Source organism: Patella vulgata, chromosome 6, assembly GCF_932274485.2.
Source record: "Patella vulgata chromosome 6, xgPatVulg1.2, whole genome shotgun sequence".
Taxonomy (NCBI): domain Eukaryota; kingdom Metazoa; phylum Mollusca; class Gastropoda; family Patellidae; genus Patella; species Patella vulgata.
The window spans coordinates 4305634-4370941 of NC_065884.2; the positions used below are offsets into that span (position 1 = coordinate 4305634).

The following is a 65308-nucleotide window of genomic DNA, read 5'->3' on the forward strand; positions in this document are numbered from 1 at the left end:
TATATTACAACTATTTATATCATCGTTTTACTAATATATCTATGATTATATAATAATCTGCCAGTTATCAGTGAGTTATTAATATATATTACAGATATAATCCATGTTTATTATTGTAGTAATGTTATTTTATTATTGTTTAACATATATGTTATGACTTTGATGTATTAATGATAAATAATACTATGATAAACACATCACTCATCTTACTACTAAAATAATTTACGACGGTTGGGTGTATTCTATGAAGTAGTATTCGACTTATTACTTCAGGAAATGACTGAAACCTACATATTGTACAGCGTCTTATAATAAATTATCATTAATGTTGGCAATTGTTGTTATGAAATACTTCGGATGTTGTATATGTAGATGCTGTCGATACAACAACAAAAAAAAATCTCTCGCTGTTGTCAGATTTTTGAAGGTGTTTTCACGGTTGAAAGTTTCCAACCCTTAATCGGATCGTATTTTGTGCCATAATGAAGAAAACTCTATTATTTAAATTACAGCTTTTATATACGAGGGAGTCGTGGTGGCTCAGTGAGTAAGGCGTTCACTCGTTAACCTGGAGATTCCGCGTTCGATCCCTGAGTTGGTCGAAAAAGTTCATCAGGATTTTCCGGCGGGGTTCCTCCTTGTCAGTGGTGCAGTGGGCCAGGTATGGAACACTGGATAGTCTTTCGGAAGGGACGAAAAAAGAGGAGGTCCCGTGTACACATTAGCATGCACGTGAAAGAGTAAGATGTAAGAGCAGACTGTAGTGCCGCTGCCCGGGCACACTCACCCTCATATCTCACACTATATTGGAAGTTGGCACTGCATCGGCAAACAAAAACATTGGCGCCTCAATACACCGTTAAATTATATTCCATCATCACTAGTAAGTTATAGACTATTTTATTATCAGAGATTGTAATCTTATATGAGTTACATACTCAACAATCATATGGTTACACTTTACCTTACTCATTTTATACATGTCTAGAATAATATCATTCTGCAGTGTCTATTGTGATAACATGGCTATAATAACACCACTCTATCAATAAAACGATGCTTCAGTTGTAATAACAAGAAACTAAGTTGAATGAATAATATTATTTTAGTTCAGGTATTCACCTGTTATTCATATGAATTGATCTGAATAAATTTTAAAGAAGCGGCCATACCAATATATTTTTACTGATACATCATCTTAGATTCTCTGTACATGTATGTCACGAGGTGAGTCATCTATGCAAAGTTTTAGTTCTATCTCATGACTGTGTGTGACCAGAAGTAGTGTGGCCTACTTAACCTCGACGGTGGTTCCAGGTTCCTACCCTCGGTTGCCGAAATAACAAAAAAATAAATAAAATAAACCAACCCCTGAGTGGACACCCCAGCCACCTCTTTTCTCCTTATCCTGTGAGTCGCGGTGGTCCGGTGAGTAAGACGTTGGCTCGCTAACCTGGAGTTCCGATGTTCGACCCCCGTGGCTGAGAAATGAAATGAAATGAAATGGAGTTTAACGTCCTACTGTTCTGCTCCTAACCTGGACTAATGAAGACGGGCATACGCCATACAGTGTGCAATAAGGGAAATTTTGCCCGGACAGCGGCACTATGGCTTACAATTATAACGAATTCCAACTGCCAAGGGACCTTTTACGCGCACGTCAATGTATACACGGGACCTCGTTTTTTCGTTCCATCCGAACGACTAGACAGCTCTCCTTGTCAGGCCCGCCGTGTAGGACAAAGAACAGTGTCTAGTAGGATTAAGAGACGTCCCGTGTACACGTACAACACCCCTGGGCAGTTGGAATTTGATGAAGAGTACAAAAGCACCAAGGTTATTAGCCAGATTGGTGCAGAACAGTAGGCCCTTCAACTCCATTTCATTTCATTTTGTAATTGATGTTCTCATTGCACATGGAACGAATTGTCCCAACCCAGACACATGATTGTTCTATAACACTAACATCGCGCTCAAATACATCTACTGCTTTGTTGGTCTTTGATTTACTTTTGAAAGCTATGATAAAGCTTGTCAGCTAGATCTATAGATGTTTTATATACAAACAGCTATTGCACCTAAACAACCCATGACCTAAGTCTAGGCTCTAAATTGTACCTGTTACACATCCACCCATAACACACCCACCCATTGCACATGCCGCATCATTGCCAAGCCTTCCATTGCATCAACCCTCCCTAATCCATGCACATATTGCCAATCCCCGCCATTGGAACATGCCCATTGCACATCCTACACCATTGCACCCCTCCCCATTGCACATGCATTGCCCATGGCATATATTGCGTATTGCACATCCCTCCCCGTTCCATGCCCACATATTGCCCATCCTCCCCATTGGAAACATGCCCATTGCACATCCTACACCATTGCACCCCCTCCCCTTTGCACATCCCGTCGGCAGAAGTAGTAGCAAGCGAAGATAACTTTAGTTCTATTTCTGTCCCGGAAGCTTATTGACAAAAACATATTTTAAGAATGTGGCCAAGAGCTATGATCTATAAAAGGATATTACCTATCATAATAAACGTGCTTCATTCTTAAAATATTTCATCTGTTACTTTTCTGGTTTTAATTATCAAAAACTAAATCAAAATTATAACAAAACAGGTGATTTTTATTTAAAAACAATTTAGTATAAAATTTAAAATATCTACAATAATTATGTACAAATAAAATCTATTAGAATATTCTACTAAATTAAAACCGAAAGCCCACGTTTCCTTATTTAACATATTGTGCATACAACTTAATAATTCAACAAATATACTAAAAACACAGAATCTCATGTTTAGAACATCTGCAAGGTCCAAAACGTCATTTCCACTAAGGGGAGGAAAGCTTGAATGAGATATAAGGGGACTTTTAATATTTTGGGGTTTCGAGAGTTCTTCCTACTTTTGAACTAAACAAGTTCAAATTTTACTTAAAACGAAAAATGCCCAGACCAGGGTGTGGGCCATAAGCAGGAAATAAAAAGGGCGTAGCACCACACCTAGATTCATACCGTAGATATATTGTCTATCTATACATAGTGTTTATAGTTAAAGCATGTTCATATATTAATATAATATGTCTATCTATACATAGTGTTTATAGTTAAAGCATGTTCATATATTAATATAAATAAAAGATATGTTTAAATGCTAGTACCTTTTAATTGTGAGCAAGCAAAACGCTATTTCATACATTTTTGTCATTAAACACATATTTTAGAAGCTGTTTTATGGCCTTTGATCATCGCATTGGTCTACAAATAGAACATCGTATAGTTCCAATATTTTGTATAGTATGGAATATTCTTTAATGTTTCTTTCTCGGGAACAATATTTAGTTTTTATTTGTATTTTGTTTTAACACTGTTAGGAATTCTCGGCTACACAAAAGCCATCAAATAACAAAAAATGAAAGGTCAAAAAGCACACATCACCAGTTTCTCAGCATTCCTCAAATCAAGTTCTCGCACGATCTCAAAATTTGCAATAAACACACACAATTATTAAAAGTTTATAATCGTTGAATGGGTAGAATCCTTTCTCTAGGTGCCTCGACGGCGTCAGGAGCAGGTGCTTCGATATTGAGTACCCCATCCTTCGAGAGAATGGAGTTAAGTTTTAAGGGGTCGATCTTGTTGGGGAGGACGTATTGTTTACTGAATTCCCTGTAGACCTTACGTCCTGGAGATTCTTCAGTGTGCTTGGCGTGAATCATCAGCTTGTTGTCCATGGTTTTCACGGAGATTTCCTCTGGTTTGAACTGACTGACATCAAAACGAATGGAGAGTTTTTTGTTACCGTCCATGTCCGTGACGAATGGTTTGTCGACTTGAATCAGGTTACTGTTCATATTTCCGAATCCGGCGGAATTTTCAAGTTTGCTCATCTCGGATTTCATTAAGTCCATCCCGGATCCCATCTTTCCGAAATCCATGCCAGATCCCATCTTTCCGAAATCCATGTCGGTTCCAAAATTTCCGAAATCTGCTCCAGAAGTGAGCTGACCCATTCCAGAGTCAGTGGGAGTCAATGTAAACATTTCTTTACGGATTCGTTCCAGTTCCATGTCGAAATCCTTCCATTCCTTTTCCATATCTTTATTCATCGATGAGAATATCGATCTCTGTCGATCGAAGAAACTCCATTCTTCCCGCTTTATTGGAACCAAACGTGAGGAGGCCATCTTTGTCTGTTTGCTTTTCAATGAAATACAAAATAAAACTTCAAAATTCGTCTGCGATTTAAAATATCGTCTGCTATTGATCCGACCTTGAGGAATCTGGTGAACGTCTGCTTCTCAGTAAACCAGTGTATATATCTGTGACGTCAGCGTGTAAACGAAGCTGTACCGTGGCTTGTAAATTCCGCCTTCTTCAAACGATTTATCAAATGTCAGAAACACAGGTAAACTTATGGTCTGCCCAACTATCTCGTGCCAGATTATCGTCTGCTAATGTCGAACTATATTATCGTCTGCTAGCACGTGGAATCTTCAAACGTAAATTATTATTTCTCTAGAAAATTAACATACACCAGTGTGGGATATCACCGTCTGCTATTATCGTGGTATGATTCTGTCGTCTGGTTAGAATGGTTTTTCGCGCCTATTTATATCCACCGCGCGCACCGATGAACACATACACGTGGTATTTGGTGGAGTATTTATTCTATAAGATGGTGAATTATTAAATACCAGTAAAATGAATCACCATAGCAATAGAATTAATCAACCACAGTGAGAATTTCTACAAAACAAATAACATGTATGGTGCGTTCAACATCCAAACAAATAGGGCGGATCTAAATATAATTTTGAAAAAAAAAGCCAATTCGAAGGAAAGTCTGCATGTCGGGTTGCAAACGATAATAAAGGATGGTTTATAAATCGTATGTAAACACAGTCAATATAACCTTTTGGCATCATTTGTGACGAGATAAAACGCTAATCTTATTCAAGCCTTGCTGTTCATGTACAGTGGTGAGGTCGCTAGCTTTCTTGACTCGGTTCGAATCCCAGGATGGGTGAATGAGATGAGATCATCCCGGAAGGCCCGCATTAGTCACATGGTGGGGTATTATGGTTAGATCTAATTCTAAAGGACACCTCCAGATTTGGTCAATGGTCACGAGATGTATACAGGACTAGTGTTAACCCTAACCCTGGACCTAGCCCAAACCCAAAACCCTAATCTACAATCTCGTCAACAATCGCGTGCCCTAACCTTATTTACATCTCAGCAACCTTGCCGAAATCTTAAAGTGGACTAAAGAAATAGATTTATGCGGGATTCAGTAGACTATAGAATGCCTGCCCATTGTTCGCCCACCCCCCCTCTAAAGCAGATTAGGTGGGACGCCAGTATCCGGGCACAATTTACCATATATCGTATTGCACACATAACCAGAGTAATGAAAATGAATGTGAAAAATTGAAAAATGAAATGGATTTTAACGTCGAGAGAGAGAGAGAGAGAGATACCTTTTGATACAACGCGCACGTGCTAACCATTCGGCCATCCAACCACAAGAAAATCCCATTATGGACACGTGTATAAAAGGCAGCGTCACGTTAATGGCATACCTATGTATATAAGGGAAAGTCCCTTTAAGGGCATTTGCATAAAAGGGAAAGTCCATTTAAGGCACTTGCATAAAATTAAAAGGCCCATTAGATAAGTGTAAAAGAGAAAGTGCCATTAAGGGCATATGTATTAAAGGGAAAGTCCTATTAAAGGCACGTGTACAAACGGGAACATTTCATTAAAGGGCACAAGTATAAAAGGGGAATTCGCATTATATGTGTATAAAAGGGAAAATCCCAGTAATGTATAAAAGGTAATGTCCATTTAAGGACACGTGTATAAAAGGGAAAATCCCATTATATATGTGTAAAAGGGAAAATCCCCGTAATGTATAAAAGGTAAAGTCCTTTTAAGGACACGTGTATAAAAGGGAAAATCCCATTATAGTGTAAAAGGAAAAATCCCAGTAATGTATAAAAGGTAAAACCCATTTAAGGACACATGCATAAAAGGGAAAATCCATTTAAGGACACGTCATGTATAAAAGGGAAAATTCCATTATATATGTGTAAAAGGGGAATTGTATAATTATTCAATATCATGGCCCTTTAATAACGTTCGTCTCAGAATTTAAATAATGCGAGTAAATATTTGTTTTTGTATTTAATAGTACATACTGTAAAATGTAAATACGATGCAAATTAAAACATAAACAAATAAATGAAATAAAAAACCTAAAAAAAAAACTTAATCAAGTCTCGACAAAAATAAAAATAGAATTCTTTGGTCTAATTTCTCAAAAGCGTAACTTAAAATCATAGCGGCAATAATTCTAGAAAAAGTAAATACAAGCAGAAACACACACAAAAACAAATTCTAACGGCAAATAGTTTTGATATTGAGAAGGGGGTTTGGATGGTCTAGTTGTTTAACGCTTGCGCGTTGGATCATAAGGTCTGCCATAGAGTCAAGTGGTGTAGTTTCGATTCCCCGCTTGTACGTGACAAGGAGTAGAGTCGCCTGTCCAACCCCGTGGGTTTTGCCCGGGTCCTCTATGCGCAAGCGAAATATTGAAATAAAATAGCACTATATTTAGTCCCGAAATGACCTAGTTTGTGTCGAGGTGACGTTAACCCCCATTTTTTCTCTTTGTGATATTGGGAAAGAAAGTTTATAGACAAGGGGGAAGCCTCTGTTGAACTAACCCGTTTAAAGGTGAATTCTCGGGCTTAAAGATTTAATAACCAAATTAGTAATAAAGTTGTATTATGTAAGAACTAAATCTGCCTATTAGAGGTTTTTATATTGGCTTGTAATGTTATATCAACTAATATATAAACATTCATTAACATACCAAGCTTATAATCAACTCCCTAGGCTACCGGATGGTTCCGATTTTAAGTAGATTAGAACTCTTTGGTCATTTAATGATTTAATTTAAAAATAGATCGATAAGCGATGTCAAGTCTCGAATAACAAGTACCGTTGTTACGATAATAAACAATCAATGCACGCATCTTTTCAAAACTACTGATTTCTTCGTTAAGAATGAGGTAATTTGACTAAAATTTTCAACATATTCCCTTTGCATGATCTAATTTTTAATTATCATAGCGAGAACTACAATCTCCGTATCTAAATCTAACATAACGTATCTTTAGTCAAATAGTAATGCTACCCCTATAAAAAATTTTACCGTCGTTTCTAAACGACTCTTTTTTTGACTAGAAACTCTCAGACACACCTTGTCTTTATTTTGAAACTTAATGAAATGGGGTTTAATGTCCTACTGTTCTGTCCCGACTGGGCTAATAAGCGAAATTTTACCCGGACAGCGACACTACGGACTACTCTTATATCCAATTCCAATTGCTCAAGGGATCTATTACGTGTTCGCCAATTATTGTGTACACGGGACCTCGGTTTTTTGTCCCATCCAAACGACTAGACAATTGTCCTTGTCAGGCCCCTGTTCAACACCACTGATGAGGGAAACTTAAACAAATTAATTGAGAGTTTATGAATATGATTAAAACATCGAATTTGTAAATGGGACATTAAGAATATGACGACGATAAAAACCGTTTAGTAAGTGATTATATGTTTGTAGTCTGAAATATTATTAAACAATAAACTGTGTAAATGTCGTCAGCAGAATATTTCATTGAGGATGAAAAACTAAAACTTTCCAAAAATTACGCTTCTCCTGTCGTAGCCTAATACTTTTTCCCATAACTTTAGCCCTCCCCCAACTCCCTTCACTTGATTACACCGTTCCTAGTGGAACGGTATTATTATCCATCCTGATCAAGGGATAATTTTTATGTGGTCTGATCCCAACCATGCGGAATTGTTATCCCCCCTACCCATTCTTCAAAAAACGAGTCGCGTTTGATATCTTAAATATAGGTGTTGTTATCAAGACGGAATTTCCAAAAGAATCATAATAAAAAAATTGTCTGGATAATCGAATTTTATATTCTGTAAACAACGTGTTCCGGTTTTCTATTTTTGTGTTGTAAGTTTGTCTAGAAAAAAGTTAATTACTAAAATCTTATAGAAATTTCTTCTTAAAAAAATAAGGGAGGAACTAATTAAAGAAGTGGTTTATGTTCATTTACAATTATGAAATTTCACGTTTGGATGGAATGGCCTTCCCGAGGAGGAAAGATGCTGATAAGTTGTTCTGGGTCGATTTTTGTGAAGGGTGACTAAAAAAAAAAAAGAAAAAAAAAGCTGTCATTCAGCCTAACAAAGTATCTTGGAAACGTAACTTTAAAATTGGACTAACGAACATAGAAAGGATGAACGGAATATTCGACTAGCATTGTCATGATTATTTTGATAATAATGCCTGCCTAAATGACAGGGGAATTGAATAATAGTCATTCGGATGGTATAAAAACACCAAATGCCACACATTGACATTTGTACACAATAGGCATAGCAGACATGTACATATACCCCTGACTGTTGGATCTTTGAACAAGCAGGAACACTGCTGTCTGACAGGGAAAAATCCCCTTCCAATTGCATACATGTACATGATTGACATACATAGCATAGAAATAAGGATTACCATACATGTAGCATATGTGTTTATCGCAAAATGACAGTAGAATTATGTTGGCTAGGAATCTAAACTAATTTTAATCCATTCGCTCCATATCAAGAAACAGATGAATAATATCATCTTGTGGGACATTTTGCTACAGAATAAAATCCACAACATTTATGAGCTGAGTTTCTTGACCACCTGGTCCCCTCCCCCACTCTACCTCCCAATTTTAAATCATTTTGAGATTCAAAATTTTGTACCTTTTCAGCTTACGGGTATATAAAGAGAAAGAAAAGGAGGGTTTAACTTGAATTATCTGGTTTTATCAACACCAGGTGGTGTAAACTAATGATGTTTGGTAAATGAAGAGGTTGTGAATCATATTAAAAGTCAGGATGAGTTGTCTTGAACAACAAGAGGTATATTTAATTTAATCCTAAATTTAAAATATATGAAAGTTAATAAAAGGTGTATTATCACTAATGTCCTGAAACTATGGACACCAATAAATGTAAGTCTCCATTATCCAATGTATATTTTATTGTTCGGGTGAGGGGTAGGATCAAATTATTGAATAGGGATCATGTTTTAATACATTTTAATCTCTGCCATCATAAGGTCTAGAGAGCTGATTATGTGAATAAATGTTTAAATAGTAATTTATATAATATAAACCTGCAATAGGCAGATTTAGGTCTTAAATAATGTATCTTTCATTATACATACATGTACAGCTTACAATTGGTCTAAAAGTAAAATACATTAACCTTGCATTATTAATTAAAGATACATTATGGGAGATTAGATAAAGAGATGGCAGTTCTCACTATAATAGTTAAAAACTAGGTAGTGTAAAGTTAATTTGCTGAAAATTTCAGTCAAATTGATCCACTATGAGCCGAGAAAGAAGCGGGTGAAATTTTTGCATAGTCTCGATCATCATTACTAAAATCATTAATATAAACAGCATAGTCTCGATTATCCACTTTTTTAATTTAATTATCAATGGCCGTTACCGGCAGATAGGAATCTAATCCAGCCAACATCGAAGGCTAGCCTTGACATCGAGAATTTATTATGGTCTGGATAGGTTAATTAATGTCTAATTAATAGTTTATATAACATTTCAGGCCTAAAGAAAGACTTGTAATAAGCAGATTTTGCTCTTGCATAATGTATGTTTAAATTAATGGTTTGAAACCACATCTATTTTTATATTTTTTAATTTGCTTCTGTACAGGAGGAGATTGAAGTATTAGAATCTATTTATGATGGGGATGAGAATTTTAAAAAAGTCAACACAACTACGTATCAATACAAGGTTAGTCTTTATGGAGGCTACTAAATTACAGAGAGAGAGGGGGAGGAGAGAGATAATGTCCGCTCAACACAAACTAGGCTATATGTAGGGTGACCCACCATAAATAAATATCTCCATATATCTCGACAATTTCGCCACAATATTTATATATATGCCAAGCCTCAAATCAGTTTCACACAATTATAGTCACTAAATAAACGATCATGTTGTACTTAATAAGCTATGACCATTAATCATCTATAAATAATAGACTGAAAACTGGTTCCATGTGTCGTCCATAACATCCAGACACTTTTGAGTAAAAGATAGGTTACGTGCCCTTGTTTTGAAATTAGTCTCGCTTAACCAGTCTATCGACCATTCTAGGACTGATTGACAGGTCGGGATAATCAAGACTACTTTTTTACGAAACATAACAGAAAGCTAGAACAAGAAATTGAATTTAGAAATGAGCACGTTAGCTAGCTCAACAATTGTTTTAAGAAGCTTGTAAAAGTAAAATGAAACTACTGCTAGTATCATGTTCCTGTCTAACCCGAGTGTTTCTGAGATATTATTTGTACTAAACCAAAAAATGCCGCTCTTAACGGTACAGTTAATGATAAAGCGATTTAAAAAATGAAACGAACGTAATTTCTAAATCTGCTGTAATAACCAAGAAGCTTAATTTCACTGCTATTCAAAATCGTCAACAATAATTTTTTTACGGCTGTAATAGTTGATAGATTTGTAGAGAATTGCACGTGCCATGGCTATTTATAGTATCATACTGTCAGAAAGTTGGCCTCGACACGGCGAATGTGCACGCTTCAGTGGTAGTCTCGAACTATCAGCGGTGGACTGTATTTCTGTAGGTGCGTGGGCCACCCTACTATATGTTATGATTTTATTTCTGTGTACAGGTCTTTAGCAGTGGGAGGAAACCAGGCTATCAATTATTCGCTAGCGCGTAGATGTCTTTAGCAGTGGGAGGAAACCAGGCTATCAATTATTCGCTAGCGCGTAGATGTCTTTAGCAGTGGGAGGAAACCGAAGAACCTGAAGAAAACCCACAGGGTTGGACAGGTGACTCTGAATGACAGAGGGAGGAAACCAGACTCTCTATGACAGACTGTTCTATCTAAAGTGCACGCGTTAGACTCCCACAACCACTTACAAAATGAGAAGTGGTATGATGTGCTCTGTGAAATTTAAGTAAACCTCGGGCTAAATAGAACTTTAGACTGTACTTGAATATTGGAAGGAGTCATTTGGTACACTCAAAGAGCAGACAGTTTGCAGCGGAGTTGGCTGAGGGGGGTTGAATGGCCGAATGTTTAGCACGTCCGCGCTGTTTCACAAGATCTGTCACTGAGTCGACTGGCGTGGTTTCGAGACCTGGTTGTACGTGACAAGGAGTAGGGTCACCTGTCTAACCTCGTGGGTTTTCTCTGCGTCCTCCGGTTTTCTCCCACTGCTTAAGACTCCTACGCACAAGCGAATTATTGAAATAAAATTGAACCATATATGCTAGTCCCGAAATGACCTAATTTGTCTCGAGTGGTCGTTAAACCCATTCCTTGTATTTAAAGAGAGAAATGGGGTTTAACCTTCATTTGACACAAACTAGGTCATTTAGAGACTAACATGTGGAACAATTTTATTTTAAATTATCGCTTGCTAGTAGGGGTCTTTACTAGAGGGAGGAAACTGGAAGATCTGAAGAAAACCTACTCTTACTCCTTGTCACGGATTAGCTCAGAATCGAAACCACGCCACTTGCCTCAATGACACACATTGTGATTTAAAGCGGAAATTTCAAATTTTTAAGTTATATTTTTAAAATTTATTAAAATAAAGCCTTAAAATAGATGGTATCCATAAACAGTCCTACCTTGTTAATTAAAGAATAATCCTATTAATCCTATAATTCGCTATTGCCAGCTGAGAAATTGGCAAAAATATCATTTTTCACTTCAAATTCCAACGTTGAGGAAATGGCTGACCATTGTTTTCAATAGGAAAACAATGGAGGTAATTGTGTTGTTATTTCCTGTGTAAATGAGATTTAAGTGTGAGAATGACACCTATGATCGTATAATAGTGAGTTGATAACCTATTGAGCAAAAGACATAGAAATAATTATGTTTTGACTTTCTTAGAAAATATGAAATTCTTGCTTTAAGGTGGACACGTTCAACCACACGACCACCCAGCCCCACTTATGTTTAAATAAAATATGAAATTTGAAATCTTTATTTGGTATGAAAGACAGTAAATATGAGAGTATATTTTTTACGTTTTTTATTACAGTATGGAGCAGACGGGGATCACAGATCCTTTATGATAGAGATAAAATGGGGTGAGAATTACCCAGAATCTTCCCCTGATATAAATCTAGATCTTTTCTACAATAAACACATGTAAGTTATCGTTCCCCTCGTGCACACACTGTTGCTTGAATTTATCTATTTATTATTTGGAATTTGATTGAAGTAGTATTGCCTACCCAACCTCACATTTTTTCTCCGGATCCTCCAAGTTTCATTCCACAGCTAAAGACCTCTTACGTGCAAGCAAATTATTGAAATTAAATAGTTAAATCCTGGAATGGCCCAGTTTGTGTTGAGTGGCAGTTAAACACTTATTTCTCTGATATTTTCCAACACCTTACCAACTTGTTATCTTGTTATGTCTGCTGCAATTATGTCCTTTCAATCATTCGTACAAACAGCCACTCTTTTTAAGCAACATCTCTTTGCAAGCAGCTCCCTAAAATACCCCCAGTAGGATTTCATTGGTTTCATCCATTCCATAAAAAATCACTTGTCTAAGGGGGGTTGGATCGCCAAATGGTTAGCATGTGTGTTGTATCATAAGGTATGTCATTGTGTCAACTGGCCTGGTTTCGATTCCCAGGTTGTATGTGAAAAGCAGTAGGGTCCCCTATCCAACCTCGTGGGTTTACTATGGGTCCATCCAGTTTTCTCTCACTGATAAAGACCCCTATGTGCAAATGAATAATTGAAATAAAATTGAAATCTATGTTAGTCCCGAAATGACCTTTTTTTGTGTGGACTGAACGTCTCTCTCTCTCTCTCTCTCTCTCTCTCTCTCTCTCTCCTCTATAGCAATCAGTGATCTCTGTTCATGTTATAAATTTAACGAAACAACGCCAAATTAACTTCCCTTGTTGATAACATCCTGTCATGTCCCCTCTGCCAATCCTGTAATTAACATTTAATCATCTAGTAGATTTTATTACTAGGTCACTCTCCTTAAGCGGTCAGTCATAATAATTCCCTTGAATTTACAAGTACTGACTCAATCAAACAATAATTAAAGTTAAATTTGATGGTTTTTTTTAGTGTAAAACACCTCAAAATAAAAAATTTATTGGCTTATTTGTCATATTCATTCATGTTTTTAGTTATAATTTTGTCAAGTGAAAACCTTGGTCAAATATAATTTGTCAAGTGTTACTATGGTTATTATGGTATATATTTCAGATTAGAGGAAGTAAAAACTACGATAATGAGCCACCTCAAACAGCAAGTAAATATAACATACTTAATTTTTTCTGTTGGATGGCCGAATGGTTAGCATGTGCGCACTGTATCGTAAGGTCTGCCATTGAGTCAACTGATGTGATTTCGAATCTCGGGTACTTTGAGTTTTCTCTGGTTTCCTCCCACTGCTACAGATGCCTACGCGCAAGCGATTTATTGAAATAAAATTGAACCATGCGTTAGTCCCAAAATGGCCTAGTTTGTGTCGAGTGGACTTTAAACCCCATTTCTCTCTTTCTTATAGTGATATGGCTTCACTCAAAATCAAAAAGAAAAATTGAGTGTCATGTGGTTAAATAGACTCACAATAAAATATCCCTAATTCAAATCATGGCAATGATGGACATAAACTTGGGGCAGTTTGTTTCTCAAAACACATTTCCGATCCGTGACTTCTCTACACTGAGCGATATAATGATAGGTCAACTAAATATTAACTGGAAAGTTTCAATCTGATTAAAATACAGATCTATATTTCGTTTCCTTTGTTTATTTTTTTGATGGCCTCCACTACATGAAGATCTGACCGGTTATAGGAAAAGATAGCATCAGAGGTCCTCCGAACGGCTTTTGACCCTTTGACGTCAGACATTGATTAATCAATCAGCTTTGACGTTTCTAGGGGTTTATCCACAGTTCCATGCACCTCATGCCAAAAACTCGCTGTAACAAACCATTTTATTGACTAATCCCTGACATCATCCAGAACGTGGGTTATATAACAACTCTTCCAGATCCTAGTGCAGTCAAGACAATTAAATCGAAATTTTGAACTATAAAAAAACGAAATGAAATAGGATCTGTGTTTTAATCAGATTGTTATGGTAGCTTGATTCTACAAGTAAGACCAAAGCAATTTAAATTTTAGTTTTTCGTGGTCTTGATAAGAAAAATAAGCCTCTCATGTTTCTAAACTTGAACTAGCAGCTTTTTACTATAACAACCAAGTATTTTTGTATCTAAATTAGTATTTTTATGAAGAAATCAGAAGTAAAATTTAATAGGTGTTCTTGAAGAATGAAAATTCAAATTGGATTGGTCTATATTATGAAGAGAAATTACTTACGACATCTATGATGTTTTTATAGGTGGAGGATTTATTAGGTACCTGTATGACTTATTCGTTATTTGATTCTGTGAAGGATAATCTGGACTCCTTAATATCTGATCAACCAGACACTCCAACAGTTATCCAGGTTAGTCTCTTTAAACTCTGCACTTGGTTTTTTTTGTTTTTTTCCTCGGGGGAGTGTGGTTTCCCCCTTGTCAGGGATGCAGGATGGAGGGCCTGGTAAGCAACTGGGTCTAGTTATTCAGATGGTCCAAAAAACGGACACACATTTAAAGATCAGTTAGCAATTGGAACACGATAAAGAATAGATGGTAATCCGACTGTCCAGACAAAATTTCTCCGTAGGGCAAAACAAGGCATATATCCGGCTTCATTAGCCTATTTATTTTCTAGGTATTAATAGGTACAGAATTACATCACAGTTTGGAAATTGATAGCTTTTTTTAGAAGTTGCACTGGGAATTGAAATGAGGTTTAACGTCCTACTGTTCTGCACCATACATTCGGTGTGCTGTGAGGGAAATTTTGCCCGGACAGCAGTTGTACTGGAAACTACTGATGAAGTGATTGGAGTTACTCCCTCAATCGAAAGTAGTAGGATATTTTTGGCACATTTCTCTGCCCGAGCAAAATTTCTCTCATAGCACATTGCATGGCATATGCCCGTCTTCATTAGCCCAGTCGGAGCAGAACAGTGGGACGTTAAACCCCATTTGATTTCATTTCCTTCCATTTCTGATTTGTAGACAAAGAAAGCAGGACTTTAAACCCCATTTCATTTTATTTCTGATTTGTAGATAGAGAAAGTAGATCATGGAGTTACTTCCCCTGAAGATGCTCCAAAGAAAAAAGAGAAAAAAGAACAGTTAACAAAAGCCCAAAAGCGGAGAATAATGGATAAATTTGGTTCAGAGACTGATCGGCCGAGAGGCTGGGATTGGGTGGACGTTGTTAAACATTTATCACAGACAGGTGGCAAACATTCCTAGCAGACGTCAGATTGTCTAGGCATAATTAACATTTTATAATTTAAATATCATCTAGGCAATATTGTAAATATGTGATTGGATAAAACCGATGTTAATACACTATGTTATGATGAATGAAATTATGGGCTGGGGATAAGATGTGCTGGGGATAAGGAAAATTGAAATGAAACGAAGATGTTGAAACCGATTTGAAATAATATCTGGGTTCTAGTTTAATTAAACAGCATTATGTGAGAGCTAATAGGCTTTCCTGAAGAACAAGAATTCATTTTGAGGTGGCCTTAATGCTGGACCGGATTTAAACATAAAAATTAAACATACATTATACAACAGCTAAATCTGCTTATTGCAGGTCTTTCTTTAGGCCTGAAATGTTATATAAATTATTAATTAGACATTTATTAACATGACAATGAGTCAAATATATAAAGAAATTATAACAACATAATTGCCTCATATCTGTATTAGTGCATTAGCTTGATAACGTTGAGAGAAACAGGGTCGAAATGTTGCCTTAAATACAGTAATAGCTGTTTACAATAAGTATGTGTTTTTACTCTATCCAGTTGAAACGTCACCTTAAAGGGACAATAACACTCTTGCTGGCTTGAAAGCTCCAGAAAATAAATAATATCTCTATCTAAGTACTAGATGTTTAAGTGTCCTACCTGTTGTGTAAATTATCCATTACATCCTATTTTACTTGCCCAGAGGGTTCGAAAATATTATAAAATCGAAGTTTCATTTGAAAAGGTTTACGTTAGACGTTTCAAACCATTATGTTGAATTTTTCAAAATTTTTAAATAAGGTGTGTTAAGATGAAATTTGTATCATCAATTAATTGAAATATTCTAAAATAGCACAATTTGTTGACCAGAATAAAGATTGGGACATATTATTCAGTTACAACAAGAGTGGTATTGAGCCTTTAAAGTTACAATTTCATATTGTTAAGTTATATTTTTAAAATGTATTAAAATAAATCCCTAAAATAGATGGTATCTATAAACAGTCCTACCCTGTTAAAGAATAATCCTATTAATCCTATAATTCACTATTGCCAGTTGAGAAATTGGCAAAAATATCATTTTCAACTTCAAATTCAAACGTTTGAAGATAGCTATTCCATGGTGGGGAATAGGGAAACAAGGGAGGTAATTGGGAGGTAATTGTGTTATTATTTCCGGTGTGAAGATTTTTAAGTGTGAGAATGACACCTATGATTGTATAATAATGAGTTGACAACCTATTGAGCAAAAGACATAGAAATAATTATGTTTTGACTTCCCTAGAAAATATGAAATTGTAACTTTAAATACAGTAACAGCCGTTTTTAATTATGTACTTATCTTTAAAGTTTCTGATCATTTATATCGTCCACAGACGAGGCTGAATGTTGCAAAATTTTCAGTTCAACATATCTTAGTAAATACTGAAAGGAGTTGAACCATTTTTGGACCAATATTCCATTCAGAGGTTCAACTTTTGTGGTTTTTAAGAGCTTCCTGAATTCCTTAATTTACATGTATATAGATGTTTAAATAAAATATTTCCATTGAATTCTTCGCTGTATCAAATATATATATTATGTTGCCAAGCAACAAAATTTATAGCCACCAGAAACTTTGTTGACTACACTGTAAAATGGGTGAAAGGAAACAAAGGGGTCACAGTGTGTTGTTTACACAAAAAATGAGGATCTAAAGACAACAAATCTGAACTGTTCACATGGTTCTGATGTGGTATTCACTGCATAAACGCTGTAGTCAATGGGTTAAACTAAATATGAAGAATTCTAAATATTTTAGTTGCCCAAATACCCCTGTACTTAATTTGTGTCATCCCTACAGTATACACATCTCTACAGTAAACACACCTCTACAGTATACACATCCCTACAGTATACACATCTCTACAGTATACACATCTCTATAGTGTACACACCTCTACAGTGTACACATCTCTACAGTATACACATCTCTACAGTATACACATCTCTACAGTATACACATCTCTATAGTATATACATCTCTAAAGTATACACATCTCTACATTACACACATCTCTACAGTATACACACCTCTACAATATACACATCCCTACAGTGTACACATCTCTACAGTATACACATCCCTACAGTATACACATCTCTACATGGCACACATCCCTACAGTGTACACATCTCTACAGTATACACATCCCTACAGTGTACACATCTCTACAATATACACATCCCTACAGTATACACATCCCTACAGTGTACACATCTCTACAGTATACACACCTCTACAGTATACACATCTCTACAATATACACATCTCTACAGTATACACATCCCTACAGTGTACACATACCTACAGTGTACACACCTCTACAGTGTACACATCTCTACAGTATACACATCTCTACATGGCACACATCCCTACAGTGTACACATCTCTACAATATACACATCCCTACAGTATACACATCCCTACAGTGTACACACTTCTACATGGTACACACCTCTACAGTGTACACATCTCTACAGTATACACATCTCTACTGTGTACACATCTCTACAGTGTACACATCCCTACAGTGTACACATCCCTACAGTATACACATCTCTACAATATACACATCTCTACAGTATACACATCTCTACAGTATACACATCTCTACAGTTTACACATCTCTACAGTGTACATATCTCTATAGTATACACACCTCTACAGTATACATATCTCTACAGTATACACATCTCTACAGTATACACATCTCTACAGTATACACATCTCTACAGTATACACACCTCTACAGTATACACATCTCTACAGTATACACATCTCTACAGTATACACACCTTTACAGTATACACATCTCTACAATATACACATCTCTACAATATACACATCTCTACAGTATACACATCTCTACAGTTTACACATCTATATAGTATATACATATCGTACACATAAGTGTAGGCTACATATCTGGACAAATTTCCCACATATCCCACTGCACTGCGTATGCCCGTCTTCATTAGCCCAGATGGGGCAGAAAAGTAGGACGTTAAACCCTATTTCTTTAATTCCATTCTTACCTTAATACACACCCTAGCGACGTTCATTCACAGTTTTTGAAGTCGGCCCGCTTGTACGTGACAAGGAGCAGGGTCGCCTGGCCGTGGGTTTTTTCCGGGTCTTCCTGTTTCATCCTACTGTTAAAACGCATACGCGCAAGCTAATTATTGAAATAAAATTGAACCATATGTTAGTCCCGAAATAACCGAATCTTGTCGAGTGGACGTTAAACCCCATTTCTCTCTCTTTGATGCCGGAACAAAGTTCCGGTTCTAGCTATGACTTGCATCAACAGACCCTATACTAGCCTATTTCTTTTAGATTCACTATAATTAGATGAAAAAGGTTTGCTAATTGCAACTGTTACAATTATTATCCCATTCAATGATGTTATCAATGGCTACTCGTATTTTACTGAAAAGAAACAGTTGTTTGTGTTACGGTAAAAGGAAGTTGTTCAATAGACAAAATGGCGCCTACTGTTAGAATATGTCCATTATCCTCGTGATATACTGACACGTTCTCACGTAATGATTTATGTAAGTTAATAACCTAAAGAGGTCATTACACCCACCAGCCATTAGTACGTTAATGTTTATCAGGACCGGTCGGCCTTTAGGGAAATGAAATGAAATGAAATGGGGTTTAACGTCCTACTGTTCTGCTCCTATACTGGGCTAATGAAGACGGGCATATGCCATACAGTGTGCTATGAGGGAAATTTTGCCCGGGCAGCGGCACTATCGCCTACTCTTATATCGAATTCCAACTGCCAAGGGATCTTTTACGTGCATTCCAATGTATACACGGGACCTCGGTTTTTCGTCTCATCCGAAGGACTAGACAGCTGTCCTTGTCAGGCCCTCCATTCTGCACCACTGACAAGGGGAAACCATGTCGGAAAGGCCTTTAGGGAACAATCGTGATGGGTTTACTGTCGAGTTCTGTTTTAAGGAATGCTCCTCGATTGCCAGTCCGGGATATACAGAATTACAATCGAGTGACGTGTAATTGAATCCTGTTACAGTTCTCTCAGTCCGGATAACGGTGGTGGTGTGCCATGGTTGGTTGAGATATTTTCTTATTCAGACGGCGCATATGTTAGTCCCAAATCTCCCTTTTCACTCGATTGCCACTGTTTTTGGTGGTAATCGGATTAAAACACAGGTCCTATTTCGTTTCGTTTTTTATAGTTCAAAATTTCGTTTTACTTGTTTTTACTACACTAGGATCTGGAAGAGTTGTTATATACTCTTCACAAAAAGGTAGGGGATATTCAGAAATAATACAAAACTGTGGAAATGCACTGGTGTTTTTATTAGAGGTAACCAGTGTATGTTAATAACAGGCCAATTGCCTACACATGAACATAAACAGTTCATATGGGCGGTTTATCTGACGGCCCCATTTCACTCGCAAAGAGATACACTGTCAAAAGTGAAAATGGACGTTTTTGATTTTTGTCTTAATAATGAGTAATTGCTCCACCAATCCTCAGACATTCAGCAATTCGTCGTGGCATTCTCCTAATCAACCGTCCAATCACGATTTGGGGCAATCTGAACCACTTCTCTTGCAGTGTTGTCGCTTGACGTTGACGTCGACGAATACGTCGCCCGATCAAATTAAACGTAACACACTAAAGCAAAGATACGCTAAACAGTAAATCTTATGCAAGAACCGATAGGAAAGCAAACATGGATGGGATAAACCAGCAAGCGGCAGTTTTCATCAACCCTTCCTTGAAGTGTCAAATTGACAATGAACCCTTCCCACGTGTATGGCGCTATTTCTTGTTGATGTGAGGGATTAGCCAATGAAGCGGTCTGTTACGGCGAATTCTTGGCCTTTTTATGCACGGAACTGTGGGTAAACCACTAGAAACGTCAACGCCGATTGATTAATCAATGTCTGACGTCATAGGTCAAGAGCCGCTCGTTTGACCCCTGACGTGAACTCCCACTATAACTGCCAGATCGTCATGTAGTGAAGGCCATCGGAAGTATAAAAAAAAAAAACGAAACGATATATAGATCTGTATTTTAATCAGATTGTTTTTGGGGTTGAGAGAATTCAATTCCGGAACCTTCAATCGAGTATCCCTTTAGTGAAACGGTTTGTTAAAATTGACCCGAAATGACTACTTCTGACTTCAAAAGTGTTTTCACAGGAAGGCTCCTCGATTGCCAGTCCGGGATAAACAGAATTACAATCGAGTGACGTTTAATTGAGTTAGGATTAGGGCTTGGATTAGCGCTAGCCCTGTTTACACCTCGTGATCTATGACGATAAATTGAGCTGGCCTTATCATTTAGCACTAACCTATGGAGGGGTGCGGGAGCGGCAACAATATAGGACTATTATTTTCTAAGGGCGGTAACTTCTCTTGACTGAACTGGACTCAAGACTAGCAATTATTTGCCAATAGATTTCAATGTTAAATGGCTGTAACATCACAGGCTGTAGCTATTTGTTCCAATCCTTATTGGCACAATGGGGACCACATTTGGCAATATCCTCATCATAAATTTGTAGGGGGTTGACCATTTAGATTTTTTGCTACGGGGATTTGATGTTGACAGGGGTGAAAATCTCACTTCCGACAATGATTGCTCTGCAGAAAGACACTTTACCAGTGCCGGACTGGTGGGCCGAAGGCCCACACAAACCGCAAACCCATTTTCCAAGCATTTCAGACCAAAGCAGAAGAAGGCAAATTGTTTATTTCCTGATACAATTAGATAACAGAATGACCTAAGAGCACTATCATTAGGAAAGAAGGAAGGAGAGGACAGGACACAACCCGTGCCCTGTCCTGTCCTCTCCTTCTTTCTTTTCTTTCCTCCACCTGTCATTTCTTTCTCTTTTTTTTTTGCTTGTTTTTTCTTTCTCTTTTTTCTTTATAGGCTTAGGCCCACTTTTTTTTAATGAGCTTAGGCCCACCTGTCACGGACAGGTGGACAGGTGGGCCCAGTCCGACACTGCTTTACACCCCCTATCCCTCCTCTGTAATATCATCAGTATTACCCAAAACTGCTATGAAATTGCAAATTTGATCCCTTTTCTCCAATTCTAGACCAAAAGGTCAACCCAAAAATGCAGGAAGAGGGGAGAAAAAAATTAAGGGACAAAATTATCTATTTATAACTGGCACTACATTCGTCCATCATGAAATAAGGGGTAGTCTGCAGTTTAAACAAATCTGTTGTTATCTAATAAACAAACATATATGCAATGCCCTGGCCAAAGATTATGAAAATCTATGCATTTTCAGATGAGCTGTGCGGCATTCTGCAAACGCTATAATACATCAGAAAACTGCGGAAATTCAGACAGAAATTTAAAAGCACATGAATTTTGAATTAAACAGAACATTTTTATTTTTGAACATAAATGCATTCTGTAAAATAATTACTAGTCTTAGTCCAACTACAAACTATAGACGGCCATTTGGGTTTATTCTCGTGTAAATTCGCTAGAGCAATCTGACCACAGCCAGTATAAGCGCTGATATAAACTGATCTGAATTGAATAGTAAGGCAACTTTTAACATATGTCTCTAGAAGATGAGTGAGTGGTAGCGAGTATACGTCTTAGGTACAAGAATAACTGGGTGTACACTGTCTTTGTGTTCAACAGATACAAGCATGATGTAAACGCCGTGAACAAATTTGTTGGGGAAACTTTTAACCCATTTCCCAGGAACCGGTAGCGAGCCTACGCCTGGGTACGATAATGACTGGGATACTGCTTTTGTGTTCAAGAGGTTGTGAACAGGCGTTAACACTGTATGGCATCATTATACGCCATTGCTGGGAGATGTGTGCATGGTAGCGACTTTACGCCTGGGTACAAGGACTGGACGTACACTACCTTTGTGTTCAACACTCATTACATAATGACAAACAAAGTACTTTACTAAAGATAACTCTATTTATTACTGGAAACATCCACAATAATAAAACCACATATACATATTCACAAACATTCAACATTCTTCTGAACATAGTTTATCTTATCGATATTAATACAGCCAAACAGTTCGATTTCAACTTAATATAAAAATAAGTACAATAACAATATGTTAGCTAGGTGGTATCAGATGTTAGAGACAGGGTAAGCATATCCTGCCGTTCACATGAACCCGTCACTAAATAGAAGGATAGGGTAGCTTGATATTTTAATCGAAAAAGACAATCAATAGATAAATTGGGAACACTCAAAGCTGCATCAGACCCAATCGCACACAGTCGCATTGTATCGCAAGGACGACATCGGCACCTCTTTAAGTTGCTACTATTGTTAAATACTATTGATAATGATAAAGAAAGCAATAACGTTATGTTTAGTGAAATATACAACGTTATAATCCCCATGATAAGTGAAATATACAACGTTATAATTCCCATGTTTAGTGAAATATACAACGTTATAATCCCCATTAGTGAAATATACAACGTTATACTCCCCATGTTTAGTGAAATATACAACGTTATAATCCCCATGTTTAGTGAAATATACAACGTTATAATCCCCATGTTTAGTGAAATATACAACGTTATAATCCCCGTGTTGAGTGAAATATACAACGGATTATGATTTAGGTTATCAATTTGTATAAAGAACGGCACATATATATCACAAATAGTACAAATAAATTCATGCACACGTGACAAAACAAAACGACAGTCTGTCGCATGAAATTATAAAATATGGTGAAATGAAGCTTTGATGCAATATTTAGTGTTTTAATTAAATGGAGCAGGTCCACAAAATACAGATCTATATTTCGTTTCGTTTTTTATATACTTTCCATGGCCTACACTACCAGTTGTAGTGGGAGGTCGCGTCAGAGGTCATACGAGCGGAATTTGGCCCTATTACGTCAGGCATTGATAGATCAATTAGCGTTGACGTTTCTAGGGGTTTACCCACAGTTCCTCATCAACTAGAACGCCTGTTCTATAACAACTCTTCCAGATCCTATTGTTGTGAAGACAATTTAAGTAAAACGAAATTTTAAATTATAAAAAACGAAACGAAATAGTATCTGTGTTTTAATCAGACTGGAATTTTTAATAGGTGTTCAGGAAGAACAAGAATTCAATTCCACGTGGCCTTAATGGTGGGCAGGATTTAAATAATTAAATTACATGACAAGTGAAATAAACACAGTGAACTATTATAAAATTTATGATAAACTGCATTTGTTCAAACAATTATAATACAAGTTAGTTCCGAAGAAGACGTCAGATTTTTTTTTCTAAATTTTATTGACTGTAAGAGTAACTTTGACTACAATTTGCAGTTTGTAATTAAAACAGGCCAAGGTTATATAAATAAAATTCAAAATTTGAGTGGAATTCAAGGAGGTCGATCTATGGATATCGGGCCTTAGAATTTGAGTGGAAAGTTTTAGGGACGTAAACAATGATGTCGATATAATCGTTTTCATGCAATACACGAACTTAAAAGTTTATTTTGTCAATCAATTCAAAGAACTTATGTCCCTTTAATTTGATAAAAGACTTGTGAGTTACTTCACCTTAGTTTTACCGTTTGTTGTTATTTTTGTTTCCCGATAGAGGGGGCTAAAGACTGTATCAAATACTAGCAACAGTGGTATAATTAGATACGGACTATAAATAGCCAGTAGAAACAAACGTTCGTTCATATTTCTTGGCGCTGGATGGTTGTAGCCCCTAAAATCTCCAAACAGAATTTCAAAGGCAATGCAGAATACGGTGGTGGCGGTATGACTGCCATATAACATCAGCGGGATTCGACTCCATTTACATTTCTCAACACCTGCAAATATAAATAGACCCTTACTATTTACAACGTTTTCAAGGACTAAACTGATTTTTGAAACACGGAAGTTCAATGAAATGAAATGGGGTTTAACGTTACGTCCTACGTTTCTGCACCGACTGGACTAATGAATCCAGGCTTACACCGACTGGACTAATGAATCCAGGCTTACACCGACTGGACTAATGAATCTAGGCTTACACCGACTGGACTAATGAATCCAGGCTTACACCGACTGGACTAATGAATCCAGGCTTACACCAACTGGACTAATGAAGACGGTCAAACGCCATACAGTGTGCTATGAGGATTCACTAAAAATGAAACCAAAAACATAACAGAATCGAAAAACCCAACATTAATGGCGTCAACACAAGTAAGGAGAGAGAGAATGGGTTTAACGTCCACCCGAAACAAACTAAGTCATTTCGGGACTAACACATGGTTCAATTTTATTTCTTTAGCAGTGGGGGGAAACCGGAGGACCCGGAGAAAATCAACACAAGTCAGTGTGTGTGAAATAACTTAATAACTTTATGTAATGTCCTCTTTAATCATTATCGGATATACGGGGGTGGGGAGAGGCATATTTCTGAAGCAATGGCCCGAGAAATCCCTCTCTGGCCATTGCTGGATTGCCTGCTCATACTTGAGCTTTTTGAGGGAGTGTGTCTATTCTCTCCGTTCACGAAAATATATCCTAAGTACAGCAACATGACACCCCCATCGTTTAATCTAGGGTCTTCCCTCAAACTTTGGACAGTGATTTAAGGTATTAAAACGGCGAAAGTATGTTTACATTGTAGCTGTTTTGATAGCCTTGCTTGTCACGAAATTAATTTTTCTGCAATATTCTGCCATGCACTGGTTAATAAATTTCATGGGTCATGACGTAACATTACGTAAACATCTGGAGCTTTGTTTAAACCCGAATTATTTTGTTACTCAGTTAGGTATTGGTGGTTGTTAAGAGGGGTTGGATGGCCGAATGGTTAGCACGTGCGCGCTGTATCATAAAAGTCTGTCATTGAGTCAACTGGCGTGGTTTCGATTCCCCGGTTGTACGTGACAAGGAGTAGGGTTGCCTGTCCAACCTCGTGGTTTTTCTCCTACCGGGTCCTCCGGTTTCCCCCACTGCTAAAGACCCCTACGCGCAAGTGAATTATTGTAATAAAATTGAACCATGGGTTAGTCCCGAAATGACCAAGTTTGTGTCGAGTGGACGTCAAACCCCATCTCTCTCTCTTTCAAATACTCGTAACGGTTAGGTAACTCTCTCTCTCTCTCTCTCTCTCTCTCTCCCGTTGATTGTTAATCGGACTATTGACGCCATGCAATGTACTAAGTGGAAGATTTTGCCCGGACAGCGGATCTACGGCCTATTCTTATTTCGAATTCCAACTGTCAAGGATTCTTTTACGTGCACGCCAATGTGTGTTTTCGTCCCATATGAACGACTGGACAGCTGTCCTTGTCAGGCCCTACGTCCCGCACCACTGACATTTCACAAAACCGGGCCAAAAAATCCCGGGGAACTTTCTCGGCCAACACCGACAGTGAACTCGAGACCTTCGATTAGCAATGTGGTATCTTACTCACTGAGCCACCAGGGCTTAAAAATCACACAGCATACCAACCTTCATGTTTCTGAAGCAACGACTGCGAGTTTTACAACATCTGGACGTTGCTTGTTTACTTCACAATTCCCGAACTTATAGCTACATTATCTACAGACACGTGAGCAGTAGCGTCCAAACAGAGTTTGTGACATCGCGACCTCCACGGAAACCTTGACATTGAATGAATCTTTGCAACTCGATTATCACAAGTAGACATTTTAGCTTGAAAGCGAGAGACTTGGTATTCGCGACGATCGAGGAATTTGATAGGCTCACAAGCTGGGCTTGTACTCAAACGAAATTAGTGCCGAAATATGCAGGGTATTACGTAAAGGCCTTGATAAGATGTACGTAGTTAAAGCGAGATCAAGCCTTCTATTGAAGTTGACTAACCTTTATAAAAGACGTAAACCCCCAGGAAGAAACACACTAGTTGAATGGTGATTTCACAAAAACAGAATGATATAAACCAGGGTTTTGGATCCCCCATTAACGGATCTCGAGCCGCATGTGTATACCATTCTTTTAACTCCACACACTGAAATAAATAAAAAAAGGAATGAATGAAACTAGTCTAAACCAAAGCCTCTCGGGCCTTCCTCAACTGATTTCCGTTTTTAAAAATAAACGTCAAATAGACGATGTAGTCCAAATGTACAACAAAAACGTGCACGCACTGAAATTACTCTAGATTAAAATCCAATGCGTGTATAAGAGGAAGCAGGAGGCATTGAACCATGCCCCACGCCACAACTTGGTCGTCAGTATGTATTTTCTTTAAAGATGGGTTCCCAGAAAAGTATTTATCGGGTGGTTATTTCCAATAAAAGTATGGCAATTTTGGTATATATATGGAAAGTAGAGATATCCAATCTTACTAGAAAAATACTGGATTCCCCGAAAAACACTCATGGAGCGTATACAGGACAAAAATATAAGGGTTCCCCTAATCGACAGCCCGACGATTAGGAATTTCTGCACGCGTGATGTCAAAGGTCACACACGAACATTGAGCGCTTGATGTACAAGTTGATAAACTTTATGAAGAGTTAGACGTACAACACTCTCTGAGATAAAAATGATGGAAAAAGACGCGGGTAGTGGATACTCCGAGAATTTAATTAGGATTCGATATTTGTAATACATAGTAAGCGATTAAAGACAACATGGTCTTATGTATGCAATGAATTCTCCTCTGACGTAACCATGACGTGACGTAACCATGACCTGGTTTGATCGAATTTTTATAGCAGGGCATTCCTTCGCAATTACAATGTTTGAGAAGGATTTGAAGCAAAATTATGACAAATTAATTAGATTGAATATGTTTTTAGTCCATATATACCATTAAATCACCCAGTTTGTACGCGGGAATGTATCTTTAACAGACATGACCGTTTATTGAAATCATTTTAAATTAAATAATAGCGGATTACTCTGATATTTATCCCTAATAATTGTGGATACGCCACAATCTGATTAAAATACTTTTATACTTTCGATGGCCTACACTACATGAAGATCTGACCAGTTGTAGTGGAAGGTCGCGCCAGGAGTCATACGGACAGCTTTTGGCCCTATGACGTCAGATATTGATTAATTAATCAGTGTTGAGGTTTCTAGGGGTTTACCCACAGTTCCGTCCAGAGCACGCCAAGAACTCGCCGTAACAGACCGTTTCATTGGCTCATACCTCACATCAACTGGAACGCCTGTTAAATAACAACTCTTCCAGACCCTACTGTAGTAAAGACAATTAAACGAAATTTTTAACTATAAAAAACGAAACGAAATAGGATTTGTGTGTGTTTTCATCAGATTGGATACGCCACAGAACTTTAAAACTAAAACCAAAAAAGATATGATGCAAACATTAATAACACCTGTTCACGATGAAAAAAAAAATAAAATAAAAAATAAATAAATACAGTGCAATAAAATTCAACAGCAATATACCAATAAAGAAATGTGACAAAATAAAATGTGTAAAAACTGTATAGAAAAATCGACTGAGTCATTGTTAACGACCGAACTTTACCACTTAACCGTTGTCTAGCAATGATCTACTATAAAAACTTACTGCTTTGGGAAACATCCATTTTGGAAACATGGCTTGCATGTCAACGAAAAATGTGATTGAAATATGTGAGGCAAAGTATGAAAAAAATATAATATCTAATATTCTCGCCATTTTCTCCCAATTTCCCACTTATCAACATTCAACAGTAGCTAAATACACAACAGTTAAAGTCCGATCACGCCATCTATTAATAGTCACCGGTCACATGACGTGTAGTTTAGTAATCTTTAAGTTAAAGAGAGTGGGCCATTGTGCGTTGACTAGGGACAAGAGTTCAAGGCTGCGAATCTTGCTGATAACAAGCTTAAAATTGTGTACCCCGACATAAATTCCTGCCTCGTCGTATTAACAAGACAGTAACAGCGAATTAGCCTGTAAAAATGGCACGCTCATTCAATTACTTACCCGGTTTTCCCCCAATACGTCTCTATTTTTCAAGAAGTTCATTTGAAAAGAATTTTGAAATTTTTGATTGCAATGCGGAACATTTGCGTGCACGACAATATGTACACAGGACCCCGAGTTTTCGTTTCATCATAACGACTAGACATGCTTATACTTGCCAGACTGCCGCTCTGGATCATCACCTAGGGGACAGAACGCTGGGAAATCACAGAAATCTCGTGGTGGCCGGCGAAGCCAATCACCTGTAGGCGCCAAACTATCAAATAATACCGCAAACACCAAATATGTCACAAGTATAACTTTTTATTTCGAAGTTTAAATTTTACATTGTTGCCACATGAGAATTATACGATTCTCGATTATTATCAAAGAAAAATATATTTAAAAAAAACAATATTTGATTAAACATACATGATGCAAGAGTTAAATCTGCCTATTGCAGGTTTTTTTTTTAGGCTTGAAATGTTATCTAAATTATTAATTAGACATTAATTAACTTATCCAGACCATAATCAACTCTCGATGGCATCGGATACTCGAGATTTTAACTAGATTAGAACGGTTCGGCATTTAAAAAAATAATTTAAAAATGGGAAAGCAATCTAAGTCTCGAATATACCAGTGCCCAGGGGCGGATTGGGGCCGGAAACCGGCCCGGGCTCCCGTGTCGGGGCGGCCCCTTTCACTGACCGCGGAAAATTGTGAAAAATGAACCCCAAATATGCGATTTGTTGGCATATCTGATTATAATCACTGTCAAATAATATGTGTCACTGTCTCATAAATCGATTAATTTAGGCCAAAACCCCGACCTGCAAGTAATTTACAACCATCAACCTGTGAAATTATCATATCGTCATATTATTAATTAACGTATTATCATTGTATCGTCAAGAGTCAAGAGAATTTAACTGGTTAATAAATGGGACTAGTTAAGAAAAATTTGACCATTTGATTAACCAGTTAGGAATATTGAATAAGTAGGAATATTTTCATTGAAAAATGTGCCATTTTTGTTGCCGGGAGCGCTAGTTGATTCCTCCTGTGATGGAAGGCCACGAGACACATTGGTACAGAGTGACTAAAGTGAAATTCATGAAAGCTGCTTTTTGAATTTTGGATTGTTTGTTCCAGGTAAATTATTTTACCTTGACTCCGAACTTGACATTTCTGGCGTATCCCCAAAAACAGGGTGCAGGTGACTTAATAACTAGTAAAAGTCGGGTGAATCCGATGAAATTTTCGGATGAAATTCGGAATCCCCAGCACACCCGGCCCAGAAAGTCTATTATACCAGCCCATTCCAGACTCCAGTGATGGCGTGGCGGCCCTTTAAAGCCACCGGCCACATACAACATGATCATCATCGCTCCATGGCCGGTCGAATACCCCCCTCCCCCACCATATAATGTTCAGCAGAAAAAGTTTTTTTTAGACGATTTGGACAAAATTATTTTTTTCATTTTTTGTCCGACCGGCCCAATGGCCCAATCCGCCCCTGCCAGTGCCCTGTTTACCATTATGCACACATCTTGTCAAGACTACAACTAGTGATAACTTGGCTCAGAATGAAGTAATTTGAATGAAATATTCAATATTTTCATTTTACATTATCTATTTTTGAGCTGTTATAGCAAGAATGGTCAGTCAGCTCTTTATCTAAATCTTACAGAACGTACCTCTAAGCAGTCATTTAAAAAAAATATTAATCTATTTTTATGTAATAATAATCTATTTTTAAGAAATCTATTTTTATGAAATAATAATCCATTTTTTATGAAATAATAATCTATTTTTATGAAATAATAATCTTTTTTTATGAAATAATAAACTATTTTTATGAAATAATAATCTATTTTTATGAAATAATTTATCTCTAAAAATAATAATCTATTTTTATGAAATAATAATCTATCTCTGAAAATAATAATACATTTTTATGAGATAAATAAAATAAAAAGAGATGTAAAGTATGTGAATAAAAAAAAGCTCCCCGAAAATGTTTTGTTTCCTTAAAAAAATTATTTTTAAAAAATTCATTTCATTTTAATAACTGAATATTATTCTATCCACTGTACTTTTTTAAAATGTATTTTTTTTTCCATTTTAAAATAATAAATGAAATGAAATTTCTCATTGATATCATTGACATAATCCCCAGTTGGCAATCATGGACCACCATACACAAACATACTTTATTGGTTTTTAACGAGACCTTGGATTTTATTTTAGGACAGATTATTCACGAGCAAATCTGCCTAATCGGAACTTTTCGTTTGGCTTCAAATGTTAAATAAATCATTAATTAGACATTTATTTATAAGCTAGGTCCATAATCAACCCTCTAGAACTTCGGATGGTTTTGATTTTCAACAGATTTGAATTTAAAAATGAATAATCGAGACTTATGTTTATTATCGTAACATCTATAGCAATGACAATCGAGGCTAAACTGTTCTGTAAACGACGATAACTCCGCCCAGAATGAAGTAATTTGACTGAAATTTTCAACATATAATATTATGTATTGTTTTAACTACACGTATTATAGCGAGAACTGACAGCTCTTTATCTAATCTCCGGCCTTTTTATCTTACCCAATGTCCCTTTAATTTGACTGTTATAACATGAACTACGTTTGATTGAAGAGGGCGGTATATACTTTATAAATAAACTAATCGACATCGTGACGAGGAAAAACCCTACAAGTTATTTCTCATGATTTTGAGAAAAAACACCAAAACATTTTGCATTCTTATCTGGTAATATATTTTACAAATCTTGTTAGAAATTCTAATGGTCTTTCTTAAAGTTCAATGTATATTGTTTCTCCATGCTATGTTTTGACCTGCAGGTTCCTCTGCATTGTAGAATATAATTGAGTGAATTTATAGTTTTTTCATGCTATAAACCGTTTAGTATTTGGTTGTTTGAGCACTTTATAGACCAAGTGTCTGCATCAATCGGGGGGTCACGGTGGCTAAGTGGGTAAGACGCTGGCTCGCTAGCCTGGAGGTCGGGTGTTCGATCCCTGCATTGACCGACAAAATTTATCCAGATTTTCCGGTGTGGTTCCCCTTTCTCAGTGATGCAGGACGGAGGGCCCGACAAGGACAGCTGTCTAGTCGTGCGGATGGGACAGAAAACCGAGGTCCCGTGTACACACTGACGTGCATGATATTGAGTTAGAGACTTAGTTACTTGACTCAATGACATACCTTATGACATACCTTATGACGCCTTATGACATACCTTATGACATACCTTAAAGGAGCTAAGTCGCTAATATTTTGGACCTAGAAATTGACACAAATGGGTCGCAACGCATACAGTAATGTAATATGAATGTATATAAATTGATTTACATTCAATCGTTTCAGTTTTTACTGTAATTTTTAATCAGTTAGGTTCGGCGAAATATGCCAGTATTCTCAATCGAATTTCAATCTCTAGCGTCTGGTTATAATTCCAGTCTACGCCGATATTATTTATTGGGCTTGCTCTCCAGATAAGAATATAGCGTCACCGTTTGACATGACTTGTGGAATATGCCTAGCCTCGTTTTTCGAGTCCCTTATTAGAAATAGCGCTAAAACGCATTGTGGTACACGATTCGTGTACCAATTGTAAAATGTTTATTCTGTCTTAAATATTGGATATCAGAAGGCCATTTTTTCCCGGTAAGATCACAACATCAATGTTGATTTAAACCGACAAATAAATCGTGTTTTCAATGTCGAAGATTTTGGATGATATTGAGTTAGAGACTTAGTTACTTTAACCATTCGGCCACACAATCCCCGTCGACGTCATGTGTTATGACACGAGCAGGAATACCATGCCCCGTGTACACCACCCTTTGTTTTAAATAACTCCTTAAAACGTGTCTTTTGCTTATAAAGAATGTATTGTCCCGTTAAAGATTTGACCTTTCTTGCAAGAACAACCATTGTAAAACTTACTGATGTTATACTAATAAAAAAAAACAAAAACAAAAAACAAAAAAACAAAAACAAATTGTAATGCATATACTTACTATTTTAGGAAAGAATATTTTCGGAATAATTCCTTGTGAATTCAGAAAGAACGTGAAAGGAATATGTGATGCAAAATATAAAAAGAACGCGATATCGAGAATCCTAGCCATCGTGTCTGTGCGTAATAACATATAATACTACAGATCTATAACGGCCCACTTATTTATAGTAACAAAATTATACACCCACACTATTAATAACAGAACTATAACGACCTCTATATCTTATTGTTTAACAGTGTTCATAAAGAAAATTTCAGAGTGATATAAAATCTGCAGGTATAAATATTGTCGAAGTAGGTTAAGAAAAATAAATAAATAAAACTATTAGTATCATGTAAAACGAATTAAAGAGACATTTTTTTTTTGGTATTGACATTACAATACGGTATAGATTAAAATAATATGACGTACGATTCAACATGTCATTAGTCCCATGGCGATGTATCAGATTAAAGTCTACAAATAGTTATACTAATCTGTATAAATAAAAATATAGCAAATTATACATCATATCACAATTAATATGACGTTAGAATATTCATGACGTTAAAACATTAAGTTAAAAAAAAAAAACCCCATTCGAGACATAGATTATGACGTTAATGTTAGAATATATAACTTATAGAGTAGATATGACGTTATAGAGTATATCTGACGATATAGAGTAGATCTGGCATTATACGGTATATCTGACGTTATAGATATATATGACTTTATAGAATGACGTTTGACGTTATAGAATATATATGACTTTATAGAATATATATGACGCTAATGTTAAAATATATATGACGTTATAGAATATATGACACTAATGTTAAAATATATATGACGTTATAGAATATATATGACGTCATAGAATATGTATAGAATATATATGACGTGATGTTATAAGACGTTAAAGAATGTGCATGGCGTAAATGTTAGAATATATATGACGTGATGTTATAAAATATATATGACGTTATAAAATATATGTGACGTTATTGAATATTTAAGACGTTATAGAACACACACGACGTTATAAATATAATTTTAGTATAGGGATGTTAAAGATACATATTTTATAAGGAGTTAGCCATTCTTACTATAACAGTTCAAAAATAGATGATGAAAGAAGAATATATTGAAAATTTCAGTCAAATTACTTTATTCTGAACATAGTTATCACCAGTGTAATTTTTGACTAGAAATGGGATTGAATTTCATCTTCACCGATTCTTAGTATGGCCAATCGTTTGATTGACAGGCGTTAACCCCACCTACATAATCTCTGTCTGCTGTCATCATATCCGAATTTGTGTTTTACCTTTTTGGATTTTTATAACAATTGGACAAAATGAGTGAGAGGGTAAATTTTCATTCTTACTTTTATTTTGGGCATGCATTAAATCAATTGAATATAGGACATAATATTATAATACAATTATGAGTAATCTATAGGTATACACCAGTGGCGTCGTGCCTATTGGGGAAATAAAAATATTTTTATTGATATTATTAAGACAGAAGACCTGTCCGTCTGTATTAGTCATCACACGGTCTCCAGGAATTGTATAATTTGTCATTATCTGTGTTTAGTTTATTGCACTTTAAACAGATTAGATGTCATTTGTTAAGACATCGCTCAACAGCGGCCTCGCTTCGTACACTCTATCATTTAGCCTCGATCCGGGAGTATGGTGTCAACGTAACGGTTAATCTCCGCTCACGACGCCATTTGAAATTAAATCAGTCAACGAAATCCCGTTTAAATCCAAGCTGAATCCAAGCCATCCGTGGGTCTACAGGCTTGATTTTGTGTTTGTTGTGTAAATAAAGATCTAATTTATAATTTCTATGACATCTGAAGCCCAAATAAAGACTTGCAATAACCAGATTTAGCTCTTGCATAATGTATGTTTAACATTATAATTCTAACGTGTGTTTTGTTGTATTTTAATTACCTAATTGAAAAACTTGGAACGGTAATGTTAGAATTTAGAATCACCCTGGACCAACATTGAAGTAATCTTTCATTGATTTTTGTTAATTTGTTTTTAAGATGTGTGCGTCAACATACAAGCAAGATTTCCTGGAAAGAAGTTTTGAGGTGTAGAATTTTTTTTGCCGCTGTGAAATGTTTAATGCAGCGAGACGCCCATGAACTTTAGGGGACCCGAAACCTATCCAGAGTTATCACCCACATTGCCGAAAATCGCCTGAAGGCGAGGAAGGCTACAGTTTTTAACGGATAGTTTTCAAATTCGATGTGAAACATTGGGCCAAGAAGAGGATGAGACCTATCGATTGTGGCTATCTCTTGCAAAATGTGCGCGTTTCTTGCATGGCAACCGCTTGTTGTTTTAAAATAATCTCGTTAAAGTTAGTAATTATGTTTATTTATTGGAAAATAGCAGATAAATACGGTTTCTATATACTGTCACAACTCCTACTCACATTTTTTGTTAAACATGCACGATAGAAGAGCTAAATCTGCATATTACAGGTTTGTCTTTAGACCTGAATTGTTAAATGAATTATTAGATATTTATTAATACCAAAAGACCTTAATCTCGATGCCATCTTATACGTCGGATTTGCACTGGATTTGAATCAGATCTGCTGCTCAACTGTCATTGACGATATAATCCAAAAATGGATAATCGAGACTATGATTTTGATTGTACCGACTTTATTAATGATGATCGAGGCAAAGTCTAACATTCCATCGCTAATAGTTTGGTTCAGAGTGGAGCAATTTTACTGAAATCTTCAGCATATGTCCTTTACATTATCTAGTTTATAGTGAGAACTGGCAGTTCTTTATCTAATCCCCCATAAAGCCCCTTTAAACGTTACTAATTAGATTCCATATCAGATAATTTAATTTACAATAATTCGAAATAAATATAGTTAGTGTACACTGTCTGTAGTGCTATCCACATTTTCCAATCAAACATGAATATATCGTGTTAACAGTACTAATGATCAAAGTCTGAGACAATAAAAAACAAGAGAAAGAAAGAAAACGAATGATATATTTATCATGTTAGGTCAATAGGAGACCTTTGATGTTTGACAGCACAACGAGATTGTTACAACACGAGAAAGTTTTTATAACAATAAAATCGATTTTTACCTGTGTTCACCTGTGTATTTAACCGGATATTGTCAATAAAAAAAATCAATAAATTGATTTTATGGGACAAAAAGTAACCCAACTTTATTTATTTATTTTGATCAAACAAACGCATTTATTAAATAAGTTTAATTTTTATGGGAAATATCAAATTTAGATACATGATGTTAATATCATATCAGCCTCACGAAACAAAACACATTCTCAGTAGAAAAAATAATAAAACATCCTCTGTAGAAAAAAAAAAAAAAAAAATATAAAAGTTTAGTTCGTTATTGAAAACTATTAAAGTAGCTAAGTCTCTAACTCCATGTCATCCAAAACCTTCGACAATGAAAACACGAATTATTTCTCAATTTTAATCAACATTGATCTTGTGATCTGATATCCAATATTTAAGACAAAATAGACATTTTACGATTGGTACACGAATCGTGTACCATAATGCGTTTCAGCGCAATTTGTAACCAGCGACTCGAAGAACGAGGTTAGACATATTCCACAAATTATGTCAAACGGTGACCCCATATTCTTATCTGGAGAAAATGCGCAATAAATACTATCGGTGTAGACAGGAATAACCAGGCGCTAGAGATTGCTATTGGATTGAGACTTCTGACGTATTTCGCCGAACATAACTGCTTTGAAATTAGAGTAAAAACGGAAACGATTGAATGTAAATCAGTTTATTTACATTCATATTACATTATTATATACGTTGCGACCCATTTGTGTCAATTTGTAGGCCCCAAATATTAGCGATTTAGCTCCTTTAAGTGTTTCCGTTTTTAATTTCAAACGAGGCAATACAAACATTTTCATTAAATCAGAATCAAGATATGGAAACCCATTAAATGTTTCCATTTTTAATTTCAAATGAGGCAAAACATTTTCATTAAATAAGAATAAAGTTACTATAAAATATGAATAAAGCACATGCGTTGGTGAGACGTCGTTTCCGGTTTTAATTATAGAAAAAAAAATGAAATAAAAGGAAATATTTTTAGTCTGAGCAAGAGCTGAATCTGCCAATTATAGGTCTTTCGTTAGGCCTGAAATGCTATCTAAATGATTAATTAGGCATTAATTAACTTATTCAGACCATAATCAACTCTCGATGTCATCGCTAGCCGCCTGCGATATTTTCTGAATTATATCTGCTGCACAACGTTCATTGAAGATTAAATCAAAACGTGGATAATCGAGATAATGTTTTTTATCATAACGACTTTAGTAATGATGATCGAGGCTAGGCCCAAAATTAAATCGCTAAACTCTCGGTTCAGAGTGTATCAATTTGACTGAAATTTTCAGCATATTCCATTTACATTGAGTTAAGCCCCTGTCACAGTCGGCCCACGGATTCATTCACCCGGTTGCTATAGTAAGATATCTCCGCGTATTCACCATGGCATTACTATTATTATATATAAATGAAATAAAACGGGGTTTAACCCCTACTGTTATGCTCCGACTGGGCTAATGAAGACGGGCATAAGTCATACAGTGTGCTATGAGAGAAATTGTGCCCGGACAGCGGCGCTACCGCCTACTCTTCCAACTGCCAAGGAATATTTTACGTGCACGCCAATATGTACTTACTAATTCATTGTGTGTGACGCGGGTTAAGTCAATCTGTATTTGACCGAATATTCAGTTCTAATCATCTCCGTGGAACAACAGCCAATTAAAGATTAAAATAACTATCAGTGCTACATACAGGGGGATTCCCACTTTATCGTAAACGGGGTTGGTAACTACACTTCCATGATGCCCTAGGGTATCCAGGACAGATTTATTGTTTAATTGTGAGTGACTTGTGATTCATTTTAGAGCACAGATTCTATTAATGAACCATGATTCACTGGTTGTAGAAGAGGGCCAACTATTGCAGAAAATGATTTATCAATCGGATTGTTATCAGAGGTGGGCACATGTAGGGGTGTCATTTGAGGTGGGCACATGTAGGGATGCCATCAGAGGTGGGCACATGTAGGAGTTTCATCTGAGATGGGCACATGAAGGGGTGTTATCTGAGGTGGGCACATGAAGGGGTTTCATCTGAGATGGACACATTAAGGGGTGTCATCTGAGGTGGGCCCAATCGAAGGGGTGTCATTTGAGGTGGGCACATGTAGGGGTTTCATCTCAGGTGGGCACATGAAGGGGTTTCATATGTCATGGGCACAATTAGGGGTGTCATCTGATGTGGGCACATGAAGGGGTTTCATCTGTCATGGGCACATGTAGGGGTGTTATTTGAGGTGGGCACATGTAGGGATTTCATCTCCGGTGGGCACATGTAGGGGTTTCATCTGAGGTGGGCACATGAAGGGGTGTCATTTGAGGTGGGCACATGTAGGAGGTTCATCTGAGATGGGCACATGAAGGGGTGTTATCTGAGGTTGGCACATGAAGGGGTTTCATCTGAGATGGGCACATGAAGGGGTGTCATCTGAGGTGGCCACATGAAGGGGTGTCATTTGAGGTGGGCACATGTAGGGGTTTCATCTCAGGTGGGCACATGAAGCGGTTTCATCTGTCATGAACACATACATGGAATTAGATTAATACAAACCCATTATAATAATATTCCAGTTCACAAACTAAGGACATAAAAATATATGTCTGACAATTGTCAGGAGGGGTTGGATGGCTGAATGGTTAGCGTGCGCGCGCTGTATCATAAAGTCTGTCATTGAGTCGTCTGGCGTGGTTTCAAATCCCCGGTTGTACGTGACAAGGAGTAGGGTCGCCTGTCCAACCTCGTGGGTTTTCTCCGGGTCCTCTGTTAAACCCCATTTCTCTCTCTCTCTCTGACAATTGGAACCCGAATTAACGTACCTATTGTCGCCAGACATACCAACCCGGAGTTTTGACAGGCGACCTTACTCGTTGTCATGGAGAGGTCTACTCTAGGTTTTTGAAACTTGTGCCTGGTCCCTTTGATATGTGTCAATAAAATGTGATTAAACTAAACTAAAGCATTTCTCTGTTACCCGAGATACCACATACCTGGAGTGTTGGGCGAACGTCAAGAAAACCGCACTGTGACACGATGGGGTTTTCAACAGGGAATTGAAATCATTCTGTGTTCCGTCTAGAGTCAATACATGTTAAATACAAAGGGTAAGGTGGTCAGAGTTCGATTCCGGAGATGGAGGGTAAAAGGCACGTAACTTACACTTTCTTGACACAGGACAGTAGTGACGAAATATAATTTAGTGGGAGTGCAATTTAAAGGAGCGAAGTCGCTAATATTTGGGACCTAGAAATGGACACAAATGGGTCGCCACAACGTATATGATAATGTAACATGAATTATATAAACTGATTTACATTCAATCGTTTCTTTTTCTAGTGTAATTTCTAACCCGTTATGTTCGGCGAAAAACGCCAGAAGTCTCAATCGAATGGAAATCTCTAGCGTCTGGCTATTCCAGTATTTATTGCGCATGCTCTCCAGATAAGAACATGACGTCACCGTTTGACATGACGTATTGAATATGTCTAGTCTCGTTTTTCGAGTCTCTTGTTAAAAATAGCGCTGAAACGCATTATGGTACAAGATTCGTGTACCGATGGTAAAATGTTTATTTTGTCTTAAATATTGGATATCCCAAGCCCATCTTTTCCTAGTAAGATCACAACATCAATGTTGATTTAAATTGATAAATAATTCGTGTTTTCAATGTCGAAAACTTTGGATGATATTGAGTTAGAGACTTAGCTACTTTAATATTACAAATTAGTGAACCTGAATTCTTTTGATGGTCTGTAAACAGGTGATGTGGTGGGCGTTCTCATTGCCGGGTACAGCTTCATCAGAAATCAGTTTACGCTGTTAAATATTCAATTTGTTCGTGTCGGAATTACTTTTCAGTTAGACAATGACAGAATGAGATATATGTGTAAATATATATACAAATTTTTTTTGAGGTATTAACGTTATTTAGTATATAAATTTAATATGAAATTCCCATGTGTTTAAGGAAGAATTGTTCTCACGTGCATTTTAACGTGATAAGCGCTATTCCTTTTTTCCCCAAAAGCATTTTATCTCTGCCGTTATTTCAATCTTGTTTTCAGAGATACCTTTACCCTTTGTATATCTCTGGTAAACTTCGCCGGCCATTAATCAGCGTGAAATCGTTTCTTAAGCTCCGCCCCCAGTGGCTACTGATTGACAGGATTTGTTATGAAATGCTGCCGCTTTCTCGACAATTAGGCATCGGTTCGTGGCATGAGTTACATATTAATGATCCTTGGAACATTTTCCACATCTTGACATCAAAAATTCATTCCGATTTGATGATTTACCGGGAACTATTTTTAGCGCACAATGTGAATGATTAGGCTAAATACGTTACATTTCTGAGAAAAAAACCCCGCGAGTTTGAGCTGCCATCTTGAATCTTTGTGAGGCGACCGATGGAGTGATATATCACGTGACATTCAAAATGGCCGGCAAGTGTTACCAGAGATGGAGATTGCAGTTATTTTATTTGTACAATTTAACATTTGACAGTTAATATCTTGGCTGAATACAAAAAGACTGGATCCAAATAAAGATACGCCCCGCCCCCTACTATCAAATCGTGGCTATTTTGACTGTTTGAATCAGCTACCTATATGGTTGGGCCTTTGTAGTACAATAAGTAAATGCCCTGTTATATGGTCCCTTTAACACAATTCTGAATGCAACTGGAAACAATAACCCCACTGCTTTGTAAAAACAATAACGAAACATTGGGGCAATACCGATGATATGATTTGAGAATCAAGAGCGCTTGGTACTATTAGAGATTAGACATCACATTGGTAAAACAACTCACAGGATGTTCACATCCCAAATCGCTACTAAAGATTGCCGAAATTAAAAACGTTTATCGTGCCCGGAGAAAACAAGGTTCCCTAGCCCCCTAAGCCCCAAACCTTCAGATTCCCTAAACAAAGTAAACAAAGATTACCTGCTATATGGCCCCTCTAAAAATGCCCTGGTATATGGACCCTTTAAAAATACCCTGGTATATGGTCCCTCTACAAATACCCTGTTATATGGTCCCTCTAAAAATACCCTGGTATATGGACCCTTTAAAAAATACCCTGCTAAAGGGACCCTTTTAAATACCTTCCTATATGGTTTCTTTAAAAAATACTCTGCTATATGGTCCCTTTAAAAAAATCCACGCAAGTTCCCTTTAAAAAATACCCTGCTAAAGGGACCCTTTTAAATACCTTCCTATATGGGCCCTTTAAAAAATACCCTGCTATATGGTCCCTTTAAAAAAATCCACGCAAGTTCCCTTTAAAATTTTTTAAATGTATATTTATACTTACCGGTGTAGGAAATATATATTTTGGTAAAACAGGCTGGGTATCCAAGACTATGGTGATTGGTATATGTGTTATAAAATATAGTAAATAAATATAATCTATAGGTCGACGCATTCTGTTAGATGTTTTTCCTGCTCCAATCCAACAATCGAACCAATTTCCGGTTTCCTCGCTGTATCAGTCCGAGACACAACGCCGATCGAACCCACTTCCGGTCTGTTAACTGTGTTCCTTAGATTCGATCGAAACTACTTCCGGTCTCAACCCTGCGAGCAAATTTGATAGTGTTGTTCACGCTCTGTTTGGTGGATCAATATCCCCTGTATATCGTTCCAGGGATACTTTTTATAATCTACCGTTGTCGTTTTCAAATTATAATTAGCGTGTAAACCACAGCCCAGAAAAACATCAAAGAATATCACTCAGTGGTTTTAATATCGTTAATGTTCCTGATTTATCACAAATATACTCTTGAACAATATATCACTTAATCCTCTTTAATCTCGGATGCCTATTAATCTGTCTTTATCTTTATATAAGCAACCAAAATCTACCACGCCCTCTCTGCACACGATGCTTAAACTCTGATATCTGATCCGAGAGCAAAATGATATTAATGTTTCAGAAACTATAATCTATTAACAAACAATCTTGATTCACGTGAATAAATTCGATTTTATAATTTCAAAATATCTTAATAGTTTGAATTTAACTTTCGCCCTAATTCATTTCTAATTCAATATCTTTAGTCAATAATGTTTTAGTTCAAAATCAAAAAAATTTCGCAGCATAGATTCAATTTATACTGTCACAGATTTTCCAAAAATTAAAAGTTTTGACGAAACAATTATTATCTCGTGACTCCTTTTGATCAAATTCCTTATCCGATGAGTTAACAGGAATTACAAAATATACCCCGTCTGTTAAACATCACTATTAAATACACGAAATGTCAGGAATTGCTGTATTTTCTGGAATACTTCCCAGCGACGCGCCTCTACACGTGGAATCGATTGAGCTGAGCTCGAGGGATATGTCCAACAACCTCCACGTTTAATAAATTTATTATAAAGAAGACAGATTTATTAGTTAATGAATATTGATGAAGTCCCCCGCGTATAAAAACCTTTTTTTATTAGCTCACGTTTTAATGTGTATTTCTCGTCAATCAAAGTCAATTACCAATAGATTTGTGTGTATGTATTTAGGATACAGGGCTTCCACGTGTTCAGCCTGCTTCCACCCCCGCAACTTTCTACCGCTGTGTTTACGGCACCGCGGCTAGATAAAGTCGACTTTGGTGTACTTACCTTCTATATAAATAAATATTAGATATATATCTATATATCTTTTTCAATTCTTAACTATATACAAATCGTGTTCAACCTGTGTTTATAACATATAGAATGAAACGAAAAAATATCAAACATATTGAAGAACAATACAATTACCAAGTCATACAAACGGAACAAAATGTCTAACGGTCATCATATTTAAATTGAGTCGCTATATTTAGGCATAATAATTAGAAAAAGAGCCCAAATTTTGTTCGAAAATAAATTCCTGGTTAAGCTATTTAGCCTAGTTCGTTTTTGCATGGGCGAGATTCTTGCATAGCCCGGACTCCTCTCGCAAGTATTTTAGGGAAACGGGTCTGGGCAGAATTGGTGTCATTTACTCATTTTTACACCTTCGCATTTTTTATGTTTCATATTTACACAAAATAGGAAATGTTTGTTATCAAGATACACTTCAAATATGTTTTTTTTCTTAAAGATTTGTATTATTAAACATACATTATGCAAGAGCTAAATCTGCCTATTGCAGGTCTTTCTTTACGTCTGGAATGTTATCTAAATTATTAATTAGACATTAATTAATTTATCCAGACCATAAGTCGCTAGGCTGCGATGTTTTTTTGGATTAGGTTCCGATTTGCTGTTCGACTTCCATTCATAATTAAATCATGAAATGGGTAATCAAGACTATGTTTTTTCATCGTACCGACTTTAGTAATGATGATCGAGGCTAGGCCGAAAATTCAATCATTAAAATCTCGGTTCATAGAGGATCAATTTGACTGAAATCTTCAGCAAATTGCTTTTACAGTATCTAGTTTTTAACTATTATAGTTAGAACTGCCAGCTCGTGATCTAATCTCCCATAATGTATCTTTAATGATTGAGTTTTTGGTCCTGGTGTTAATATTTTCTATGACGTAATTGTATTAATTGTTTTATAAACAATTAATTTAATAACCCTGAACAACAAAAAAACCGCCTCGAAAAATTTCAAATAGTTCGTGGTGATCAAATTAAACCAAACCAAAGCCACATTTACACAACACATTGGGAGCATATCAGGTGAGAACTGGTAGCAATTAGGTTCGGAAAGCGACACCACGGCCGACTCTTATGTCGAATGCCAACTGTCAAGGGCTCTTTTACTTGCACGCCAATGAATGCACGAGGCTTCGTTTTTTGTCCCATCCGAACGACTATACGTTGTCTATTTTTAGGCCCTCCGCCCCGCATCATCGATAAGGAGAACCACGCCGGAAAATACGATGAACTTCCGCCGCCAACACAGGGACCAAGAAGAGACGGGAAAGCGAGAGGGTTTAGTACGTCGGGATAAAATTGAACGCTGGGTGAACATTGTTTGGAATAGTTGCCCAGATGTGAATGGACACATAGGTAGGCCTAATAGACACACGCCATACCCTGATGCTGTGTAGATGATATATGTTTTATGCGACGATGTTTTAGAAATAAAATCAACATGCTTTGAATTTAACTTAAAATAAACATTTATAAGCTACAAGAGTGCATATGATATTTCCTTGACCCGACATAAAACTGGTATTAAACCATCATAAACTAATTCATATCTGTAAAAGGTGTCGATAAAATTGTACACCGATAACGAAGTACAAATAAATTCGGGCGTGCAGAAATCTTAAAGGTCTACTACATAAGCTAATTCAATCTAACATGATATTTCGTTTCTTGTTTTTTTTCTCCAGTTGTTAATATCGTACAGCCGTAGAACATCTTTAAAAAGTTTGTATTGATTGAGGCTTATGTAACCAATGGCTACAGGTTTCGTCACAGGTAAAGGCGGTTTTAACCAATGAAAGAGACGTAAATTAGATATCATCAAGGACAGCATCATTTAGCACACTGAGGGAACAACCTACTTCGAGAATAGACCTCTGCCCTAAATGGCCGCCATATCTAAAAATTGATATACTATTTTGTAATGCGGTTCTACCCCATTTCACATCTGTCATACACATAAAGACTAAGTAAAATTTGTGTAGTCTAGGACATACTTTTCAAGATTCGTGAAGTATGCTGTGTGACTTCGATTAAAATCGTTTATTTAGGATTTAAAATGCAGGTCAACTATATGGGAACTATAGGTGAATAAAATTCCGCATAGTGCATCCCAATCATTATCACACTGCACGCCATATCCGGACTTCATTATCCCGGTTGGTGCAGAAAAGTAGGACGTTAAACCCCATTTTATTTCATTGTCATTCCCCCACTGCTAAAACCCCTAAGCGCTAGCATATGTTAGTCCAGAAATGATTTAGCTAGTTTGTGTCGAGTGGACGTTAAACTCCATTTTTCTCTCTCTGTTCTGATTCCCAGGTTGTACGTGACAAGGAGTAGGGTCGCCTGTCCAACCTCGTGGGTTTTCTCCGGGTCCTCCGATTTCCTCCCACTGCTAAAGGCCCCTACGCGCAAGCGAATTATTGAAATAAAATTCAACCATGTGTTAGTCCTGAAATGACCTAGTTTGTGTCGAGTGGACGTTAAACCCCATTTCTCTCTCTCTATCTCTAGCTGTCTCCCCCCCCCCCCGCCCATCTCAGTAACTTTAAAGTGGTATTCGAAATGTATGAAATGTATATATATTATCGGTTGTTTGTTTTTTCACTAATGTTTTAAATACTACAGATTGTCTACTTCACACTCAATAAATATAATCATTATAGTCTCATTTATATTCTACATTATCTTTAACACAAACCCACCCTAACTCACTAACATTTAAACTTACTGACGCCCCAAAACTCAAATATGTCCAACAAACACGACGAGCGGTTCAGGAAATGGGTGTAGGTTTAGGGTCAGGCGGCCATATCGTGATAAACTAGATGAACTTATACAGGAATATATTACAATAGAACTATTCTTTATATCATGTAAAATATTTATTTAAATTTAGAAAGTTAGCCAAAAGGCCCTGGAATTATATACAACTGTCTTCCGTTCAAGAAATGTTCACGGTTCATTTTTGGATTTTGCTTTAGAAGGATATTATTTTTATTATACCATGACAACGGGAAACTTGCGGTATTTTCACTTTGGGCATTTTTGTCGGCAAATGTGGCTGATGTCCATTGCTCCGTGGGTAGTCATTGGCAAGTAAATTAGGCTCCGGAATCTTTGCTCCTGTTGGCTATAAATAGTAACGAGGATTGTACACGAGGCAGTGTTTGCTTATTTGCTTACTATTTTATCCTTAGATTCTTCTCTCCAGCGTCGTACACGTTACCATAGAAAAGTGTATTTTGGTCATTATTTTTTTCTATTTGTTCCGAACAATTTTTTTGCGGTTTTTATTAATTAGAAACACGTGAGTGTCTGCTTAAACTTCGTCAAATTCCAATTACCAAGGCATCTTTTATTTGCTCTATCGCATCGTAATCGAACAAAGAGACACACATTCTTTATTATCGCCATGGGCTGTCCGAATTGGGAACACAAAACCATTGGGTTCCACTACCACCAAGCTATCATCATAAACCGGGGAATTCTTGTAGTCGTGCGTCCACACTTTTAGCAGTTAAAAGTGCTTTACTTAGTTGGTTGCTTGGAGTAAATGTTTACCAATAACAGAAAACGTCAACCAACAACAAAGCCACTAAGTCGCACACCGGAACCAAACAACCGAAGCGGGTAAACATTACACATTAAGGATGTCATTATCCCGAAACCTGACTGGCAGCTCAAAATAATTAACGAAAATCAACAAACAAACTAAAATAAACAAATAAATTGTCGTTGTCAATAAAACCAACTCCTACAGCATGCCTGGTTGTTGACAAATGACTTAAAACACCGTCTTAAAAAACATCCCAATTCTCTCAACCCCATCTCTTGACGTCAATAATTTAAAACTAACGTTACTAGAGCGAGAGGAACAAGTTTAGTTTTATTTTTTGGAGGAATATTTGACGACAAACTGCTATCATCATCATCATGTTACGATATGTGATTTTATTGGTCTGTGTGTGCGTAGTTCTTGCACAGTTTAAACGAGGTAATATATTATTTAGCTTAGAGATTTGACAGCTCATATATGCATGAATCTTCTTCCAGAAGTCACTATCTCTCAAACATTTATGTTTTAAATCGAGACTTAAAAATCTGTCTTTTTGAGAAATATTATCAGTGATTTAATGTATCCGCCGTGGAGTACACTAGCCCTATACAAATATTATTATTTAGCCTATGATTCTGAAACTTTGAAAATTCTAAAATGCCACGAATATTGTTGCACCAAACAACGGTTATTAACGAAATATTTCAAAGAGTTTGATAAATATTGGCTATTTATATATATTAATTGTTCTGCTTATCTAATAGTAACTTTGTCTTTTCTGTATGTCCTCTGTAAATTTGCTTTCCTTGTTCTGGTTTCGTTGAGAAAGAGTCTTGTAATGTCTTTTAAAAATTTATTTATTCGAAAACGGAAAAAACTTTCATTTCATCGAAAATTGAACACACCTTTATTTACGCCAAAATTATTCGTTTATTTCTTTCAAAATGAATTAATTCCGTTTGTAATTTTCGCTAGTTTCGTCTTTTCATTAATTGTAAAGATAACTGATATTTGGTTCCTTAGATACATCCATGACGCAGGGTATACTTATGCGACCTAAAACACGTGATAATTGTGTCTAAAACTGTACTATTATATATTATATACATGTATATTTTTGCTTTTAAAAAACCACCCCCTCCAAAACATAAATAATTAACTTAATGTTGTGTAATTAAATTTCTTTTATTACCTTCTCTTTCTCTCGTTAAGAATTCTGCTTTGAGGTTGTGAAATTCTTAAAGCGTCACTGCTGTGGAATACCCGTTTTAGAATTCTTAAAGCGTCATTGTTGCAGTGTCCTATTCTAAGAATTCTGCCTTCGCCATTGCTGTGGTCTCCTGTTCTGAGATTCTTAGAGTGTCACTGCTCTGATTTCCCCGTTCTGAAATTCTTAGAGCATCACTGCTGTGGTCTCCCGTTCTGAAATTCTTAAGAGTATCACTGCTGTGGTCTCCCCTTCTGAAATTCTTAGAGCGTCACTGCTGTGATCTCCCCGTTCTGAAATTCTTAGAGCGTCACTTCTCTGGGCTACCCGTTCTAAAATTAGAGTGTCACTGTTGTGGCCTCATATTCTACAAGTCATTGCGGAATACAGCTGTGACCGCCCATTCTGTTTTTCTTTATTTCCAAATATAATGTGATATTAATTAATATATTTAGATATGTAATAGATTTGATCATCCGCGCCATATAATCAGTTAACGTTAAAATGAACGTCACTCAATAAAGTGCGTAAAATCGTGACTTGGTTTATTTACAATCGGCTATTTCTTGTCAAATTTTCATAACGTCGCTCAGAATAAGCAATTGGATTAAAATTGTCAATATAGTGATTTATCTATTTTTGAACTATTATAGCAAGAACGATTAGCTCTTTATATCAATCTTACACGATAGTTAGGTCGCCCAATGGTCTAAAGCTTGGCGCAGACGGTCAACTTTTCGTCGCTTGTTGCTGCAATAGGCAACTACTGGCAACTCCGAGCAATTGGCAACTCGAGGTCTCCCGTGTGCGCTGACTGGCAACGAGAAGCAATTTTTCCCCGGATGTATCCGGAATGCCGGTATCACGTGATCATTCAAAATGGCGCCGTACATACAACAACATATATCACATGACAGTAGAAGGCTCGCTGATTGGACAGTTAACCAGTTGCTTGTTGCCTGTTGTCGCATACCGCCGCAGACAAGCAATTTTGAAGCAACAGATGAACAATTTCTCGGCGACGAGCGATCGATTTTCTGTTGTCGAATATCAAACATGTTTGATATTTGGCAACGAGAAGCAACTCTGAGCAACAGCAGGCAACTATTGTTGCCCGTTGGCGCAGACGAGCGATTTTTTCTTTCAACGACCAGCGATTTCACTGTTGCCTGAAAGTTGCTCGAAAAAGTTGCCCGTCTGCGCCTGGCTTAAAGCGTGCATGTTATTTCAAGTGGTATGTCATTGAGTCAAATAGCGGGGTTTTGATTCCCCGTTTGTACCTGTGAATGCGTAGTTTCCTCTGTTCAACCTCCTGGGTTTTCTCCGGATCCTCCGATTTCCTCCCACAGCTAAAAACCCATACGTTCAAGCCAATTATTGAACCCCTCTCTCTCTCGGAGTCAGCTGGTGTGGTTTCGATTCGCCGGTTGTATGTGACAAGGAGTAGGGTCGCATGTCCAACCTCGTGGGTTTTCTCCGGGTCCTCCGATTTCCCCCCACCGCTAAAGACCCCTACGCGCAAGCGAATTATTGAAATACTATTGAACCATGTGTTAGTCCCGAAATGACCTAGTTTATGTCGAGTGTGGACGTTAACTTACAAAATGTATATTTTATATATTCAGGTAAACCTAGAAGAAAATCTGAGAAACCTAAATGGGATTGTACCGATATAGAGGATGGTTTGTATATCGGTGATTGTTTAAATTTCTATAGATGTCAGAATGAAACAACACGTCATCTTCCCTGTCCTGGGGATCTCGTAGTTAATGAAAAACAGATGTGGTGCGATTAGTGAGTTCTTACTTTTTTTTATTTTGAACTCATTTCTCCTTTTGTCTAGTATTTGGTATAGGACACAAATTGAGCTCGTGGTTTCCCCTTGTCAGTGGTGCAGGACGGAGGGCCTGACAAGGACAGCTGTCTAGTCGTTCAGATGGGACGAAAAACCGATGGTCCGTGTACGTGAAAGATCCCCTGTCAGTTGGAATTCGATAATAGAGTAGGCCATAGTGCCGCTGTCCTGGCAAAATTTCCCTCATAGAACACTGTATGGCGTATGCCTGTTATCAATAGCCCAGTCGGAGCAGAACAGTAGGACGTTAAACCCCATTTCATTTCATTTTATTTCATTTCATTTCAATAACTATTCAAAGGAAGTGGGGGTCTTACTTTCCTGTATTTACACTTGTTCCAGCTTCCTTTGTTTCCTATGAGGGTTGGATGGCCGAATGGTTAGCACGTGTGCGCTGTATCATAAGGTCTGCCATTTAGTCAAGTGGCGTGGTTTCTATTCCCTGGTTGTACGTGAAAAGGAATAGGGTCGCCTGTCCAACTCCATGGGTTTTCTCCTGGTCCTCCGGTTTCCTCGCACTGCTAAAGACCCCTAAGCGCAAGCGAATTATTAAAATAAAATTGAACCATATGTTAATCCCGAAATGACCTAGTATGTGTCGAGTGGACGTTAAACCCCATTTCTCTCTCTCTCTAAAACACCAAATCAATTATTTCGTAAGAGCTGCTTAATGTTGAAATCCTTCCCTAAACAGACCCCTGCATTAAAACCTTCAATAACAAAAGAAGTCTATTTAATGTTTTAACCTTTATAGCAGTTTAAAAATAGATAGGTTTTGATAATTTGTCGTACGAATATAGGATATTAGAAATTAGATTTGCTATGAATAACTAGATAGATTGTTTTGGTTATTAAAAATCTACAATTATCATTTTTTATAATAAGAAAAGAATGTGAAAATAGAGAGATATAATTTATGACATTGTTTCTTATTGTGTTAAAAATTAATATTGCTACTAAGAAGATAATATTACATTTGAAATAGGAAACATAGATTCTCTACATGTGTTTCTTGAAGTTAATGGAATTCTGAATTAACTTTAGGAGATCCATTATAAACCTACATATAACTTAATGTCACTACATAAAGGCATTTTTATAGATGAATATTTGTAATATCCCTGTATATAGAAAATCCATTAGAGCCGCAGATCAATGCCATCATCCCTGGAAATTACAATATATTTATACACAAGGCCATCTTTTTATAATATCATTTCTAATCGGCATGCGTCAGCACGTGTAGGAGGTGTCCTCAACCCTTCATCCATTTTTAGTCACTTTGTTGCATTTTAAATGTTTGTTTTTTAATTTTGGTGGTTAAATATACATTATGCAAGAGCTAAATCTACCTATTGCAGGTCTTTCTTTAGGCCTGAAATGTTATATAAACTATAAATTAGACAATAATAAACAAAACAAGACCATAATCGACTCTCGATGGCATCGGATACTTGAGATTTTAACTAGATTAAAACGGTTCGCCATTTAAAAATTTAATTTAAAAATGGGAAAGCGAGGCTAAGCCCCGATTATACCAGTGCCCTGGTTACCACTGTGCACACATCTTGTCAAAACTACAAACAATGATAACTTGGCTGAGAACAAAGTAATTTGATAGAAATTTTCAATATTTTCTTTTTTATCATCTATTTTTGAATTATTATAACAAGAATGGCCAACTCTTTATTTAACTCTTAACTAATGTATCTTTAACATATCAACCAATGGAATATGTCGATACATTGAAAGCAAAGTAGCTACGTTTCGTAACTACAAAATAATCCCTTTTACTTTGACTCGTTGACCGAGATTTGTTCAGGGTTTATATGTCGCGGTGAACGACTGACCCTTAGCTTGTTAATTACAATCGTCTATTAAATGGACATTCTAGCGGATATTTTGAAACTTCTGCTTCTATGTCCTTTTAAACTTACACCAACCCGTCTTTGTTATTTTTCCGGTGTAGTTTCTCCTTGACTGTGGTGCAGGAGGAAGGAGAGCTGTTTAGTCGTTGGAGCGGACGAAATGCCGAGGTCTCGTGTACATATTGGTCTGCACGTAAAAGATCCCTTGGCAGTTGGAATTCGATATAAGAATAGGCCGTGGCGCCGCTGTTCAGGCAAACTTTCCTTCATAGCACATTGCATGGCCTATGCCCGTCTTCATTAGCTCAATCTGAGCAGAACAAATATTTCATTTTATTTCCGTTCCGTCTTCGTTATCGCGGGTGGTGCAGAGAAATTGGGTGTCAAACAGCATTTCATTTCATTTCTTACAAAAATAATTGTTTCTTGCTATTGTATATGTAGGCTACAGTAAGGACTTGCTGGCCCCACCGTATGGTACAGCCTCTAACTGTACTATATTTACAGCAAGGACTTGCTGGCCCCACCGTATGGTACTGCCCCTACTTGTATGAAATTTACAGTAAGGACTTGCTGTCCCCACCGTATGGTACAGCCTCTAACTGTACTATATTTACAGCAATATATTTATATTATTGTGTATTTACAGTAAGGACTTGGTAGCCCCACCATGTGGTACAGCCCCTAATTGTACAGGTATTATAGATGGGAACTACCCGGATTACTCAAGGCGATGTCAGTATTATTATACATGTCTACATAACGATTTCTACGGTTTTACTAAATGTGCTGCCAGTAAGTATAAGTAGTGAGTTGTTTTACTAAATGTGCTGCCAGTAAGTATACGTAATGAGTGGTTTTACGACATGTGCTACCAGTAAGTATACGTAGTGAGTGGTTTTACTAAATGTGCTACCAGTAAGTATATATAGTGAGTGGTTTTACTAAATGTACTGTCAGTGAGTATAGGTAGTGATTGCACAAAATGTGCTGCCAGTAAGTATACATAGTGAGTGTTTTACTAAATGTGCTGCCAGTAAGAATACGTAGTGAGTGGTTTTACGAAATGTGCTGCCAGTAAGTATACGTGGTGAGTGGTTTTACGAAATGTGCTGCCAGTACAGTAAGTATACTAGGTGAGTGGTTTTACGAAATGTGCTGCCAGTAAGTATACGTATAGTGAGTGTTTTACTAAATGTACTGCCAGTAAGTATACCTAGAGAGTGGTTTTACTAAATATGCTGTCAGTAAGTATACGTAGTGAGTGTTTTACTAAATGTGCTGCCAGTAAGTGTACGTAGTGAGTGTTTTACTAAATATGCTGCCAGTAAGTATACGTAGTGAGTGTTTTACTAAATGTGCTGCCAGTAAGTATACGTAGTGAGTGTTTTTACGAAATGTGCTGCGAGTAAGTATACGTATAGTGAGTGTTTTACGAAATGTGCTGCGAGTAAGTATACGTATAGTGAGTGTTTTACTAAATGTGCTACCAGTAAGTATACGTAGTGAGTGGTTTTATGAAATGTGCTACCAGTAAGTATACTTGGTGAGTGGTTTTACGAAATGAGCGGTTTAACGTCCTACTTTTTTGCTCCAATTGGGTTAAATCAGGACGGACATACGCCATACAGTGTACTATGGGGGATATTGTGACCGGACAGCAGCGCTACCCCTATTCTTATATCGAATTCCAACTGCCATGTTTTCTTTTATGTGCACGCCAATGGGGCCTCGGTTTTTCGTTCCATCCTAACGATTGTGCGTTGTACCTTGCCAGGCCCTCCGTCCTGCATCACCAACAAGGGGGAACCGATCCGGAGAATCCCGATGAATTTTAGGTTATCGAGCCAACGTTTTACGCACTGAGCCACCGCGACTCCCCGAGCGTTTAATTTAAGTTTCTGTGCCATTGTAATTGATATTTGGCCACGGTGGTGGAACGGTATGGTACACCACTGGATTCCGGACTAGAATATCCCGTGTTCGAACCCTACGTGGACCGAGCAGTATTCCATCCCGGTCCCCAACAAGCAAAGTGTTGACCAGTCGGTCGGAAGGAACACCAAATCGTGGTTTGACTATTTCCACATTGGCGTGTACGTAAAATAACCCATGACAGACGAGATCTGACGAAGAAAGAGCTCGCGGATGCATTCTCTCGGGGATCGGCCACGTGACCATAACATCGTCTGCTTCCAAGGTTGACCATTCCGACTGCGCATAACCCAGTATAAATAATCAAACGGAAAATAACGAAGAATGCCGATTGTAATACAAAACGCTTTGTTTTCTATGAATGGAGTAAAACGTGATGATTTGCATAAAACTAAATGTTAACCTTAGGGATGATATATTATCGAGTTATGTAATAATTTATGATATTTAAAAAATGCAGTAGAAAATATTCAAGTAATATATATACACTACTTATCATATCAATAGTGACGATATCCTAACACGCGCGGCCTTCATGAACAGAAATTGAAATGAAATGGAGTTTAATGTCCTACTCGTCTGCTCCGAACTTGGCTAATGAAGACGGGCATACACCATACAGTGTGCTACAGGTGAGAGAAACTTTGCCCGGGCAGTGGCACTATGGTTTACTCTATCGAATTCCAACTGTTAAGGGATCTTTTACGTGCGCGCCAATCTCGGGACATGGGACCTCGGTTTTTCGTCCCATCCGAACGACTAGACAGCTGTCCTTGTCAAGCCCTCTGCCCTGCACCATTGACAAGGGGAAACCACACCGGGAATCAAGATGAACTTTCTCGGTCAATGCAGGAATCGAACACCCGAACTAGCTCCAGGCTAGCGAGCCAGCGTCTTATCCACTTCGCCACCGTGGCTCCCTTCATGAACAGTGCTCTCGATTAAGATGTGAGTTTAAGGACAGACCCCGTATGTCTCGGGTTCGCTCCCGGTATGGGTCGAAACAATTTCCTCGGAAATTTCCAGGGTGGTTTACACTTGTCCGTGGTGCAGTATTACATGCCTTATTGCACAGTGTCTTGTTGTACGGATGTGACGAAGACCCAAATCTCTTGCACATGTTGGCTTGCACGTTAAAGAACCCTTGACAATATGCGGTAGCACCGCTGTCCTGGCAAAATTGCTCTCACCATAGCACACTGCGTGGCGTATGCTAATCTTCATTAAAGGCTCAATACCACTCTTGTTGTAACTGAATAATATGTCCCAATCTTTATTCTGGTCAACAAATTGTACTTTTTGTTACAATATTCCAATTAATTGATGATACAAATTTCATCTTAACACACCTAATTTAAAAAATAGAAAAAATTCAACTCAATGATTTGAAAAGCCTGACGTAAAGCTTTTCAAATGTTACTTGGATTTAAAAATATTTTTGAACCCTCTGGACAAGTAAAATAGGATTTAATGGATAATTTCCACAACAGGTAGGACACTAACACATCTAGTACTTAGAATAAGGCTATTTTTTAATTTCTGGAGCTGTCAAGCCAACAAGAGTGTTATTGTCCCTTTAACCTCGATGATGAGGAACAGTAGAACATTAAACCACATTTTAACTCATTTCATTTGAGTATCCGACTACATGGCTAGAGAGAGATGAAATATTTGACATCTGAAACTTTGAAGACGACACACTCAGTGCATTAGTTTTCTGGAAGTAGTAATACGACCATTTACTAGGGTAATCACCAATAATGTATATATATATATATACAGATCTACGTCATTTGTAATCAGTGTGTTTTATACTAATGCTTGTACTGACCTATATAGGTAACATGAGATGAAATGGGGTTAAACCTCCTACACTTCCGCACTGACTGAGCTAATGAAGACGGGCATTCGCCATCCAGTGTGCCATTGGGGATATTTTGCCCGGACAGACACGGCCAACCCTTATTTAGAATTCCAAACTTCAAAGGTTCTTTAACTGATACAAGGGACCTCGTAAGGGGAAAATTTCTCTCATAGCACACTGCATGCCGTATGCCCGCCTCCAGTAAAGCCAGAATTTCATATTTTCTAAGAAAGTCAAAACATAATTATTTCTGTCTTTTGCTCATTAGGTTATCAACTCACTATTATACGACCATGGGCATTATTTCCCACCCTTCAAAATCATTGACACAGGAAATAATAACACAATTACCTCCCTTGTTTTCCTATTGCCTCCATGCATTAGCTACCTTTAAACGTTGGAATTTGAAGTTGAAAATGATATTTTTGCCAATTTCTCAGCTGGCAATAGTGACTTATAGGATTAATAGGATTATTCAAGCTAGGACGGTTTATGGATACCATCTATTTTAAGGCTTTATTTTAATAAATTTTAAAAATATAACTTAAAAATATGAAATTGTAGCTTTAACCCTGTTGGAACAAAAGAATAGGACGTTAAACGTTACGAACGCTTGGGAGGGCGATTCATGGTAGGCGGATGTCGCCCATCTTGATATGTCAGAAATCACCGATGATACCTCAAGTTTTTCAAAATGTGCTTAGAGGAGGACCCCACTATCCCCCACAAAATATTCTGTGTCCGCCATAGTAGCTGCCACCCCACCCACCACAAAAATCATTTGTCCGTCATAGTAGTTGCCACCCCCATCCAATACCAAATATCTTGTGTCCGTCATAGTAACTGCCACCCCTACCCACCACCAAATATCCTGTGTCCGCCATAGTAGCTGCCACTCCTGCCCACCACCAAATAACCCCTGCCCACCACCAAATAACCGCCATAGTAGCTGCCACCCCTACCCACCACCAAATATCCACCATAGTAGTTGCCACCCCCATCCAATACCAAATATCTTGTGTCCGTCATAGTAGCTGCCACCCCTACCCACCACCAGATATCTACCATAGTAGCTGCCACCCCTATCCAATACCAAATATCTTGTGTCCGTCATAGTAACTGCCCCCCCCTACCCACAACCAAATATCCTGTGTCCGCCATAGTAGTTGCCACCCCTGCCCACCATCAAATATCCGCCATAGTAGCTGTCGCCCCTGCCCACCATTAAATATCCGCCATAGTACCTGCCGCCCCTGCCCACCACCAGATATCCGCCCTAGTAGCTACCACCCTCACCCACCACCAGATATCCGCCATAGTAGCTGCCACCCTCACCCTCCGCCATAGTAGCTGCCACCCTCACCCACCACCAATTATCCGCCATAGTAGCTGCCACCCCTACCCACCACCAATTATCCTCCATATTTGTTGCCACACCTACCCACCACCAAATATCCGCCATAGTAGCTGCCACCCCTACCCACCATTAAATATCCACCATAGTAGCTGCCACCCCTACCCACCATTAAATATCCGCCATAGTAGCTGCCACCCTCACCCACCACCAAATATCCGCCATAGTAGCTGCCACCCCTACCCACCACCAAATATCCGCCATAGTAGCTGCTCCCCCTACCCACCATTAAATATCCACCATAGTAGCTGCCACCCTCACCCACCACAAATACCCACAATAGTAGCTGCCACCCCTACCCACCATTAAATATCCGCCATAGTAGCTGCCACCCTACCCACCATTAAATATCCGCCATAGTAGCTGCCACCCCTACCCACCATTAGATATCCGCCATAGTAGCTGCTCCCCCTACCCACCATTAAATATCCACCATAGTAGCTGTCACCCCTACCCACCACCAAATATCCGCCATAGTAGCTGCTCCCCCTACCCACCATTAAATATCCACCATAGTAGCTGCCACCGTCACCCACCACCAAATATCCGCCATAGTAGCTGCCACCCCTACCCACCATTAAATATCCGCCATAGTAGCTGCCACCCCTACCCACCATTAAATATCCGCCATAGTAGCTGCCACCCCTACCCACCCATAGTAGCTGCCACCCCTACCCACCACCAAATATCCTGCGTCCGCCACTAGATCTGGTACATCGGTTTTAATACATATATGTTTATTTGTTTTCTCTCAGACTTACTGTACAACCCCGAGAAAAACAACTGTGATTGGGCATTCCTGGTTAAACCACCGTGTGGTGACGCTGCAGAACACGTCTACCCTGAAAAACCCGACCGAGTTGGCTGAATACAAGACTGGAAGAGTTGTTCCCCCCTTACCAATACACTCTTTAATCATTCATAGTTTTATCAAGTATGTTCAAGTGCACCATGCATTCATAGGTTTTTAACTCTGATTAATTAGCCCATTTACAGGACATGAAGAGTTACTTCCCATGTATTTCTAAATCTAATTTTCTCTTACCCAGTACATTCGAAGGACACACAGAGTTAATACCCGTACTGACTTCAATTAGTGTGGGTGAAAAATGCTGATGTTAAAAGATCTTTCCACTTTTGTTACTTTTATTTTCTACGCCTCCATTTTGTTTGCCATCGGTAATTAGGTTACCATTTTGTTATGTCGATATTAACATTTATCATTTGTTCATCGGATCATAATTCATTAATAAACAATTAAAAAAGTAACAGTTATTAACATTATTATAAAAATGATGACGTAGGCAATGTCTTATCCGCAGTTCAATGGACCGTTTTCTAAGAGCGACCGGTGACTGAACACATGGGCGATCAAAAAGACATTCGCGAGGGGGTGGGGTGTGGGGGTGCCAAAGAATCAATGATGTGTGAACATGCCCACATGCATAGGTCATGCCCACGTGACTCTATACTATCTAGCGCCATGGACCACGTGAGTCTAGATGCCAACCCCAAGGCTTAAGCGTACCAGAATAGATGTGTAATCTTTCCAACCATTCATCGTCGGGTTAATCTGTTCAATTAATATATATATCATCATTAACAACTGATCATTTAGTATGACCATTTTACTTCCCTAGTTTCTAATAACTATGTCAGGACATTAACCTAATCCTTTTAGTCAGACATTCAGCCGACGGGGCACTATTAACATACATTAAATATCCATGGCGACCATCAACAGTTCGCCATGATGAACTACTTTGATTGACCGAGAGAGAGAGAGAGAGAGAGAGAGATGGGGTTAAACCCACACTGGTAATTTCGGGACAAACACATGGTTCAAGTTTATTTCAATAATGCGCTTGCGCGCATGGGTCTTTAGCAGTGGGAGGAAACCGGAGGACCCGGAGAAAACCCACGAGGTTGGACAGACGACCCTACACTGTTAGAAATAAATGTTAATTTACCGTAAGAATGTGGTAAAATATTTACGTAGTTGTATGTTATTTTACAAATGTATGTTTTATTACACCAAACAGGAGTGATAGTACAAATAGTCGTAAAAAAAACATATTATACAGGTGATTTTACCGTGAAATAATTTATTTTTACATACGTAACGTCAAAATACAGTAATGTTCAGTGCATTCAAACTATAGGAAGATGTACCGTATCCCAAATTGGTTGTCGTAAAATGTTGAAATCACAGAAATGTTTTATTCAATAGTAATGAAAGCAAACCTTGAAATATTTTTGTTAACATTTCTCAACACACAACCAATTAACAGTGACCGTTGAAGTCCACAACCAAATAGCAAATGATGTTACGACTGTCAGAAAAGTATGTAAAATTACAATAGTACAAGGGTTTTTTTGTACCTCAATTATCGGTATATTTTACAACATATACTACTTTTACCAAGTCTAATGTATTTTTATCGAGTTTCAAGTATGTTTATCGAGTTTCATGTCTTTTTGACAATAAGTGGCGATGGAATCAAGGACATATTCAAAATCCTGTAAAAATACATATAATGTAATAAAATTGAACTGAAAGTAACGCAGCAAGCGTGTTACTTTACAGATTTTACGTTTGTTCACATTATTATAAGTAAAATTACAGCAGTTAAAGAATTTGTTTTTACCTTAAAATATTGAACGGAAAATAACATAGCCAGCATGTCATTTTACAGACTTACGTTTATTCACGTTATTTTGTAAATTTACTTATTCAATAAATTTACTTATTCGGTAAATTTACTATCTCTTATTTTATTTTAGTATTCCATAGAAACGAAACATTCCTAATAATTATCTTCTTATGGTATTCATTTCAATTTATTAACCATAATATGGACAATCACATCTTGTAAATTTAGTATATTGCATGTCATGTATATCTAGTTTCCATTATTTATAAGATCTATAAAGTGTATTGATATTTAGCGTACGTTAATCAGTTTGTAAGTATTTTCTTAAATGCATAAAAAAAAATGTTTTGACTTTCTGGCCGTAGGTTGTATTATCTCGTTTTCAAGTTCACTTTCAAGTTCACTTGAAGACGGTAAATTCAACCGATTGGCCAGTGTTAGTTGAGCCGGACTGTCTGTAAAGCAGGGTTATAATGCCTGCAAATAGATAGTACCGCGAGCTTACATCTGAAAGCCTGGAACCATGCTCTCGTCTACCAAACAGGATTATCGATATTCAATATATATCGAAGTGATATTAATACGAAATATTTTACACCGGGGCTATTGCTCGAATGTTGCATGTAAAATTACCAATATTAGTATTTTTAACAAAAGTGTAAATTAACAGTGTGATGTATTTTGACAAGAAATGTAAATTAACATTGTGATGTATTTTTACAAGAAATGTCAATTAACAGATATGTCCTTCTACAGTAAATTGTTAAATAACTAATGGTGTAATTTTACCTATGATTTAGGGGCAACTTTTGCTGCCCGTAATGTTAGGGTAAAATAACCAAAATATTTCTAACAGTGTACTCCTTGTCACGAAGTGACCTAGTTCGTGTCGAGTGGACGTTAAACCCCATTTCTCTCTCTCTCTCTCTTTTGGTTCTACATTTTTCCTTAAAGAGACATTATGGGGGATTAGATAATAATAAGGACAGGGGGCTGCACCACACATAATTTACACAAAAACAAATAGACGGACAAGACACGACACGCAAAAATTACAAACAAACGAACAATTCAAATTAAGTGAATGGATCCGCGGGCTAGCCGTAAGCGTCCACTGCGCTGTGCACCGCCGGGCATGTAGTGATACAGACTTCACTCAAATTTGAAAACAATCAGGAATATAACCCAGAGAAACCATTAAGTAATGCCAGCATGAGTCATGAGCTGCTGTATGTTACAAGAATTATGAATGTAAACATATTGAAGTAAAAATTACCTATACTAGTGGCCATATATAAAAAAAAACAGGTAATCAAAAACTAAATGCTCTAAGTCAATTGAGAAACGTTTTAGTATTCAGTAGAATCGAGACATATTGAATACAGTTAGGGCACATGTTCTACCCATCACAAAAATTTCAGTCAAATTGCTCCACTCTGAACTATTAGCTCTTGGATTTTAAGTTTATAGCCTCGATCATCATTACTAAAGTCGGTACGATAAAAACATTGTATCGATTATCCATTTTTGGATTTAATCATTAATAAGCGTTGAGCAGCAGATCTTATTCAAATCCCGTGAAAATCCGACACATAATATCACATTGAGAGTTGATTATGGTCTTGTTTTGTTAGTAAATGTCTAATTAATAATTTATATAACAATAGGCAGGTATAGCTTTTGCATAATGTAATAGTTTATATAACATTTCAGGCGTAAAGAAAGACCTGCAATAGGCAGATTTAAACAGTGTTCGGGAATTTGGTGGAATTGATTTGATTGTCGCCTACAGTTTGAAATGAATTCACTCAATTATCAATATATCATAATGCAAATTTAAAAAGAAGCATTTAAATCGTCTGTTAAACCATTTCCATAGGATGAAGAAATTTCCAGGCTACGAGAAGATGAATTTGAAGGTATTGTTGGGTCAGATGTTATTATTATATATGTACAGCTCCAACATAAAATGTAATCCAGGCTTATAAAAACACAACAAAAACAATACCCCCCCCCCCCAATGTATACACCACTGTTACAACAAACAGTATACGCCACTGTTACAACAAACAATATACGCCACTGATACAACAAACAGTATACACACCACTGTTAAAGCACTCATTTAGAGTTATCTTCTAAAGTGTAGAGAAACTTAGAATTTTTAATATTACATATGCAACGAGAAAGTGACACAGTTAAACCCACCCAGCACAGGGTGCATGTTTATTGACATGCGAGTACAGACACCCAGGCGTCAAATCTAATGAGTTTTCAGAATGTTCAAGGGGTCTGGGGTGGAAAATTCCAAGATATAACCTACTACAATAGTTTTGACAATTTCAAACTTCACGCCCGTTCCTCATGTGCAAGGGCGTGGATTTGTCATAACTTTGTTTTTTTTTTGGGGGGGGGGGACGGACGAACCCTGGAACCCGGAACATTTCATCCCCCCCCGTACCCCCCCCTAAATCCACGCCCATGCTCATGTGCATCCCATAATATCTGTGACACTCGATAGGGGGCCTTGAAGCTATTGATGACCTTACTACGCACCTGTTCTATTTGTCCAATGTAGGTAATCGTTATCTATCTTAGACAATACTAGTAACACCAATTCTTTTATCTATTTTATACTCTTATCTTCTTAATTAGATAAGGAGTTGTGGTGATTCAGGGAGTAAGACGTTGGCTCGCTAACCAGGAGGTCACGTGTTCGGCCCCGGTGGTGACCGAATAATGTCATCTGGTTAGAGAGCCTTGCAAGGGAATACGTATATTCGTTCTGAGACTCCGTATTCACATTAACTCTGTTGGAATTCGAAATAAGGGTAGGTCGTATAAGTACCGCGATCTGGACAGAATGTTCCTATCATAGCACACTGTATAGCGTATGCTCTTCTTTATTAGCCCAGTCGGCGCAGGACAGTAGGGCGTTAAACCCCATTTCATTTCTTGGAGAGAGAGAAAGAGAGAGATAGAGGGGGGGGGGGGGCTAGCGTCCACTCGACACACAAACTAAGTAACTTCGGGACTAAAACATGGTTCAATTTTAGTTCAATAAATCGCTTGCGCGTAGGCGTCTTTATCAGTGGGAGGAAACCAGAGGACCTGGAGAAAACCCAAGAGGTTGTGCAGGCGACCCTACTCTTTGTCACGTACAACCGGGGAATTCTTGGTTATATAATGAAACTGGTTTATGTGTGGATATTTGTTACCTGTAAGTGGAGGCTCTGTCTTGTCGAGCCTTTAAGTTAAGCATGATAACCACATAACAGTCTGATTAAAACACAGATCCTATTTCGTTTCGTTTTTTATAGTTCAAAATTTCGTTCTACTACACTAGGATCTGGAAGAGTTGTTATACAACCCGCGTTCTGGATGATGTGAGGGATTAGCAAATGAAACGATTGTAACACTATCTTAGTGATAACAGAGATGAGTTTAGTAAATATATGGTTTATTTACATCGGAACAGAATATAACACAGCTACAGTTACATACATACATGTCTGCGATATCACCTCAGTGGAAGCGGACGTAAAATACAACTAACTCACACACACATACATACAGGTGCACGGAACTGTGGGTAACTCACCAGAAACAGCAACGCGATTGGTTAATCAAATGTCTTACGTTATGGTATGACCTTTGACGCGACCTTCCACTACAACCTGTCAGATATTCATGTAGTAGAGGCCATCGAAATATAAAAAAAACGAAACGAAATATAGATCTATATTTTAATCTTATTGACCACAATACTATCGCGTACAAACAATCGTGTTTAAGGATAACCGTAAGGGTAAACAACCGCGTCCAAGGGGAAGCGTAAGTGTAAACAATCGTGTTTAAGGGGAACCGTAAGGGTAAACAACCGCGTCCAAGGGGAAGCGTAAGGGTAAACAATCGTGTCTAAGGTGAAGCGTAAGTGTAAACAATCGTGTCTAAGGGGAACCGTAAGGGTAAACAACCGCGTCCAAGGGGAAGCATAAGTGTAAACAATCGTGTTTAAGGGGAACCGTAAGGGTAAACAACCGCGTCTAAGGGGAGGCGAAAGTGTAAACAATCGTGTCTAAGGGGAAGTGTAAGGGTAAACAATTGTTTATGATACACCAAACGACCAGATGCCTGTTATTCGTCTATGATTTCATGTTCATAACATCAATAACGTAATTGTTATTTAACACCAAACGACCGATGCTTGCAGGAGTGGATCCAAGAATATTTGCAGGTGGGGGTTTCCAGGTTCCTGTTTTGAAGTTAACAATACATAATGCCATCATCGTCTCCAAATTACGTAGGCATACATACACACTGAGCTTTTTAAAGAGAGAAATCGAAGACCCCTTGAATTAATACGATGACATTGTGATTCAATTTCAGTGATGCAAAGCATTAATTGTTATATCACAAAAATAAGACAGTGTCATTATCTCGCGCTTTGAATGTCCATCCCATCCCACCGTCTGGTGATAATGGATAAAGGGTGTGTGTGTGTGTGTCCTGTTATTCTGTCTGTGATTTCATGTACATAACACAAAAAAAACGTAATTGTCATTTAAGATTCTGCTGAATCTTATTGTAATATTACTTTAGTCACATATTCGCCATTCCTTATGCAACATAAGTTGTTAGGTCAAGTGAAGTGGTGTGCTAAATATTTAGCCTTGGGATTTAGAAGCTGGATACAAGATAACATTTTTGCCAACAAATGTGGTTTTGTAGTTTGGTGAACTAACGCTTCGCATTAGATGATAAGATATGCCATTGCGTCCAATGTAGGTAATCGTTATCTATCTTAGACAATACTAGTAACACCAATTCTTTTATCTATTTTATACTCTTATCTTCTTTTAAAATTAGATAAGGAGTTGTGGTGATTCAGGGAGTAAGACGTTGGCTCGCTAACCCGGAGGTCACGTGTTCGGCCCCGGTGGTGACCGAATAATGTCATCTGGTTAGAGGGCCTTGCAAGGGAATACGTATATTCGTTCTGTGATCCCGTATTCACATTAACTCTGTTGGAATTCGAAATAAGGGTAGGTCGTGTAAGTACCGCGATCTGGACAGAATGTTCCTATCATAGCACACTGTATAGCGTATGCTCTTCTTTATTAGCCCAGTCGGCTCAGGACAGTAGGGCGTTAAACCCTATTTCATTTCTTGGAGAGAGAGAGAGGGGGGGTAGCGTCCACTCGACACACAAACTAGGTCACTTCGAGACTTAAACATGGTTCAATTTTAGTTCAATAATTCGCTTGCGCGTAGGCGTCTTTATCAGTGGGAGGAAAAAAGAGGACCTGGAGAAAACCCAAGAGGTTGTGCAGGCGACCCTACTCCTTGTCACGTACAACCGGGGAATTCTTGGTTATATAATGAAACTGGTTTATGTGTGGATATTTGTTACCTGTAAGTGGAGGCTCTGTCTTGTCGAGCCTTTAAGTTAAGCATGATAACCACATGACAGTCTGGTTAAAACACAGATCCTATTTCGTTTCGTTTTTTATAGTTCAAAATTTTGTTCTACTACACTAGGATCTGGAAGAGTTGTTATACAACCCGCGTTCTGGATGATGTGAGGGATTAGCAAATGAAACGATTGTAACACTATCTTATTGATAACATAGATCAGTTTAGTAAATATATGGTTTATTTACATCGGAACAGAATATAACACAGCTACAGTTACATACATACATGTCTGCGATATCACCTCAGTGGAAGCGGACGTAAAATACAACTAACTCACACACACATACATACAGGTGCACGGAACTGTGTGTAACTCACCAGAAACAGCAACGCGATTGGTTAATCAAATGTCTGACGTTATGGTATGACCTTTGACGCGACCTTCCACTACAACCTGTCAGATATTCATGTAGTAGAGGCAATCGAAATATAAAAAAAACGAAACGAAATATAGATCTATATTTTAATCTTATTGACCACAATACTATCGCGTACAAACAATCGTGTTTAAGGGGAACCGTAAGGGTAAACAACCGCGTCCAAGGGGAAGCGTAAGTGTAAACAATCGTGTTTAGGGGGAACCGTAAGGGTAAACAACCGCGTCCAAGGGGAAGCATAAGTGTAAATAATCGTGTTTAAGGGGAACCGTAAGGGTAAACAACCGCGTCTAAGGGGAAGCGTAAGTGTAAACAATCGTGTCTAAGGGGAAGTGTAAGGGTAAACAATTGTTTATGATACACCAAACGACCTGTTATTCGTCTATGATTTCATGTTCATAACATCAATAACGTAATTGTTATTTAACACCAAACGACCGATGCTTGCAGGAGTGGATCCAAGAATATTTGCAGGTGGGGGTTTCCAGGTTCCTGTTTTGAAGTTAACAATACATAATGCCATCATCGTCTCCAAATTACGTAGGCATACATACACACTGAGCTTTTTAAAAAGAGAAATCCAAGACCACTTGAATTAATACGATGACACTGTGATTCAATTTCAGTAATGCAAAGCATTAATTGTTATATCACAAAAATATGCCAGTGTCATTATCTAGCGCTTTGAATGCCCATCCCATCCCCACCGTCTGGTGATAATGGATAAAGGGTGTGTGTGTGTGGGGGGGGGG

The 65308-nt window shown here is 37.5% G+C and overlaps 3 protein-coding genes, 1 long non-coding RNA gene and 1 pseudogene across 4 annotated transcripts; 3 read left to right on the forward strand and 2 right to left on the reverse strand.

Moving 5' to 3' along the window:
• Positions 1 to 2617: 2617 nt before the first annotated feature.
• On the reverse strand, positions 2618 to 4660 carry LOC126823594 (heat shock protein 27). Its single transcript, XM_050552515.2, has one exon. It carries the CDS (start codon positions 4198 to 4200, stop codon positions 3529 to 3531), a length of 672 nt encoding a protein of 223 aa, XP_050408472.2. The 5' UTR covers positions 4201 to 4660; the 3' UTR covers positions 2618 to 3528.
• Positions 4661 to 7956: 3296 nt separating this feature from the next.
• LOC126823595 (RWD domain-containing protein 4) lies at positions 7957 to 17088 on the forward strand. The gene is made up of 7 exons (XM_056102035.1): positions 7957 to 8057; positions 8866 to 9016; positions 9838 to 9918; positions 12211 to 12320; positions 13407 to 13452; positions 14555 to 14662; positions 15336 to 17088. Exons 2-7 carry the CDS (start codon positions 8993 to 8995, stop codon positions 15525 to 15527), a joined length of 561 nt encoding a protein of 186 aa, XP_055958010.1. The 5' UTR covers positions 7957 to 8057; positions 8866 to 8992; the 3' UTR covers positions 15528 to 17088.
• LOC130013122 (uncharacterized) lies at positions 16440 to 22167 on the forward strand (annotated as a pseudogene).
• A 340-nt stretch (positions 22168 to 22507) lies between these two features.
• LOC126823730 (sigma intracellular receptor 2) lies at positions 22508 to 28307 on the reverse strand. Its single transcript, XM_050552700.2, has 3 exons — positions 28104 to 28307; positions 26417 to 26561; positions 22508 to 24401 (listed from the first exon to the last, which is right to left on the reverse strand). The coding sequence occupies exons 1-3, from the start codon at positions 28212 to 28214 to the stop codon at positions 24130 to 24132; spliced, it is 528 nt and encodes a 175-aa protein (XP_050408657.2). The 5' UTR covers positions 28215 to 28307; the 3' UTR covers positions 22508 to 24129.
• A 17877-nt stretch (positions 28308 to 46184) lies between these two features.
• LOC126823731 (uncharacterized) lies at positions 46185 to 57316 on the forward strand. Its single transcript, XR_007681281.2, has 4 exons — positions 46185 to 46342; positions 48737 to 48905; positions 51484 to 51629; positions 56803 to 57316. It is a non-coding gene; the product is annotated as an uncharacterized LOC126823731 (long non-coding RNA).
• The last annotated feature ends 7992 nt before the right edge of the window (positions 57317 to 65308 follow it).

Excerpts from the sequence above, each read along its gene's own strand:
- LOC126823594 (XM_050552515.2), bottom strand. The coding sequence starts at position 4,200 with ATGGCCTCCTCACGTTTGGTTCCAATAAAGCGGGAAGAATGGAGTTTC.
- LOC126823595 (XM_056102035.1), top strand. The coding sequence starts at position 8,993 with ATGAGTTGTCTTGAACAACAAGAG. Across the intron at positions 13,453-14,554 it reads TGAGCCACCTCAAACAGCAA|GTGGAGGATTTATTAGGTAC; the intron begins GTAAATATAACA and ends ATGTTTTTATAG. Across the intron at positions 14,663-15,335 it reads ACACTCCAACAGTTATCCAG|ATAGAGAAAGTAGATCATGG; the intron begins GTTAGTCTCTTT and ends TCTGATTTGTAG.
- LOC126823730 (XM_050552700.2), bottom strand. The coding sequence starts at position 28,214 with ATGGCGAGAATATTAGATATTATATTTTTTTCATACTTTGCCTCACAT. Across the intron at positions 26,562-28,103 it reads AATGGATGTTTCCCAAAGCA|TGTGTGGAGTTAAAAGAATG; the intron begins GTAAGTTTTTAT and ends TATTTATTTCAG. Across the intron at positions 24,402-26,416 it reads GGTTTACGTCTTTTATAAAG|GTGTTGAGAAATGTAAATGG; the intron begins GTTAGTCAACTT and ends TTATATTTGCAG.